Below are 72,089 nucleotides of genomic sequence, written 5' to 3'. Positions count from 1 at the left end.
CTGTTTTACAGAAATAGCCATGATTCCCCATTCCAAAAAGGACAACTTTACTTCATTGTTAGTCTATATCAAAAGCGGCTGTTCACTTTGTGAGAATGACGCTATTTTCCGCGTCTTTTTTATTCCAACCGTGAGTTCTTTGGGGCAGAAACGAGAACGCGCACACATCCTGAATTACTTACACCTGGCTTGACATAGTCGCTCCTACTGATCCTGGATTGGCGTTAGTGAAATGAGTTGAGCTAGGATGACCAGACAACGCTATGTCAAACCTCGCTTTATCACTTATCTTGAATGTCTTAATTCTGCCTTTGTGAAATACCCCTCTGGTGACAGAGGTAAAGGTTAGGTTTTGTTGTTATTTTTAGACAAAAAAAGTAATGTGGTGGTGAAACCTGTGGAAATAGAATAATTTGTGGTGGTTGTTAGTGTGAAATGTTTTTGTTTCAGGGTTTGAGAGTGCTGTTAATATTTGCATGCGGAATCTTAGACTATGTAGAAGTGATTACCTGGCAGAGTATCTGTTGGTGTTTGTGGGTATAACCATGTCTCAGAAAGTAGAAGTATGGAGGCATAGAGAAGGTCTTGTTGAGAAGGAGTGCTTATGTTGTGGTTCTGATGTGTTAAATGTTTTGAGTGGCGTGAGTGTTGTTTGTGGTATTTGTTGCATGGCTTTTAATGCGGGAGTGATCCTCGGTTGTGAATATTTTGTTTTTTGTTGTTTGCAATATACAGTTTGTTAAGTGTTTGTGCTTGTGAAAGAGCAACATATGCTTGTCCTGGACTTTGAATATGTTTTAGATCCACACAGACTGCTGGGAGTGTTCCTCCTTGTACTTTGTGTATTGTGCTGGCAAATGACCATTTTAAAGGATATTGATAACGGATGTGGGTTTTTGTGCCTTGTTGGATTGCTTGACATTTATGTGGTTCCAGTAGGGCTGGGTGATATGGACCAAAAGTCATATCCCGATATATTTAGGTTGAATATCGATATACGATATATATCCCGATATTTTTTCCGCAAAAGAGCTGTAAAATGAAATGTTCAGTCAAATATTAGTAGTTTTATTGAAAACTCACTACTTAAATAACAATAAAATGTAAACATAAAACTGGAGTGCCTTTTTTGAAATCAAAGCTCCGTTTAAATATTTTTTTTTTATAAAAATAGCCTATAAAATAAAATAGGCCAATCTTTTTCTGAAATAAATATATTTATATGAGAAAAGTAGCGTGCAGTTTCACAGCAGTGCAGAGAGGGGAGCAGTGCAGAGAGCTCCGGTCAGTGGCTTGCGTGGAGCAAGGATCACGGCGCAAATTTGAACTATATCGATATATGCGATATGGTCTAATTCCATATCACATTTTAAAAAATATCGATATATCTTTTATATCAATATATCGCCCAGCCGTAGGTTCCAGTAATACCCAGTTGGGTTGCATATTTGGTAGAACAGGTTATTGTCTTTGGTGTTGTCAAATTCGATGGCAATATATTGAGGCAAGTTGTATTGCTGAATTTTTTCGTGAATTAATTTCACTGTCACAATGGCATAAAGTCTATTTAGTTTGTGTGGTGGTGTATTTTGTTTGGTGTTGGTAAAAGACATGGTGTGTAATGTGTATGTTGAAACTTTGTAAATAGCATGTTAGTGTTCTTACCAGTGACATCCACGTTTGCAATGACCATAATCCTGCTATCCACTGCCACAGTCAGGGTTTCTGGGAGCATGCTTCAGAGGGAGAACCTTCAGAGGCGTGGAACTGGATTGATGCTTGTTCAATTCTTGATTTTCCTTTCATTGTTGTGGTTGTGTCATGGGCAGTGTTGTAGTACTCGAGTCCGAGTCATTAGCTAAATTTAGAGACTCGTGACTTGACTTGGACTTGAGCACTGATGACTCGAACTTGGACTCGTGCATTCGCACTCGCGATGACTCGTCGAGGACTCGACTTTTTTTTGTAATATATCATAAGGCTATAATTGTAGTATGTCATTAGGCTATAATTTGCTATATGATTTTAATATCTAAATTATTCGTAATACTAATTTTAGTTCAAGGGAATGTTAGGCTACTGCTTCGTGTCGTAGCCTAGGCTACATCGCAAGTCACATCATGTTCACATGCAAAGCAAACTAACGATAACTTTAACACCAAAATGCCTGGAGATATGGCCGCCGCTATTTCAATGTAGTAGGCTATTGCCAGCAGGGGCGTAGCACCAAATTCTGGGCCCTATGCACAAGTGGTGGCCATGGGCCCCCCCAACCAACCAACCAACGGCTGTAAGCATGAAGCATGAGGTTCACAACTAACTATCTAATCACACATTGAATTAATCTAACAACTCTTATATGTACTGTATAACAGAAAATAATCTTATTACCCAAGACTTCACTGAATATCTGTTTTATTTGAAGAATGTTTAAAAGCTAGAACATGAAATGAATGAAAACACTTTTGGCTGAGAGAACAGCTATCTATACAAATTGAACACTTTCGGCTGAGAGAACAGCTATCTATAGCTAACTGAGTGTGATGCGTTTCACAAGTTAGCTTTGCTACTAATTTGACAGCCTTTCCTCATGAATCTATATAACATTGAGCCTACTAAGTTAAGCTATTAGCTCATAATAATTTTCGAATTAGTAGGCTATTGAAATGTTGTGGTAGGCTATAAATCAGGCATCATGTTATTTCTAATTTTGTGTTAATGCTGTTTTAGCGCTGATAATCGCGGATTCGTGTTTTGTGAACTGAAGTGTTTTGTAACCTTCAGTTCATTTCATTTGTAGACTATTGCTTTCACATTGGGCTCACCTTTCTTGGGAAAGAAGGCTGTTAACATTTGTTTTCCCTTATTTCTTTTTTTCTCCCTTTCTTGCCTCTCTTTTCTTTTCTGGGAACCGGATTTAGCTTTCTTAGACTTAGACATCTTCACACCGTGACCATCTGCATTGCCGCTTCGGCAGAATGAACGTTACTTCAAAAATGCGCCTAGCAGGGGAAGGCGGACTGAACCATTTCGTGCAAGGGAGAGGGTGCCTGCCCTCAAACAATGTTGGCATGGACACAATTTAATACATCAATCAACTGATGCATTTACCCGAAATATTTGCATCTATATTAGTTAATAACATTTATTAAGATCTTTAAATTAAGGAAATTATTTATTATTAAGGAAAATAAAATTCAACTCCTTAGGGGCCCTCCCCCCACTTGGGGCCCGGGTAATTTATTCCCACTTGTCCCCCCACTACGACGCCCTTGATTGCCAGGCAATGTATGAGAATACATAACATGACATAACATTACACTCAGCCTAGGCTAAACAACACACACTGCTGCTGGATAGCTGATCATCGTGACTTGGTGAACAGTGTTTTCCCTGACTGACGCGAGAAGTGAGGTTCCATTCATTCATTTTCATTCGGGGCATGCCCTGCCGTGCTTCTGTCTGTTAATTTGCAGCAGGCTATTATCGGATGAAAGAAAAATAAACTAAACGTTTTCCCGATCAAGATATAGCATACTTCTTAATTTTGGTGTCATAAAATATAGAAGCATAACATTAAATTGCCTATTAGAGTGTCCATGTAGTGTCAATGTAGGCCTACGTGTCTGCGCAAGTGAAACTGACAAACTGAACCTCTCGTGGGTAGGCCAGAAACAACTATATTTAAAACCATGAATGAACTGGATTACTGTTACTGTTCAAACAAGCGATTTGATAGCCAAATCCACTGCACGAAAAAAAAGGAAATAGCAACGTGTTCTATTTCTAACAGGTGAATATCGTAGCAAATAGTATGGCGATGGCAGCTTAAAAAAACATTTATTTCACTCATCTCGCTGAAATGAACGTGGCCTGTTGCACAAATAAATTAATTAGGCAGATGATCTACATCTTCGTTAACCTAAAGCTAGTTTTCATCTCTATTGTTGACGTGAAATATGTCTCCATAGTGTCAGTGAAGTGATAACATAATTATGCAGTTGCCGGTGTTCACGTCACGGGAGTCAGAAAGAAGCTACCAAGATGGGCCCTGCTCTGTTTCTGTCCCTCCCAAACTGCGCTAAAATTGTGTAGGCTATTTAACAGCCAGAATTTTAAAAAATGCCCTTTTATGATCCACACCACCTCTTACAAAATAGGCCTACTCTAACGTTCATCTAGCTCTTGTGAAGTATGAACTTCTACAACACTGCCTATACAATTGTCAGCAGTCAGTAACAGCATAATGTGACTTAATGGCCTGTGTGATTGGGATGTGGATTGCTCATTTATTATGAGTAGGCCTATAGGCTATGGTATGGTATTCTCTCCGATATAATAAATACAACACATTGGGTTTGGCAAGAAATTTGGCAATACTACTTTCACACAAGTGATGGCACCCCTGCTTGGAGACAGAAGATTGTCCGTTTCGCTTTTAAGGATTTCATCTGCAATGGAAAAAAATGGAACGACATGTAGGCTATGCTTACTTTAGTGCTGGACTTGGACTTGACTCGGATGAGTAGTGGACTCGACTCGGACTTGACTTGGAATTGTTTTTTAATGACTTGGACTTGACTCGGACTTGAACACTGAGGACTCGAACCTGGACTCGGACTCGAGGCATAGTGACTTGACTACAACACTGGTCATGGGCAACAAGTGTTGTAGTTCTTGTAAATGCGGTTATCCTCTTTTTATTGTATTCGTCTACTTCTTTGTTTGTAGCGTCGACGCAATACGGTGGGGTCTGGGTTGTGATTTGTACTGCAGCGTTGTATGAGCTATTGTTCATCTTCTTGGGTGATTTGATCTTGTTTTGTGAGAGTTCTGATGCAGTTGAGTAGAAGAGCAAAGTCATGGTCATCAAAGATCCTGGGTCATGGAAAAGAAGTGGTGATGCATGAACTGGGGCAAGTTGGTAGTAGTCTCTCAGGACTATTACAGCTATGTTTCCTAATGTAGCCGTTAAAGATAGGGGCTTCAGTATCTGGTTAAAGGGTAATTCCGGTATTTAGCACTTTGAGTCCCTTTTCTGTTTTTTCTTTACCGGAATTATCCTTTAAGACATGTAAGAACGAAGTAAGCTTAATTATTCGCTGGGCAAACTGACGAGTTACATTAGCCCTAGCACCTTGAGCTACGATAAACGTTAGCTAGGATAGCCAATAAGTATGGCAGCTATAGTAATTATTTCATGTTCTGATGTGATATTCTTAATGTTTTGACTATGTTACAACTGATAAAAGCATGACAAAAAAAGTAACCAAATCACTTTGGAATATTTTAGTCCAGAAGTACTTATGGGTGTTGATTTACAGTAATGTTAATTACAGTAACGTTACAACCTATCTGCCCTTGCTGTTACCACATTTTAATAACTATTTACATTTGTGATCATGACTCATTTCTTCTAACAACACCACTGGCAACTTTCTTTGACTATCAGGCCCCGAACAGCAGTACATTGAACTACAAAGATGTTATAGTGATGGTGTCACTTCATCATAATCATTATGACATAATGTAATTTGCCGTACATCTCTTATCTTTTTGCCGTCCAGCATGGCGCCGTCACGTGTCTGCAAAGGGTGAATAGGAAAAGATTAGTTTAAATTTGTGTGATTTTTGTAGTTGTTGTGTTGCATTAGTGATATTGCTTGTGTTATGTTGTAGGCCTACCTGCTCCGCCAGTGATGAATGTGCGTAGAGGTGGGACTTCGTAGCTAATAACTTTTTGGTAGCACCAACTGAAAATGTGGTTTGATATTGTTTTTTGCTCTGTGTTAAAGGGGTGATTCAGGATTTTGGACATAGGACCTCATTTCCGAGTTAGCAAGTGTGACATTTATCAGTGGAGACCGTTTTCAACACGTTTCCTCTAGTCCTTCTAGTTGCAGAGTTTGCGGGTGCTAGGCTAGCGCAGTCATCAGGAGTGTGTTTCCCGTACAACTACGGAGGTTAGCTTTTTACTAACGTGGTATGATGCATCGTTCAACTAACCAACATGTAAGTTACGACTGTTTGCAGTAGCCTTAAGTTAACCACAACGTCGTCTACCGCTGGAAAGAAATAGCGAGCGGCCTATGATAACCTAATTAAATGCTCGGCAGGCCGGATTAAAGTGTGTGGCGGGCCAGATCTATGATAAACTAATAAATGCTGGTCATTCAATGTGCTTTACATAAACAAAACCAAACAATAATAACAAATAAAAGCATAGAAGGGCAATATAGTCAAAGAATACATAAAACACACAAGGTAAAATCGTTTAAAAATAGAGAATGATTAAAAAGACAAAATAAAAGACACAAGGTAGAATCATTTTCAAGACAGATTCAGAAATTATAACTCAGTGCAGCTAGCAGAAAGCATCTGCGAACAGTTTGGTCTTAAGTCTAGATTTAAAACTGGCTACAGTTGGGGCCTTTTTAATGTCATCCGAAAGTTGGTTCCAGAGCTAAGCCGCATAGCAGCTAAAAGCTGCTTCACCATGTTTAGTTCTAACAGCAGGTTTTACTAACAGGTTTTTCTCCTGAGACCTGAGAGGTCTGGAGGGTGTGTACTGCTGAAGCATGTCTGAGAGGTATTTAGGTCCTGCTCCATTTAGTGATTTATAAATAAGCAGTAGTGCTTTAAAGTCAATTCTGTGACTTACTGGAAGCCAGTGCTGGGACTTAAGAATTGGACTAATGTGGTCAGTTCTTTTAGTTTTTGTGAGAACCCTAGCTGCTGCATTTTGTATCACCTGAAGCTGTTTGATAGTCTTTTTAGGAAGGCCTGTGAAAAGTTTGTTGCAGTAATCAACCCTGCTGGAGATAAATGCATGAATGAGTTTTTCTAAATCATATTTTGACATCAGCCCTGGCAATATTTTTGAGGTGGTAAAAAGCTGATTTAGTTATCGCTTTCATGTGGCTGTTGAAATTTAGATCACTATTAATACACCAAGATTTTTAACAGTATGGTGTTGAGGTACAGTTTTGCTGATGTTTTAAATGTTATGCATTTGACTCGTAAACGACCACAGCATGACTAACGTTAAGTCGTGACTCGTGAGTAGCTAACGTTAGACAGATAACGTTAAAAGCTACTGCAATCCGCTTGCTACTGTTAGCTAGATCTAGCAGCTGTTTACTGGGGTGCCTCCATTTCAGATGCTCCCACTTTGCTTTTGTGCTGGTGTGGTATGCCAACTCCATTTGGCAAAGAGCGCAAATAACGACACCTTTACGTTTTGTTTTGCTGTTTTTAAGGACTTGTTCTTTTATTGGGGCTTTTTGCAGGGCTTTGTTGGGAAATCTGTGAGATGGTTGCTGTTTCGTTATTGCACAAATTGATTTTTCAAAGTTGTTTTGGCTCATACCTGCTTGCATGAGGAGAGCTTCTGTTGTTATGTTTTCATCTTGATTTGTAAAGACAATATCCCAGTATCTTTTGAGTTGTTGTGCTTCAAGGTCTTGCTCTGGTTTCGGGTGAGATGGAATGGCTATAAAAGTCCTACATGATGGTGGAAGGGGAAAGTAGAATCTGCATGTCTTGTTTCCTTTTCTGCATGACTTGGAATGGTGTTTGGAATGGGTTTGTAAGCTTGTAACAAGCTCATGGAGTTCTGAGTCTGTTTGAGAGTTTGGTTTAGAGCAGGTGATATGTGTGTCAATTAAATTGCACACACTGATGTCATCGTCTTTGCCGAATTCCTTGGCATCTTTTATCCTGATTAGACAGTGTACAGTAGATGTGGCCAACCTCTGGCTTGACATTCTACTCTGTGGGAGTAATCTGATACTTCACCTATGACATTGGCTTTTGACATCAGGAAATCTTTTAGGAAGGTGTTGACTCGGTGATCGAACATCCTAGAAGCTGTGACAATGTTTTCATTGATCAGTTGACAGTATGTCGACCAGTCCATGTTTACATCAAATTTTTGCCTATGATTCCAGGGTCACATAAATAGTTGAGGTAGGACAAATTGTATTTGCATTTGAAAAAAAAAAATTGCCTAGCTGGATGCATATGCATTTGACGATTTCTGTCCATCATCTGTCAGCTGCTGAAAAGGATGCAAAAAATTTTGGAACGCCTAGCTGGCGTATTATTGCTTTTAGGTTGCGGAGGGTTTGTTCCCAAAATGTTGGTGTACCTCTGACTGTTTTCATGAATTTATATCCTTCATCGGTTCAGAAGACATCTTTGATCTAGTTTTTGTCCAGTAGTTCGTCAGATGTAATTTTTTTGCCCTTGTGTGTGTTTGAAGATTTGTGCATTGTGACAGAAACACAAGCTGAGATCTCCTTCATTTCCTTCACAGACTGGGCCCAGAAAATGTAGGTGGGATCAGAATCAAGAGTGTTATGAAGATTGAACAGTTGCTGATTGAGATATGTTCCAATCCTTGACAGCCAGGATGGTGGGTCTTCGAGTAGTTGACTCAAGGACGGAGTTTGAGTTGATCAACTTTGCAATACAAGTAGTGACCTGAGTAGCTTAATTTCCGTTACAGTTTCATTACACCGTTATGATCCACACTGCGAGGTAAGATTTGTGTTGCCTTATGAACATCAGATGGAACATACAACTGGTCCATGTATTCCTCTTTGGCAGCCTTTTGGTAGTGACACTATTTTCATGAATGCAATGGTTGGAGAAATTACGTGATGAGGTGATTGAGTGGTTGTAATCCATTCACATGTGGAATGGAGAGATTGTTTGCTATTGCTTGAGGTGGCATATGGCCTTGTTTGATATGTCTTTTGCAGGTGTGACAAAGTCATTGCATGCCATTTTTGTATATTTCTGTCTGTAAAAATTTGCGGATGAAGGAATCATCTCATTTTAGTGTAGTAAACTCTTGTACGAGTCTGTGGCACATATAAGGATATTCACACAAGGCATCTTTGTTCGTTCTAAATGTAGCCAATGCATTGTAAATATCTGAACTGTATAGCTACACGTTGAGAAGATGCTCTTTGTTTTGTATTCTTTTGAACAACAATATTATCTTGATATCGTTTGCGGGAGTAGGTTTTTGCTTTGTTGTTGACAGCGTCAGTGTGATATTTTGCTTTTGCTGCTTTGATGCTTTTGCTGCTAGCTTTGTTTGTCCCTGTACATGATGTTGTTTGTATCTATCCTTAGATTTTTCTTTTTCTTCCTCATAGACATTTGGAAGTTTATACCTAGCTTTGGAATTTTCCTTTGCTGTTTGATACATGTCTGGTTGTCTGTATCTAGCTTTAGATTTTTCTTTTGCTGTTTGATACACGTGTGGTTTTCTGTACCTGGCTTTAGATTTTTCCTTTGCTGTTTGATACACGTCTGGTTGTCTGTACCTGGCTTTAGATTTTTCTTTTGCTGTTTGATACACGTGTGGCTGTCTGTATCTAGCGTTGGATTTTTGTTTCGTTACTTCATAGACATTGCGCCTGTACCTGGCCTTTGCATTTGCAAAAAGGGTTTGTTTATATTGAGCCTTTTTTTCTCTCTAGCGCAGCTTCATGGACATTTGGTTCCCTATACCTATATTTTGAATATTGTCTCTTTTTTTCTTTACGTTGGTTGATGCATCTGGTTTTAGCTTCTTGTTGAAGTGATTTCTGCAGAAATTTTTTGGCATTTCTGGCATTATATTTTGCAGCTTCATTAGTTTTGCATTTAGCTTTTGAAGCTGCAACGATTTTTCCTTTTGTTTTAGTAGAGTAACATGTGTTATAACTGTGTTTTTTATTAGATGTTTCACATGATCCCAGGTCAACTGTCTTGTCTCTGTAGAAAAAGCATAAATGTACAAATTTTAATGAATAGAATTGAAGCATCTCAATACATCTTTTAACCTAAAAGAATTGTGATGTTGTTCATGACAGTTTATTGGTAAAATGTAAAGGTAAAATGTAAAGGTAAATGCTTAAAATGTAAAGGATTTTTTGAACTACATGAATAAGACTTTGAATGTGAGTGAAAGTGATATAAGTTTAATGATGCTTGATGAGTAATTATTATGTTACATTCATGAATAATGTGTATGTAACAATTTATTTACAGATGTTGTATTAGATATTGTCAGGTACAAATCTTGATAATGATAATATCTTCATAAAATGAACACAATGCAAATCATATTCCTTCTTAATGCAGTGAATAACATATTATTATTAATTATTATTTTATGATTGTCCCTGTTTATTACAAACTAATGATACGACATAACGACGCATGACTGCACTGCAACCTACAGCAACAACCACATTGTGAAATTTGCTGACAACACAACTCTGGTGTAGGGATCGACCGATATGGATTTTTTAGTGCCAGTACCGATACCAATTTTTTTCCATCAGCCTTAGCCGATGACCGATACAGGCTGCCGATTTTCTTGAGCCGATATTTGGAGCCGATACTGCTTTTATTTTGCTCCCTCAATTTACATCATACAAATGACACATAATTACACAAATGATGATAACAAATGTTATAAGTCTAAATTTAAAAAAGGAAAATTTATTGAACTTATGGATGGGTGCACTGGATATGGTTAACTGTGCAAAATGCTTTCATCAACATCTTACAGACTTGATGATGCATTGCTTGCTGACTATAAGACATAATTCAGGTCATCACAAAATGTCCTTTGTCAACACATTTAAATCATTTAAGAAAACGATAAGCCTGAAAATTAGCTATTGAAATAAAGTGCTTGATTTGTAATTTAAGACTGCATGGTTTCAATTTTTCTATGTCTATATATATTTTTCTAAAAAAAGCTGCAAGATTTGTCAATCACAGAACATTAATCAGCAGAAGAAAATAACTTGGTGTCAGATGTTTCTGTTCTAAACGGCATCAACCTCAAAAGGTATAAAACATATCTCTCAAAGTTTTAAAATCTGTTCTTCAGGTAGCGCAGCACTCTCATATCGCTGTGATGCGTGTCTCTCAGATGCACACACAAACTTCTGTTTGGTAGCTGACGAACCACTATTGAACTGGATTGATAATGATAACGTTAGCAAACGGCTATAAACAAGTAAGGTATACACGGTATGTCTGGTACATGGTAAACGTTAACACGAATTAATAGTCAACTACATATAACACGCCTCTCATTATTAAAGCTCTTATATCACTGCGATGGCAACTCCGCCCAGCTCGAAGGGAGAAGGGGAGGGAGACGCACACACCACAACTCAGCCAGGTGGTCGCTGAATAAAACTCCCACAAATATCACGGAACGTCGGCATTACTTAATCATATGATTGACCAGTGTTCGTAACAGCTACCGCAAGCATACGGATAGCCTACAACTTAGCTTACAGCTCCCTAAATACAATGGCAAGCAGTTTTATAGAAGAGGCATTCAGGGAAGGAGACACACACACACACACTACACGCGTCCAACACTCAGCCAGGTGGTCGCCAGTGTTGGGAGTAATGCGTTACAAAAGTAATGTAATTACTGTAATATATTGCTGTTTGCCGTAACGCGATAATGTAAGGCATTACAAAAAAATTGGGAAATATTTACTCGGTACAAACTTCAGTAACGCGCGTTACAATGCAGTGTAACCCAAAATTAAGCCTTGTTTTGTTTTGATACATATTCGCAAACACCACGTGAGAACAACAGAGGAGAAAAAATCCGCGCAAAATAGTAGAACGTTATCTCCTGATACTGGTTGAATATGACTGTGGCTGCAGCAGACTCGCAGGCGGACTTTATTTGCTGGATGGACATACGCCTACGCTCATTATTTTCAGCTTGTCACAGACAAGGCTATGAACATAATAGTTAGTGCACTTTGTGTGCTAAACCGAAAGATCTCTTAGCTCGCGAAATAGCACAAGTAAATTAATGAAACATCTAAAGTAGTGCCACGCTAATCTTTTTGATTCTTGATACAACACAAACTATGCTGTTGTGCATGTCAGCTTTGTGCTGTGAACTTGAATTGAAGAGAATAAAGGGATAGAAATGCAGAAAAAGACTGTGTAGCCTGGCAGTTCCACCGCTCCCACCACGCGCATCACGCACTTTGCGTTGGGCACCAAAGGACAGAGGGGGCACTCAAATGTAACCAATGAATAGTAGCTTTACTGCAAACTGCGTTTCACTCTTCATCAATAACGTTTACAATGTCAAAATGCACTAACACGATGTTACATGCAAGTTTGATACCTTTTGGGTTCTCTCAATCACCACGTAGTACTAGAATTGGTGGGTCTTCAATCATTCGTTTTCCAAGCATTTAGGCTACATGAAGCACATGATATGCTGAGTCGACTGAAACGCATTCCATTCAGATAGCTAGGTGGATACCAGGCTCATAATTCACTTGTATTCACGAAATGTGAAGCAACATGTCATTGTATAATTCCATTTACAAAGCAATGAAGGTTGCTTAAAACAACTTAACATTGTGCATATTATTGTTAATATTGTGCTATCAATGTAACTCAAACAAATAAGGCGTGTAAACAAGAGCTAGCAAAAGGGCATTATGACAACGTAAAGATCAATGCTCTTAAAGTGACAGTGCACCATTTATTAAGTAAAACAGCATTTCTTCAGAAATTAATGTTTAAAAATACACAGTAATGGTCTGTAAATAATAGGCCTTTTATTTTACTTTAGGTGTTTAAGTTATCATTTAAATGTCACTCACTCAAAGCCACTCACTTAGGGCACCGAAATGGCCAGCAGGCCACCATCTTGACATGTCTTTATTAAAGGAACCGTATGTAAAAAATGTATTTCAATTATGTTGTGTTTTGGCCTAATGCGCCACCCTCCACCTATCTACTAATCACAAAGTCAGTAGTGTTTCATCATCCGGTTGCCAACTCTGCCAGTCAGAGGGGAGGGGAAGGGGATACACCGCTCTACAGTAATTTGAAAGTGATTGTAGTTCCCGTTTTGGCCACAATCTTACATACGGTTCCTGCTTTGATTTACAATATAGTAGGCTCTCTATTGATTTTAATGAGTAGGCCTAAGCCTTAAAGTTACAGTATTTCTATCACAATTTACCAGACTTTGACCTTTTGTCAGTTTTTAACAAAATTCTGACTATGATTGTTCCTTGGTCCGGAAACTCAGGCTAGCAAGTGCTCCACCAGCCATCATGACCACATTCTACCGAGGCACCATTGAGAGCATCCTCTCCAGCTGTATGTGTGGGGCGGAAGCTGCACTGAATACAACAGGAAAGCCCTGCAGCGCATAGTGAACACAGCTGGAATGATTATTGGCGCTTCACTCCCCTCCCTGAAGAACATTTACACCTCCCACCTCACCCGCAAGGCGACCACAATTGTGAGTGATGCAAGTCACCCCGCTCACAATTTGTTTGATCCACTGCCCTCTGGGAAGAGGTACAGAAGCCTGCGCTCCCGCACCACCAGACTCACCAACAGCTTCATACACCAGGCTGTTAGGATGCTGAACTCTCTCCCCCCTCCACCCTCAGCCACATAACATCCTGGACTTTTGGACCCACAATGGCTGCCTTGCACTACTCCACTTGCACTACTCCACTTGTACACTTGCACACTTTGCAACTTGTTGTTGTTGTCCTGTGTCCTTGTCCTGTTTTTGTCTGTGGACCTAATTGGTAAAATGTCTTGTCTCCACCGTGGGATAGTGGGAAACGTAATTTCGATCTCTTTGTATGTCTTGACATGTGAAGAAATTGACAATAAAGCAGACTTTGACTTTGACATTATGTCAACATGGAGGTTAAAAATGTAATGTAATGGGACTATATCAAGGTCCCTGGTCTGTATACTTTTGCGTTCATTCATTATTCTATTTTGGAAGTGAAATGGAAAATGGAAAAACAAGTGGTATATGACTTTTTGAAGTTATATAGTCACTTGCAAATTGGAAATTATTCCTTATTTTCACCTATTTTAGACAACTGACTGGGATATAAACCATGAAAAAACATTCTCAGATTAGCTGAACTTTTAGTCCACCACCAGTAGATGGCACATCTAGCCTTCATTCATGAGAACCTCTAGAATGAGAACAGTGGCTTCTCTGAGTGGTCTGGACACGCTATAATGTTACATTATAAAATAATACAATAAGGTTATGTATTACAGTTATGGATTATGAACTACTTTGCCTGTATTTTCTGTATTCTGGTGCATTTTTGGGATGGTCAGCTAGAGAAGGACAATATACCCAAATATGAAATTCATAGCCTTTTGCTTTTTGACTTATTGACTTCACGCAATTGGGTTTCAGGGCCCCTTGACCTCTTTTGGGGCTCCCCTCTCTTCTGGCCCCCTGGGCTTGGTACACCCCTGTATTAGTATAGTTGTTATTTTACACCAAACCAGTCACCTTTTAAAGAAGCACTATGCAGGTCTGGTTATTCCTTCGCTGTTTCTGGGTTTTGCTGGTTTTGGGCTCGCATTTTTCACTACACAGCTCCCCCTGCAGCTTCGGTAGCAAGTGACTGCTACGCTAAACCTCACTAGCTAGCGAGCTAGCCATCAAGAAACCAAGCTAAACAAATACAGGAGCTGGTCATATAATTAGAATATCATGAAAAAGTTGATTTATTTCAGTAATTCCATTCAGAAAGTGAAACTTGTATAATGTATACATTCATTCCACACAGATATGTGGACTGATATGTGGAATGTGTCAATGGTCGTCTTTTGTCAAGTCAAGTCAGCAGTCTTCCCCATGATTGTGTAGCCGAACTAGACTGAGAGACCATTTAAAGGCCTTTGCAGGTGTTTTGAGTTAATTAGCTGATTAGAGTGTGGCACCAGGTGTCTTCAATATTGAACCTTTTCACAATGTTCTAATTTTCTGATATACTGAATTTGGGATTTTCATTAGTTGTCAGTTATAATCATCAAAATTAAAAGAAATGAACATGTGAAATATATCAGTGTGTGTAATGAATGAATATAATATAAAAGTTTCACTTTTTGAATGGAATTACTGACATAAATCAACTTTTTGGTGATATTCTAATTATATGACCAGCACCTGTACAGGGCTCACAATAAAACGGTCAAGCAAACACATTGTTCAAGAGACTATCAAACCACATTAAAAAGACAAAGTTCACCCAAGGGTAGGCTACTTACCATTTCAACAGCAACAAAGCCAAGTCGGCATCCATTTTGCAGTCTTCTTCGAAACTACAATCTGACTACATTTTCGAGGCGCGATTGGATACTTCCGCTGAGTCACATCCGGATTTACCCGGACCGGGTCCAGAAAGTTGCATATTCGTTTTTTCCGCGGAGAAGCGATAGGGGGAGACGAAGCACCCACCAAACAACCCAGAAAGTGTTGTAGAACCATCAGAACGACTCTCAACCTGCATAATTAAGGTCATTTTTGCTAAAATTGTTGCATAGTGCTTCTTTAACATTAGAGGGCACTAAAATCACAGATATATTTTAAACTTTCATATTCAAAGTGAAGCACTAAGTGTGGTTTACTGAAGTTGAATTGAAAAATTACAAAATACAACAGCATTTGTATTTGTTGTAAACAAGTATTAGCTGGCGGGCCATCCGATATCATTGAAATGTATAGTCTGGAATCGACCCATTCACCCCGCTTAATCCAAGGGGCGGGCAGAGAATTGTCTTTCAAACTGCCAAACTAGGCATGCAATAGGCCAGCACTACGACCAATCAGAACAAAGAGCAGGATGACGTGGCCAGAGCAAATACATCCTTCTTCAAAAGGAATGACTTAAGTGCATTGTGTTGCTCAACTTTCAAAGAAAAGTACAAGTCCAACTCCTCCAAAGTTGACGCCAACGGCGATGCTCTTCGTTCGCCATAGCCACCTTCCTTGTTGTTCACCGTCGCATGACTGTCGTCATCCTGTTAAGCCCGCCTTAAGACGCTCTAACAAAATAGAGTGCTGTGATTGGATGACGTCCACGGCGTCAGCCAATAGAAATCCCTATGGTTTGCTACTAGACATACAGGCTGAGCAAATTAATTTGCCGCCGCTAGGGTGCGTCTAGATTTCTAGGCTAAACAAGTATATGACTTTTCAGCTATTTCAATTTAATATCACGTATAGAGCGCCAAAACATTGCACATGTCTCATGGCGCTTTGCAGAGTGTTAAACAATCAGAGAAGGCCCATGAGTAACAGTTGTGAGGAAAAACTCTCTAGACACCAGCACAGGTATGGTCAGTGATCACCGTTGCATGCATGACTGGGGTGCCAGTCACACAAGGACACAGCAGGGTGGTCCATTCCAAAAAACCCTGAGGTGGTTGAAGTTCCACACTGCACCATACCGGGAGGCACTAAAGAGGTATGTTTTAAGTCTAGACCTAAAAATAGGGAGGGTGTCTGCTAATCGAGAGGGAGGGAGATTATTCCAGAGGAGGGGTGCACGGTATCAAAAAGTACTGCCTCCTACTGTAGTTTTTGATATTCTTGGGATTACGAGAAGTCCAGTATTCAGTATTTGTCAGGGGCCACTGTGGTGCAACTGGCTGCAGCGCCCCCTACCACAGTCGGGTCCAGGTGCAGGGACCTGGGTTTGAGTCCGACCCATGTCACTTCCAAATTCCACCCCATTTCTCTCTCCCACTCGCTTCCTGTTAGACTCTTCACTGTGCTATCATAAAAAAGGTAAATAGGTTGTGAGCGTTATTGCTCACAAAAAAGCTCACAAGTTCACAAATCACAGCTCAAGTTTTCGAACAGCAAATCCTACCGCCCTCACAAGCCACAACCATAATCTCTTCCAAGTGAACCAGTGATGTGTGCGGTGTAATCAGTGATGTGTGCAGTGTAACAAGTGATGTGTGCGGTGTAACCAGTGATGTGTGTGATGTAACCAGTGATATGTGCAGTGTAACAAGTGATGTGTGCGGTGTAACCAGTGATGTGTGTGATGTAACCAGTGATATGTGATGTAATCAGTGATGTGTGGTGTAACTAGTGATGTGTGGTGTAACCAATGATGTGTGTTAAAACTGTTGTTCTTCTAAATTCTGATAAAGCTGCATTCCATTTGAAAAATATCCAGACACAAATATATATCTTTCATTATCATTCATGACTTTATGTTTCTAAAACACACACACACACAACACCTCAAATTATCAAAAAGCTTTACCCTGTTATTGTTCAAATTTGCACTTTGCACATGTTCATTGCGCAGCCAAATCTCTGCTCAGCTCCCAGATATCCACAAACACACACACACTTACACACACACACCCTAGCTCCCTCACCACTTCCTGTCCACCTACACAGTGGAAGAGGATCTCACACACACACGCACACACACTCACACAAACAAACACACACACATACACACAGGAAGAGGATGATGATGAAGCCAGTGGGAACACAGTTCCTCTACTGACCACACACACACACAGTGACCCTCACTCTTCTTCATCTGAATGAAATATGTAAACCCAAAACAGCATAATGAGACTAACAGGCATGGGTCAAAAGACACACAAAGCTGGGCTATACTCAGCTACACACACACACCTCTGTTTCTCTACTCATGATCTTACAGCATGGGTGACAGTGGGTGGGTGAGTTAGCATGTTTGTGTCACATTAGAGAGTGAGTGAGTTAGCCTGTCTGTGTGACATTACAGAATGAGTGAGTGAATTAGCCTGTCTAGTCTCAGTCAGCCTATGGAGTTTAGCACCACCAATGGTTGGACCAATGGGATGTTGGGGTAATGGGCTTTGTATTGTCAGAAAAACAGGCTGTCGGGCCAATGTGTATTTGTCGAACTATTGAGCGGTTGGAATAATTGAGAGTCAGAACAATGACATGGCACCTCTTAGGCAGCCTAAAGAGGAGCCTGAGATAACAGACATCTAAAGGCTCACCACTATGAGCTGTGACCACCCTCAGAGTGTGATGTGTGTGTGTGTGTGTGTGTGTGTGTGTGTGGGGGGGGGTTACACTAGATTAGATTATCATGGGATGGGGGGGGGGGGGAGATAACTGCTAATGATCTCACCCCTATCACTGTAGAAAAAAACTAGAGGAGACTCAGCAAACACATAACAGGTGACTGCAGCATGTCTGCCTGATCTGGGCTAGATCCTCCTAAAGAGAAGCTCTATGGGGCTCTATTTTTTTCTTTCTATTTTCTTTTTCTTATTTTGTACACCTTAAAAGGCATCATTGTGAGCAGGGATGTAGTGGTAAAATAAGAGGTAGATAGGCCCACCTCGGTGAGGTGGACTGCGCCATGCTGTATCGGATTTTTTAAAAAGGCAATCAGAACATGTTTGATGATGGTGGAGGTTATGTAGCCTAAGGGATAACGGCCGCCGAGGTGTCCTGTTATACGGAATTAATGGGCGAGGGCGAGGGGCAAAAAACTCCCCGACGCGCAGCGGAGTGGAGTTGCCTCCGCCCAAGTCCATTAATTCCGTATAACTGGACACACCTCGAAGGCCGTTATCCCGCTTATCACCCGGTTGCCACTGTAAAGTAACGGAAACACGCGGTTCCGTTTAAAAAGAAGCTCACTAGTTCAGCTTGTTGTAGCCTACAACTTTCATTGGCCCAGTTAGCTTGTTTACAGTTGATTCCATTGTTGCGAAGCCTGCAACTAAAGATTCTAGAGCGCTGCAACCGTCGTCCTAGTATGGTTGTTATAGTTACCATTCATAAGCATTGATATGGAACGGTGTCCTGTTATTCAGAATTAATAGCCACACCACCAGCCAATCAGAAAAGAGTATTTCTTCTCTCCGGGTGATAATGTACAATATTTATACAGTAATACCAGTGGTATTAAATGGTTCCTAGAGTGTTGATGAGTGTACATATTGTGAATATAGGATAATATTGGATAACAGTGTTAAAAGTTAATAAATAAACTCTTTTGAGAGGTGGATAAACTCTAATAGGAGGTGGATAAACAGGCCTATTCCTGAAATTTCAGAGGTGGATATAAACTGCGTTTATTTGCGTTTAGCCTCCACTACATCCCTGGTTGTGAGCGTTTCATTTGAGTGAGATTCAAGTCATGCCCACATAGTCTACCTCATGTCTAAAATGTATTTCGTATGTCCCTCCCTACCTCAAACAAAAAGCTTTATTTAAGGAAAATACCAACTGAAGTCATGATATAGATCCAACCACTATAGGTTTGGTAGCGCGGATGCTGGAGATCAGATCTCTGTATTTTATGTTTGTAGCCTATAGGCTACGGTAGGACTAGGCCTGCTGTAGGCTAGCCTATGCTTTACATTACAATGCTACAGAGATAAGAATAAGATTTTGAAGGTTGTTTACTGGGGGGAAAACACACGCGTGGCGCCTCTCAACGGGGTTTAAAACTGATTTGTGAGATTTGAAAATAAATAAGTCCGTTGGCTGACTCCCTGATGACGGCCAGCAGGTACAATTCAAATGGAAATTAGCGGGCCTCTTACTTGTCTTCTAAACAACGCTTGCTTTCCTCTCCGAACCACAGCGCGAGTTGCCAGATCCCTCGCTCCAGCGCAAGACGGGGCTCATCGCCAGCACAGGAAATGGGACGATTAGGCGTGGATTTTCTGGCAACCACTCTGCATGCACTCTGTAGCTGGTTCTTTGCGCGCATTACCGCCACAGCAGATGGCTGCGCTATGATGTCAAACGTCGTCAGCTGAGCGTGTGGTGGCAGACTCAGATTTAAACTTCAAGTGCATGACTGGCTGACAGTTTGCCTGCCGTTACCCCCGCATCACAGACGGAGGACTAGATGCATTATTAGATCAGCCAACTGATGAAGGGCTGCGTTTAATAGGCTACAAGAACAAACTTCACATTCCGCATCGGGTTAAAAAGCCTAGTGTTGGATAATATGCCATCAAGTCCGAAACGAAGTTTTCTCTTCGCTGGGTGAGTAGGCCTATTTAAATTTTCTGACGTTTCATTATAGCTATGTCGAGTCGGACAAATGAACCCCTAGCTCTTGAGTTTTAAGTCTAGAAGCAACGTCTTCTGAGGTGTTCCTCAAATAACGTAGGCTATTTGATTATTGGCGTAATTTTTTCATTCGAGTTTCTGGGTCTTTAGATTAAGTTTTCTTTTATATTTACACAATGGAATCTGCCTTCTCTGTAAAAAAGAAAATGTAGGCTACGCGCCGTTTCCCCCAAATTCATTGGTCAAAAATGAGTCACAGACTGTCCCGTAGTGGTGATGTGACATTAGTGGTTGGTTAGGTTGGTCTGAATAAGAACTGCACATCTGAAATTTGCTTTCCCTAATGTGGGAGGTAGCGCAGCGGTGTAACGACCGGGGGGCTATAAGGACACGAGCCGAGACCGGCCCCGGTCACTAGCCTACTCTCACCTGGAGACCTTTCGTGGTTCTCCTCCACAACTCTAATCCCGAGAGCCCAGTCCGGGGAGGGAGGCAGGGAATGGAGCAAACACCACCTAATTCTCCCGGTAATTCAATTTAGTAGCGACACGAGCAGCAGCGCGAAAGCCGCTTAGTGCGACAGAACGAGCCTGCGCCGGCCGCAGATCCAGAGCAGGAGGAGTGAGGGGCGCGAGGGCTTAACAGGGGCCAACCGAGCCCGAGGGAGAAAACAGGACCAGGGGGTTTAGCTCGGATAGGGAAACGGAGTTTAGATGTCTTAATCCCTAGCAGTGAAAGTTTGATACCTAGAGAAGTTGAGTAGTAGCACTAAGTAGAGAGGCCTGGGTCGGGGGTTACTTAACCGAATCAAACAGACACATTGTTTTGTTCTTCATTCTCGTGTTATCTAACACGTTTCTAAACTTGTAGAAAATGGAGTGAAAAAGATTGGAGGTTTGGTGGGTGCAGAGGGGGGTCCGCTCTCAGGCGAACCTCCCCAGCCCCGAGCATGGCTACTGGCCTGGGCTACAGTGATCTAATCAAGGCCAATGGATTAGATGTAATTAGAGCCCCCTGTCACTTCAGGCAGAGGCTCCACACCAGACTGTTCTGGTGACTGCCTGGTGTCTTATCAGGCGGCTGATTAGATTCAAGTTCAGAATGTAAAATTGTGGTTGAACAATTACTGAAGTTCTCCTTCACCAAATCTGACCCCTGGCCTTAATCTGTAGGTAGTAAAGAGTGACCCAGAGTTACTTTCATTTTAGGGTCTGCTTGTAGTCCACGTTCATATTGGGAAAGATGGTAAATGGTAATCAGCGAGAACCAAACTGTAGAAAATCAAAACAAAAATATGGATGTTACATCAAGTGTTTGTCGTTCATGTGTGTCTATTAACGAAAAGCTTGAGGCTTAAAATTCCTCCAAAATAGCATCCAGTGATCCCCAAATCTGTCGGACATCTCACAGGTCATCATCACAATATCCCATAAAAAGCAAAACTTAAAGGAATCGTATGTAAGAAATGTATTTCAATTAATCATAAAATGGCCCTGATATGTCACTAGACATTAAGAAATCATGTTCATTTCAAATACTTATATCACTGACAACAGTAGTCCGGCCAGGATATTGTCATTTAAAAAGTGAAGTTGCAGCCCTCAACTGATGTTGTGTTTTGTCATGCCATGTTGTGTTTTGACCTGATGTGCCACCCTCCACCTATATCTACTAATCACGAAATCGGTAGTGTTTCGGCATCCGGGTTGGCAACCTCGAGTCAGGGGGGAGTGGGAAGGGATACACTGCTCTACAGTAATTTGAAACTGATTGCAGTACCAGTTTTGGCCACAATCCATGTGGTTCCTTTAAATACAAACAGTATGGTACTTAAGAAGACTTGGCCACATTACATGAACCTTTTTAGGTTGTGGTCACATGTGTGCACAGAGTCACGTGTACATACCCTCAGAAATTCAGAAGAAATTTATGTCATTTTGACCCATGGTTAATAAAGTGGTGAAGCTGGTGGTGAAGTGTTTTCCTGTTAATTTTGCTTGAATGCATCAGTTTTAAATACATCAGTTTTAAAAGACCTGTTTTTCTTAAATACCGGTCCGGTATGTTGTTTCTATTAATGCCATTGATAAGGAACAATCAATATCCTATTAGAAAATATGCCAGTATAATATGAGACTTGGCAGTCTTTTTTTAACGTTGCAAAAGATCATGGTTATTATCAAAATCCCAGAAAATCGATATTGTGTTTGTGCATATGGCACACCCATTGGTTGGGACCATGCTGGTACTGGGGCCTGAAAACACACAGCAGCTCTTGTTCGGAGCAGTGGTTACGTAATAAGCTGATTGGTCGTGTCTCCCACTGCCAACAGCAGGCTGGACAGCTACGTGTGTGTGTGTGTGTGGGGGGGGGGGTGCTTGCAGATGAGTTTGTTTGTTCACCTTTATGCTTTTAAGAGAGGAAAGTGCTTGTCTGTCTGTCTGTCTGTCTGTGTGTGTGTGTGTGTGTCTGGCTTCTGGACACACACACACACACACACTTATTTTGACTGCCTGGTCTCGGGGCTCATCAGACTGTTTATCAGCCTTAAATTGGCTCTTACAGAACATCCATCAATATTTGCCTTATGAAACAATGGCTGGTCGAGATGTGCGTGTGTCTGTTTATGTGTGTGTGTGTGTGTGGTCTTGCTCTTGTGTTGGCTCAGTATTTGGAGTGCTAATGTCATTCAGTCAGTATGCTGTGTGTGTGTGTGTGTGTGTGTGTGTGTGTGTGTGTGTGTGTGACAGATGGAGCAACATTCATTAGCAGGTTATTCATATCCGTGCAGCCAGGTCCAAAACAGGATGTGTGTGTGGTTAGCATTAGTGTATGGTAGTTTTATGGCCTCTGTGGTTCCTGTAGCTCAGAGCAGTGTGTGTTCTTGTGTGCATGTGTATGAACAAAGAATTACAGGCTCTTCAGACTCACCGAAGCCTTTTAGAGAGAGACTATGAAACTCTCTCTCTCTCTCTTGCTCTCTCTCTCTCACACACACACACACACACACTCAAACAGAAACACACACAGTGTTGGTTGTTTCTCTAAGTACCATGTGACTAAGGCTGTCACTTTATATTGGAAAATCGATTGCACAAAAGAAAACACAGAAAAAGAAAATAAAGAATTTCAAAAGTGCCGTAGGCATTGCGATAGCTAAAAAGAAAATTCCCACCAATTTTACACACCGGAAACAGCTGTTTCAATCGGCGTTTTGCCAAAAAATGGAGGACAACGCGATCAACCTGTGCGACATGAGAGAGATGAGAGATAAGCCCTAATAACTTGAAGAAGTTCGATATGGAAGCACTTTGGGTTTTGGGTAGATCAAACTATGGAGAAGGACAAAGCGGTATGCAAACTGTGCAGTCGTGAGTTCCTACGTAGGCGAAATTTGTTTGACATTTCTAATCGTAAACACAGCCACGTTGAAGCCTGCAGTAATGTGTTTCACTGCTTTTTGTTTTTCGAGAATGTTGCACTCCTGTTTGTTATTCTGCACAAAGCCAATAAATCAGAAATATTGCTGGCTTGTGCGTCTTCAAGTGCCCTCTTTACGTTCGTCCTAATGCCTGTTAGTTGTCCGTGGATTGGTCTATGTTTGGCGTTGAAAATGGAAACGTCTTTAGACATGGAAAACCGATTTTACAATCAATTCAATGAACACTTATGTCTCAAAAATCACAAAAGTGACAGCCCTACATGTGATTCATGTCTGGTGGGTGTGTCCTCACTGATGCAGATCTGGTGATTGACGGCTCCTGACAACCCGCCTCCTGCTCAAGCACCCTGGAGGGAACCTAAGGAACTGACCTGAGGAGCTCAGCAGAACTTCCCACAGATAGCCTCCTAATATGGAGGCCATCTCCGTCTGAGTGACCCCCAACCTCTGACATCATCATGGCGGACGCCTCGTCCATGTTCGTGACGGAGACAGCTCGCCCCCTGCTGGTGGACCTGGAGCCCTGCGACCTCCAGCTGAGAGCAGACATCCAGCTGCTGCCTGCGCTCACCAGCGCCACACTGTGTCTGCTGGGGATACTCTACTGCTTCTGGGGTAACACACACATACACACACATACATGCACACACACAAACACACACGCACACACACACAAACACAAACATAAACATAAACACACACACACATACACACACATAGACAAAGAAGCATGCAGTCATACTTACACAAACACACACACACTCCGACAGGTCTCTGGAGTGACCATGTGGATGATGCAGACTGGGTTAATTGGATCAGATTCTAAGATCACTGAGAGACAGATGGCACACTGCACAACACACATTAACAAACACAAACATACACAACAAACACACATACACAACAAACAAACACACACACACACATGCACACACAAACAAACACATGAGCATACACACATACCCAAACAAATAAACATATACACACACACACTCATGCTTTGGAAACTGGCAGGTCAAAGTGAATGTCAGCTGGGTGACTCAAAGTCCTTTGACCAAATCCCATTAAAGCTCACTAATACACATGCACATAGACACGTGCACACACTCACACACTCACACACACACAAACGCACACTATACATACAATAGTGACAGAAAGAGAGAAAAGAGTAGCAACTGATAAATGCTTCAGTCCCAAACCCCCCACCCACACACAACTATTTATTTATGTCCACATGAAGAAAATGGTACAGGGTCACAAATATTAAGGATGCAGTAGAACTAGAATACATGCACAAACTCATGGACCAGTGGAAACATTCAATAAGCATAATACTTAGTTCTTAAGGGTAGAGTAGACACACACACATACACATCACCATGAAGGCATTTCCAGACAGGAGCAGTCGCAGTACTCATGACAATAGTATTACAACTGCTAAGGATCAAACTCCACAGGTGTCTGTGTGTGTGTGTGAGTCCCCTGCCAGTTTAGTTTCCTCTTCCTCTCATTGTAACCTCTCTCTCTCACTTCTCTCTCACTTCTCTCTCTCTCTCTCTCCCTCCCTCTCTTCAGGTTATCGGTGTTTTAAGCTGGTGCTGTTTGTGTCTGGGTTTGCACTGAGTGTGTGTGTGTCCTACCCACTGTGTAAGCTGCTGGCTCCTGACCTGCGTTTGGAGGCGTACTGGGGTGTCTGTCTGGGCGTGGCCCTGCTGGTCGGCATAGTGACGGCGCTGGTGCGGAGCGTGGCGCTCTTCCTGAGTGGTCTGCAGCTGGGCCTGTTGCTCTCTGTCGCCGCCCTGCTGGCCGTGGGCCAGTACTGCGCCCTCAGCCCACTCTGGCTGCCGTTGGGCGTCACCGTGGGAACCGCAGCCTCCACCGCCGTCCTCACGCTGTTCTGGGAGAAGCCGATGGTGGTGCTGTCCACCGCGACGCTGGGCGCTGCCATGGTAACGGCGGGGGTGGATGTGGGCGTGGAGGCTCGGACGCTGCCGATGCGAGCGCTGGATGGCCTGTTGTGGGCGGAGCCTGAGGAGGGCGTGGTCAGAGCGACGCCACACCTGATGTGCTGGTACACCTGGGTGATGCTGGGAGTCTGGCCAGCTCTCGTCGTGCTGGGCATCATTGTCCAGTGGAGGCTCACGGCTTACAAACTCACACATATGGATGGTGAGTAGCCATACACACACACACACACACACACACACAGAGCTTACAAACTTGAACTTGCCTGAAAATGGCCATATTTATTTACAGTTAAAGCAATAATTAAGAAGTTCCAATCAAATGGCAGGATGGTAACAGTAAAAAAATCGCTAGGAACACACACACACACACACACACACACACACAGCTTACAAATGGATGGTAACAGTAAAACACATACACACAGACCCACACACACACACACCAGCGCTTCCGCTTGAAAAAAATGGTGCCGGTCAAAGAGGTTTTGTTTTCCAGACATTTTGATGATATGCCGGTCAAACATCCTATTATCGCTTCTTAATTAGTCAAGTTGAGGAAAATTGGAGACAGGCTATGTTGTTTAAAGGTCTCATCTCATCGTTTTTTCATTAATTTTGCCATGGTCTCTAGTATTAATGAATGCCCTGTGAGCCGGTTTTGGTGAAAAAAATGCTCTCCTGCGTCTATTTCATGCTGTTCTAGTTTGGTGGGGAAGGTGGGAGGGGAGGAAAGACAGGATTTGCCTCTTGCTCATGAATATTCATGACATGTTAATGACCTCGCCTCTGATTGGCTAACAGTACTGTGACGCTCCCTCCAGTGCGTCCTCATCCGATTCTGCCTGTGCTATGCTCCATTTTCAACTTTACAGTGCTAAAACCTGGCTAAAACTCGAGTCAAAACTGTTGCACAAAATGTCTTCGGAGACACAACTTCATGTGTTTGATCCTAGTATCCGAGTAGGAAGAAGAACCGCTTCCTGATTGTTTGTCGGTGAACGTTGGTTTAATAGAATGGTAACAATTGCATGTCGGCTTAAAATTTCTCCTAAAAGAGGTAAACGTTTGTGGCAATCGTCATCTTGCATTCAAGTAATAAACAGTCGGAAACGTTTTAAAATAAAGACCTATTTCTTTGCAAAGACTTTTGATTGTGTAATCTTCCTAGTAGATATTTTACTTCACAACACAGGTTATAAGCACCCTAAATGCAGTTCAGCCACTGACCTAGCCTGCTAATTGTATGCTATCGGAATAGATAGTTATGGTTTGAATTCCATGATACTATCATTGAAAGACCACTTGGTCATAGCCCAATATATATATAGATCTAAATGCAAACACACTTACCTACTATATTTCGCTGGAATTGCACCAGAATGCCTACAGAAGCAGAGAACGTGTGCTGCAAGACTTCTCCAGTAATGAGAACTATGGCTTTGATAGCCTACATTGGCAGAGGTTAGCCTACTCAAGTTGTTTTCTGTCACGTATGACCCTTAGTAAAAAGTACTATAGGAATCTTATAGTATAAGACTACTATAGAGAAACTATAGCAGTTATAGGATATTATAGAGTTATTAGTACCTAGTACGAGGTCTTCTAGCTGGCCTTGGATGAACAGGCTTGATGGGAGTAGAGGTAGCAGGCCCCCATGCCCATGGTGTATCTGAAGTGCTTGTATCAAATCTCATACTTTTCATGAAGATACATTTCATGAACCTTTAAAGAATGACATAATCAGGCCGTATAGAATGCAAGAAAAGATCTAGCCAGTCTCTGCTATGCCTCTTTATCTGATAACACTAAATTAAGAAATATTTCCTATTCTGGAAAATGTTTAGTTTTTTTCTTTCGGTCCGCGGTTCCATGATACCATTTCGTTGTGACACAAATTATCCACGGACCAGCAATCTCCTCGTTGGTTGCATGTCCAGTGTAGCCATGGATCTGTCTACACGGAAAATGATAAGTGTCTTGGTGCGGCCGCACCCCCTGCACCTCCACTTCCAACGTCACTGATTCTAACCGATACGCCTGACACTTCGGCTTTTTCTCTGGTGGTGGTGGAGCTGACCGGACATCTGAGGCTTCAGGCGTTACCGATTTACCATCATCCATCGCGTCTGACCTATGAAAAAAGCTTTTAAGGCTAGTCTGCCTGGGCCTGGCCATGTTTGAACCGTCTCACTCATTTGTTGTTTTTTGAAATGCAGCATATGCGTGTTGTTTAATAACTTTCAAATGGTAGAGCCTGTTCCTTTAAAACATAGCCAAAGGACAGTGTATTCTTGCTTTTAGTATAGGACTACATTTTAGGCTTATTCTCAAATTCATATTGTGTTTAGGGGGACGGGATTATTAGCCAATTTCAATCAATTTTTCAAGACAATTTCACCTGAGAGATTTAATTGTGTCGGACATTTAATTTTTTTTCTGTCCAATGTCCGGCAATTACCGGAAAACGGAAACCCTGACACACACACACACACACACACACACACACACACAGCTTACAAATGGATGGTAACAGTAAAACACACACACACATACACACAGCTTACGAATGGATGATAACAGTAAAGCAATCGCTAGGAACCATACGGTCACCAAGTCTAAAAAATATCCTGTGTAACCTACATGCAAACAGATAATTGAAAGGCCTTTCTTGCGATTGAACTACAACTGCAAATGGCTGGATTTACTAAATGCTACTTGGAATTTGCCTGGAATTGTGTTCTATGGTCAAATGAAAAGAAAAGTGTTCTTATAGCCAATAAACATTCAAGGTGGGTTTGCCGTACATAAAGGGATGACCCATGAGAAGCCAATGCCCAAGTACAAGTATGGTGGAGGGTCTGTGATGTTCTGGGGTTGTTTTAATCCAATGGTATCATGAACGGTATCATATGCCTGAACATTTTAAATCCAAATCTGGATGCATCTGCAAGACATTAGAAGTAGTATAGGTCATGATCATCCAGCCAGTCAATGATCCAAAATATATGACCAGATCATGAATGGTTTTACTGAACACAAAATACATTTTCTGCCACGATTATCTCAGTCCTCTGGCACTCCGTAGAAAACCAGTGGAGTGAGCTAAAGAGGAGAATGCCCAGAGAGGACCCAGGAATCTGGACCATCATCTGGACCCTATTTTGTACTATCAAACAAGAGACATTATAGGAGCCGACTAAGAGCTCTTTTATTGGCTCTTTTATTAAATACAGGGGTGCCAATAATTGTCGCACATTTGTTGTTGCTAAGTTTGGGAATGTGTGCACGTCCAAATTAAGGTGCAGGAGCCAAAACCATGTACGTGTGCGTAATATTTATTTTCTTTCTAAGGATTGTTTTTCTTAGAATGAATTTGCTTCCCTTCAAGATAGGATTTTTCTTCATTGTTGTCTTGACCAAAGATCTTACAGCGTAGCGCTCTTTGGTCTTAACTTAGATGACAAAAGATGATTTTCTTACACCTTTTATAGCTCATCTTTACCAGGGAGGCCAATAAATGTGGAGGGTGCTGCAAGACTATACCGCCCATCCCTAGTAGCTACACACACACACACACACACACACAAACACACACACACACACACACACAGACTCAAAGCTTACAAACTCACACACACATGGAAGGTGAGTAGCCACACATATGAAAATAGTGGAAGAGAAATGACAACAAACGCCTTATGCTTAATCACCCCTAAGCACACTATGTGGATACTGTTTTAGACTTGATTTAGATTTAGTGTTATTTAGTATAATTTGTTTTTTAGTACAGTATATTCTTTATCTTCTACTGTCCTTATTGCTTAGTTGTGTTTTTTTTAATATTATATACGTTTGTTAATTTTTCTGCTGTTAGTGAATGTTGTGTGTGATGTCTGTATGCTACTGAGACCTTGAATTTCCCCTTGGGGATCAATAAACTATCTATCTATCTCTATCTACAACAACACTATCAACAACAACAAAACAACACTAACAACAACAGCACTACTAAGTAGAGTAGCTCCACTAACAGCAGCAGATGGGGGGTAAACAGTGTGGACAGCAGGAGTGAATCAGCCAGCTGTCCCCATTCACTGGGCTTAAGCCCAGCACATCACTGACAGGTGAACAGGTCAACGCTTAGACGTGAGGTGAACAGGTGAGCGCTTAGACAGTGTGTGTACAGTAGTCAGGGGAACAGGTGGCCACAGCATCTGCGTAGCACAGAAAGGTTGCCCAGGCAGGACAGGACACACAAACTTGCCTTCAGCGGATGAGTCTAGCATCTGAACCTTATTTAACCTGTGTGTTAATGCTGTGTGTGTGTGTTTATGTTAGTGTTTGGGAGCCACCGCCAGAAACAGGTCCCCCTCATGCATATCAGACAGAAAGAAGCTCGCCGTCGCCCTCAAGGAGTTTACAGGACACGACGACCACCACCACTCAAACGCTACGCAGGAGATACTCTGGCACCAGTGAGTACACACACAAGCACACACACACAAACGCTACGCAGGACATATGCTGGCACCAGTACGTACACAAACACATACACATACTCAAAGGCTACGCAGGATATATGCTGGTTCCAGTGAGTGCACACAAGCATACACACACATACTCAAATGCTACACAGGAGATTCGCTGGCACCAGTACATACACACACATTTTCACACTCACACAAATGCTAAGCAGGAGATACGCTGGCACTAGTACGTACACACACACACACACACATACTCGGATGCTACGCAGGAGATACGCTGGCACCAGTGAGGACACACACACACTCACACGCTACGCAGGAGATATGCTGGCACCAGTACAATTCATGTTTTCTCCTCCTCTCCTCCTCCCTTTCGCAGAGTTACCTGCGTAGTCTGCAGGAACGCCAGAGTGGGACTGGGTCATCTCAGAGCAGCCTGAGCACCTCACACACACACCACACCATGATCGACTTCGACTTCGAGACCGGCTCCATGGTTCCGCTCACTTCCCCCTCCTCCTCTACCTCCACGCTACGCATCTGAGACACACACACACACACATTGATGAAGATTGCCTTGTGTTTCCTACATATACTCCCAACACACCTCACCTGGTCGATGAAGCTCTGGACCCCACTGTGTGTGTGTGTGTGTGTGTGTGATGTTGCTTTACACAACTGAGCAGCACTCAGTAACGCCACAACTCCACCCCACTCCGCTAACCTCAGCAAAGCCGCAGACTCTAACTCCGTAACCACGACTACACCCCACCCCACTGACCTGTACTCCAGGAGATCAGTCTGACCTCTAATAGTTCTACAGGAGAACTCCGACTGGTCCGATCCCATTGCAAGAACACTCTGATGGGGACCTAAAGCAGAACTAAATGCTTATGGGGACCTAAAGCAGGAACTAAATACAGATGGGAATCTAAAGCAGAACTAAATGCTTATGGGAACCTAAAGAAGAACAAATGAGTTTCCCCTGGGGATCAATAAAATATCTATCTATCTATCTATCTATCTCTATCTATCTATCTATATGCTTATGGGAACCTAAATGCTGACAGGAACCTAAAGCAGAACTAAAAGCTGACGGAAACGTAAAGCAGGAACCAATGCTGCTCAGAGAGATTGCCAACCTGACTGAGGGGAGGCACATTGCATTTGTGACAACGATCCTCATCACGTCTGGGCTTGCCCCCTACTGCCCACTGTCATGTATGGAGGTGTACTCTCTCTGTATGGGACATTCTACTAGAACCTTACATGATCTGTCCTGGAATTGTTATAATGAATACAACTTGTATACCGGTGAAAAAAGTCTTAAACTGACTAGATAACTGATTTCTGTTAGTTCTGTAAAGGAATATGTCATTCTTTAGGTCATCTGATGTTTTTTTTTTCTTTATTAGCATCACTTTTCAAAATTACAAATCCTGATTCCATATTCATGAAAACATGAACACAAAGTATTTTACAACTATCTCCATGTTTTCCTCATGTCCTGTCACGTTTTCATAAAACGCCACATAAAAAACTGTCCAATACACCTTTCAGGATAAATAAAATCATTTGACACAGGTTGACATACATTGATTCTGTCATTGAGTTTTTATTGAGTTGAGTTATTGAGCCATTGAATTGTATAATTTTATCAGGTTAAAACTTCCAGCAAAAAGGTTGAGCTGCAGCAGACGAATTGGTTAGTGACTGGATTATTATGCCTGAATGAGAGTAGGCCTATAGTATGTCAAATCAGCCTAGAAAATTGCTATGTTTCATGTTCCATTGGTCTTATTACACCTTCTAACGTGAGAGGAGACAAGTTTTAAATAGGAAAATTACCGGAAATCTTAGTCATTTTTAAACGTGATGCTAGCAGGCGAGATGCTAATGGTCTAATCCGATTCAGTGATCTATGCTAGGCTGGAGCTAAAAGTGGTATTGCCAGACTCAGAGAATGGCTGGATGAACTGGAGAAAAGTAAAAATCAATTGTTTAACTCAAGGGGAGGAGGAAAATGAGTGTAGGTCTAATCCCCCAAATGGTGGAATATCCCTTTAAAGCTTGACAGTCACTGTCGTGACAGAGCCTGAAAACCCTGTGACACTCTGTGATACTTTTTCACTACTGTTACATTTGCAAAATGCATTTAATGCATGCCACATGAAAAACACAAAACAAGTTTCCCCGTATAAAACATAAAGTCAATTCTATCATACCACCATCAGTCTTGTCATACGAAACATGATATAAAAAAAAATATGATTTGAGAATAGATGAAGGTGGGGGTATATTTCCTTCATTATGTGTTTGTAAAAATTTGTTGCAAAGGTGCTTATTTGCAGTGATATTAGTAGACTACCTGGCGGTTGCCACTTGTCCTGTAAAATTGCATATTAGGCTACTTACGGGGATGACAAAACTATATTAGACACAATCAGGGACATGTGATCAATAAGAAAATGTAATTTGTGTCAGAAAATTCATTAGGATATCATTCAGACATAGATCTGTCTGTGGCAGTGCCTGACAGTTTTAGCGTGAAATGTGTCTCAAAACGTATTTTATTCAGGCATAAAAACACTCATTATTGTTTCTCATATAACACGTCTTCCATATGAAAATGTATATTTCTGGTCGAATGTCCCGTATGGCTGTATATGGACAGAGTGTGCTGGGGCTTTTTGTGTGTCTAAGGCAGAACATGAAATATTTTGTTTTTGATGACACTCAATAATGATCATAGTTCCTGCCCAGTCTGTACGTATGGATGGAGTTCAATGTAAACTGATCAAACTGATTTTCAAAATGATCAAAATTTCTAATAAACCGAGTGGAATGCACAAGTCTTAATCCATATCAAGACCAGATCTAAACAATTACTGGAGATGTTATTGAGAGTGCGGTTTAACATTCCCAAAGAGCCCTTGTCCCATGAGCTGCTGTGCTCAAGTATTTTCCTGTAATCTCCCTGCTAGAGAAAGACAAGTTCCTGTTGCCAAGTCTTGAAGTACACACACAACTCCACACACTCGTGGACTCTAGATCAACCTGTGGCTCCACTCTAGAACATTTCGGGCCCTATCTTGCACCCTGGCGCATGGCGTAAAACTCGTTTTCTACCCAGCGCAAAGTTTATTTTCTTATTTTGCACGTTTATTTTTTAAACAATGCGCCCAGGGGTGTGGCAACTAACAACCTAGGGAGTGGCTTAGCGCATAGTGACGATGCACTTTAGACGGTCATGATAGGGCCCTTTATCCTCAACTCCGACATGAACTAAGCCATGGTGCAATGCTATGTTGTGGATACACCAGGGGGCGGTGTTGTCACATAAACACAATCCTGATATAACCTTTGACTGATAGATCACACTCTCGCCCACCAGTAACACATGATTGACAGATGATTGATTCGATGATTAGATAGATAGACACTTTAATTACCCCAAGGGAAATTTAACAACTGCAAATACAGTAGTACAGGGTAGTAAGCAACACATTTTGGAACGGTATTTTCATTACATTCACACTATCATAATGTGTATAAAGTGTCTTTTACTTAATAGTAAAGATTATTATAAAGCTTTAGAAAGCATTGTGATATGATACACTAAGCTCTAAGCTATAATTATATCATAACTTCTCATTAGAGCAGACTTGACTGTGTATGAATTAGTTAAAAGTATGAGTTATGTAGATTTATATCAATCATTATAAGGCTTCATAAACCAAAATGTGTTAGTATCACTATCCTTTAAGTATTACAAAGTTCATAGAAAGGGTTACCTGCTCTGTTTTTAAACATCCGCTTCATATCCATGTTCCTTCTTCAAATTCAAGTTCCTCTTTAGCCAGCAGATGGCGCTGTGGGCTGAGTCCTGTGGAGGGAGAGGAGTGCATCTCCTGGCCTTACTTCAGAGTAGCCAGAGATTTTTTTCTGTTTCAGGGATTTAATGACATTTCTTTGACCATAAAGACATTCGTGAATGAAAATTAAATCCACAGAAATACTGGGAAACCATCCATGTCCATAGTTGTGAAACTATGGACTAGGTAAATCTTATAAATGACTAAGAATGTGTCCCAGAGAGCAGCTTCAAGGTACTTCAACTCCAGAACACCACATGACTGGTGCATCTATGTTTAACCCTTGTTACCCTCAATTCTTACCGACATGCTTTATCCTTGGGGTCAATTTGACCCCAGCTAAATAAACCCTCAGAAAATGATTATAATTCATATTGTTACCCAGTTTTTTTTTGTGACAGGTACCTAACAAGTGTGTAATAACCACCATCAAAAGCCCCCCCCCCCCCCCCACACACACCCCTTTATGAACCTTGGAACCCTGGCTGGCAATATTGCCCATCCAGTGTCAGCAGCCCAAAGGCTTGCTGTTGCTTCCCCTTTTGACTTACACATTCCAAAATTACTTATATGTAATACTTGTGTATGTAATAATGATAATAACAATATGTTTTCATACTATTACAATAGTAATATCCATAATGTGTCAAATATTAATGTATCTTATGTTTCATACAGCTAGGGTCAACCTGGCCCCAAGGAACATCAGTGTACCTACAAAATATTTGTACAGGACATTGAAAACATATTATTGTACAAATTTCATGCCAACTCTGTTGTACCCTTCAATTGAGGAAAAGTCATGAAACATGAAGCAAAAAAAAAAAAAAGTGAACCATATATTTTATGATGTTAAACGTTGCTTGGGGTCAAATTGACCCCAAGGATAACAGGAGGGTTAATGGTCAAAATCTCTGTGTTTACTCTCTCTGTGTTGTCACGGCAACAAAGACCTGACATGTTTTAGGCAAAGATTCTAGAACAGAGCACTGTCGTGATAGAGCCTGAAAACCCTGTGACACTCCTGGTAAATAAATGTCATATTTACCGCTCCGCTCTAGAATCTTTGGTTTTAGGCTACTCCCTGGAAAAAAAAACTTGGTCAATAAAGTATCCATCTCTCTATCTACAATCTCAATCTACACACAATACTCCAACACTCCAAAAACCGGTGTCTGGAGTGTTTTGTAATGTATAAAAAAATAAAAGACTGAAATATTCCATTTACATGAGTATTCAGACCCTTTGTTATGACATTTGCAATTGAGCTCTGGTGCATCCTACAATGGTCCTTGAGATGCTTCTACAACTTGGTTGGAGTCCACCTGTGCCTAAATTAATTCACTTTCACACAGCGGTTTCACTGTGATCTCATCCAACCTGAATGTGGAGGTGAGCAGGTAATTTTTCCACTCTCTCATTCTCCTAGACTGCAAAATTGGAACATCTTCCAGGTCATCATCCTCATTGGGGAGTACAGGGCTGGGCTGCAGTGGCAGGAATCGGCTCCAGGGGGCAGTGTTGTCTGTGCTTGGGCTTGATATGGGTACACTGTGGGAGCTGGGACCGAACGCCTCACACCCGTCAGGTTCTCCCCTCTCAGCACATCTGCTCAGTGCTGGTCCTCAGGTTGTTCCCTTACTAAGAATGATGGGCCCTGGACCGCAATCTGTTCACAATCCCTGCTTTAAGAGGCTAATGGATGGATATTTACTGTGCTACTTTGAGACAGACAGACACAAACACACACACACAAACAGGCAGATGAATAGGGGGAGACTGTGGAGGATTCTGATCCTCAGTGGGCATCGTGGCCTGTCTGGATCTGCTCTAAGGTTCCCCAAACAGCTCAACAGCTGAGTTAGCTTGCATTAGCACTTACAATACTTCCATAATTCTCTTAATTCTTAATTATAGACTATACTTCCAGTTCTGCCAGATGAGCATTTCTCACTATGACACAGGTGTGTCTAGTGGTTGAGTCCCGACTCTTGGGATGTTTCCTCACTGCCCTGGTATTTCTGACTGGACCTCGGAGCTCGTCCTGCTCCAGCGTTTTAGCAGACTCGTCTCGCGCTGTGTGTGCTGACGATCTCTAGCCTCAGTTCGTTCCAGTGTCCTAGCCAACTCTCCTAGCGTTGTGACTTCTATAGCCGAGTCCTGCGGTGTGACTTCTCTAGCGGAGTCCTGCGGTGTGCCCTGTCTAGCCCAGACTGTCGCAAGTGCAGGTCATGCTCCACACAGCATCTCAGACTGCTCTGCCATGGGATTGGCCTCTGAAATCTCACGCTTCCACCATCCTGACAGGACATCATGCTTTCCAGTTCAGTTGTCATGGGGATCTTTTAATGACAGCTGTCAAGACAGGGCCAGAGGTGTGGGAGGGGCCAGAAAGCCCCACCTCTCTGCAAGCTTCTCCAACTCCGATTGGCTGGTAGCTCCCCCATCCCCCCTCCCATCCCCTCCCAGAGAAATGAGGCAGTAAGGCGCCACATCGTCTCAAACTGCTTTTTTATTACATTTTAAATAACAGTACATTTTAATATAGTTTCTATCCTGCATCCAGCTCTCGGTTGTACACTGACTTTAAACTTAAATACAAAAGTGAGGGGTACAGGTGGGTGCAGAGGTCTACAGCTAATTGTATGGAGAGAGAGAGCGATAGACAGAGAGAGAGGGATAGAAGAAAAGATAAAGAGATATATAGAGAGAGGAAGAGAGAGAGAGGAGACAGCGTGAGAGAAAAGGAAAGGGAATTTAATTAATTGTATTTTTTTTTTATTTCTGTATTTTTTGCCAACTCCAGGCCTATCGCACAATAACAGCACATTGTTTGTACAGAGTGTGGGGGGAGGGGGGGAGGTGGGCTACTGCTACAGAGGGCCTGGCCTGGCGGCCGGCCAGCCAATGGGGAGCCACGGCGACCGACACCGACCGGCACGTCTGCCGCCCAAACGCCTCCCGCAAACACCTGCTGCTTACAAAAGGGCTCGGCCGTCCGCATACACACTCACGGGGGCTCCTTCGCTACAGGAAACAAAAACAACCAAAAGCTCTTTGTTCTATTCTTTGCCTGTGTGTGAGGCTGTGTTGAGTGTGTGTGTGTGTGGGCTCATGTATGATAGAGAATGATTTTACATTTCAGAAGTGTGTAAGTGCAGCTAAATGTGTTTGGAAGTGTGTGTGTGTGTGTGTGTGTGTGGTAATCAGTGTGTGTGGTCTCGGTGCATAGCTTTGACAGTTGATTTGAATTCGGTATTTATGCACAGAGTACCAAAAGAACATAAATATCATAGTGAGAAAGGTGGTCTACTCAACAGGTTATTTTCTCAAAGAAAAACATCAAAAGGACTTAGTTCCATATGCACCTCTTATAAGCAATTCTACAGCATGCGATTCTAACAGTTACCCCATCCATGGCAGACAACCAAAATCATTTTTTTTTTATTTTTAACTTAAAAAGTTTTCATATCATTATTTTCAAACATTGATTTTTACAACAGGTCTCTCTCTGGCAGGCGGAGCTCAGTCGGACAGGGGAGTGTTGCCGCGCCGACGCCTGCATTCCAAAAGGAAATCCGGAATGATGCCCAATGCCCCCCCCCCCCTCCCCCCCACCACCACCTCAAGCATAACACCAGTCCAAACTCAGACCCAGGAAAAGAAACCACAAAAGAACAAAACCAGAGACAAATTAAATTAATAAACGATGGGTTCTCTTCATTTCATTATTCTACAAGACCCAGACTGCGAGGGGTGGGGTTTGGGGGGGGGGGGGGGGGTTCAGGGTCAGGGTTGAGGGTCAGGCTGGGTTGGGTTGGGGGGGGGGACTCCATGATGGGAATAGCATGTGCTTGGTTAGAGACATGATCCTATAGACGGCACACACACTTACAGTTGTGCAAACGAAGAGAACACAAAGACGAGAAAGAGGGACGGGGAAGGGGAGAGAGAGAGAGAGAGAGAGAGAGAGAGAGAGAGAGAGAGAGAGAGAGGGAGAGAGAGAGAGAGAGAGAGAGAGAAGAGAGAGGGGGGTGGACATGACCCTGAAGGCTGGACAGAGGCCTCCTGGCAGCAGGAGGAACTGAAGCCTGCTGACGTAATCATCCGTGTGTCTATCTGGCCAACGACTGACTTAAGAAATCGGCTTAAAAATGACAGTGTGCATTCATACCTGTGTGTGTGTGTGAATCCGTGTCTGTTCTGTATGTGTGTTTGTGTCAGAAAGAGCGAGTCTAATAATAGTTTGACAGAAAAGGAAGCAGTGGCATTGGCTGATGCTCGTATGTGTATGTGTGTGTGTTTGAGCAGTGGTATTGGGTGGTGTGTGTGTGTGTAGTGGTATTGGATGGAGTAAGAGTGTGTGTGTGTGTGTGTGTGTGTGTGTGTGTGTGTGTGTGTGTGTGTGTGTGTGTGTGAAGTGGTATTGGGTTGTGTGTGATGTGTCGTTCTTGTGATTCTTGGATACACTAATTCCTGCGCTTATCAACCTGCGACGACAAACAAACAAAACAAAGAAATAAACCAAAACAAACAAACCCAAACAAAACCAACCTGCCCAACAGAGAGCAGGGAAATGGGCGGGGCACAGGGCGTGTGGGTGTGGTCAGGGTGGGGTTGGGGGGCAGGCCAGAATGGTCCCGAGAGGAATGACCAATCACAATCATGGTCCCGAGAGGAATGACCAATCACAATCATGTTTGAGTGGCCCCGCCCTATCAGGCTCATGCGTCTAGGGAGGGTTGGGGGGGGGGGGGGGGGGGGGTTGTGCTCTTAGTTTGTCTGCTTTCTGCCCTTCCGAGTTTAGTTTGGGGTGGGAGAGGGGAGGGGGGCGGGTGGGGTGAGTGAGGTTTTCTTTTTTCTTTTCTTCCGCTGTGTTTGAGAAAATTGGATATGCAATAAAATTGAACGATTTGTTTGATGTCAGAATGGTCTTCCAGTCAACTTTGGAGTCCGGATGCCACCTGCAACAGACGAGCACAGAGCAGAACGTACTGGTGAGGACCAAGCAAACACACACACACACACACACACACACGGCTTTGAAAAAAGGCCAAGAGTCTGGAGAGGGGAGCTGCACTTTTACCGTCAAACAGCAGGGGGCGGCAGAGAGTCAACCATGCTCACATGACATCACTTCCTGTTATGTCATGAAGGAACACTAGCTCTGCTGCTCTAAGTGTGTGTGTTTATGTGCTATGCTACAGTATGGGGGTGATTTGGAGATGCACTATTTCCAAATTCATCACTTTGAAATGACACTGATGCAAGTCAATCAATAGCCAACCAACCCCTGTGTGTGTGTGTGTGTGTGTGCACTTTTACCCGACATGCAACAGTAAGCTGTGATCTCATCTCTTTGTCTTCACTAAGCAATCAAGCTACAATCACATGATGCTGGGCTTTTAAAACATGTCAAGGTTTTGGAGGCCGCTAGTTTCTTACAGGCTCATTTTGATGACCCTGTGAAGGACTGACCAGGGTTTACTGGCCCGGGGCAAGCAGACGAGCATGTCAGGCCAGTTACTGGCATGTTCGGGCCCGTGTTTTTCTGCCCATCACTACCACGAGTCATTTCAGCTCATCTGTGATGCGAACTGGTTGGAGCTAAACGTGGCTGCTAACAGAAAGAGGGGCTTCATTCCAATGCCATAAAATAACAGTTTTATGTAAACAGTGACTTTTCGGGGCCAGAAGGACTATGGGGGCAGTACAAATCCGATATGTTGGCCAGAGGAACCAATGGGAGGACAATCTTATGTTGGACCCTGGACTGATATACTACCATACAGCTGTGCGCTTTAAGGCCGAACACCTAGCACGTACGCACACACACACACACACACACACGGGTGTTTGGCTTACCTGCTGGCTTTAATTCCAGATCTTGAGGAAACTGTCCCAGGAGCCTGTGGCCACTGCCATGCCGTCGTCAGTTACGCCCAAGCAGCTAACGCGGTTATCGTGCCCCGCCAGCACTCCTGCACACACACACACACACACAAAGAGAGAGAGAGTGAGTTAGAGTTCAGACCGATACAGTGATGCACATAGAAACACATGACCCAGTCGACACCGAAGCACATAAGCACACACACACACACACGACAAAGCATACACACCAGCACTCATAAAAGCACTTAAAGTACGCACACGCACACACTGAGTGTGTGACAGGGTCACCTAACCATTAGGCCACTGCTGGCAACTATGCCTGAGTGTGATTGAGTGTGTGTGTGTGTGTGTGTGTGTGTGTGTGACCTGAGTGTGACTGAGTGTGTGTGTGAACATGGTACTCATGTACAAGTGTGTGTGTGTGTGTGTGTGTGTCTCACCGGCGCGGTCGGCCTTGAGGGAGTCCCACACGTTGCAGTTGAAGTCGTCGTATCCGGCCAGCAGCAGGCGGCCGCTCTTGGAGAAGGCCACGGAGGTGATGCCGCAGATGATGTTGTCATGGGAGTAGACCATCAGCTCCTGGTCAGCGCGCAGGTCAAACAGCCTGCAGGTGGCGTCGTCCGAGCCCGTTGCAAACGCGTTCCCGTTGGGGAAGAACTGAACACACACACACACACACACAAGGCCTTAACATACAGCAACATACAACCAAGCCTGCATGAACCAAGCCCATAATGACAAGTGTGTGGCTGTATATGTGATGGATGCGTGTGTGTGTGTGTGTGTGTGTGTGTGTGTGTGTGTGTGTGTGTGTGTGTGTGTGTGTGTGTGACAGAAGACAGAGACAGGGAGAGAGGGAGATACAGAGTGAGAGAGAGAGAGTGAATGAGACAGAGAGAGAGAGAGAAGGAGAGAGAGAGAGAGAGAGACAGAGAGGAACAGAAGAGAGAGTAAGCGAGTGAGTGAGCCTTACACAGATGGCGTTGATGTCGGACTCGTGTCCAGTGAAGGTCTGCCGGCACATGCCTTCTCTGACGTCCCACAGCTTGGCTGAGGCGTCGCAGGCCCCCGACACAAAGGAGCGTGTGTCCGGGGCCAGGGAGAGGCTCATCACATCTCCGCTGTGGCCCGCAAAGGTGGTCGTCTGCTGCCCAGTCTCAATGTCCCACAGAGCACTGAGGGGGGGAGCGCACACACACACACACACACACACACACACACACACACACACACACAGTTAAGGAGGCAAACAACAAACACACACAAATGCGTAAGTAAACTGTTTTTTTGCAGAGTCGGCAAACTACATTATCTTTAACGGTTAACAGGGTGGCTATTGAGGGCTCTGGCTCCAGTCATTATTGTGGCTACTGGCTATTGGCTATTATTGGCTTGATTTGGTCATGGGCCAACGCTACAATACGTTTAGAGCACTCGGTACTGGATGAGATGGCAAACAATAAAATAAAAAACAAACTAAGACTGTAAAAATGTGCTACACATGGCACTAAAAACCGAATAGTTCATTTATAGTTTGACATTGATATTTCATGTCATGTTCGAATGCATATTCGAATATTGAATAAAAAGTGACAGCCCTAGACTCCACCACACACACCTTTACTGTGTGTGCGTGTGTGTGTGTGTGTTCTGGCTTAAGTGTTCATGTGCTGCAGTACCCAAACTCACCAGCTGGTGTCTCCAGAGCTGGTGACAATCTGATTGTCATCCAGGAAACGACAGCAGGAGAGGTACCCTGAGGGAGAAAGAGAGGGAAAAGGAGAAAGGGAGGAAGGGCGGAGGAGAGAGAGAGAGAGAGGGGGGGGGGCAAAAAGGTGATGACAAAGGAGAAGGAGGGAAGGAAAATACATTTATTTCTTTGCCACTCTTCAGTAGTCTTGTAATCTTACATAAAGGTGTGCGCATGAGAGTGTGGAAGTGTGTATTTGTGTGCGCATGAGTGTGTGAGTATTTGTGTAGTCTTGCATGTAATGCATGTTGGTGTGTGCCTGACACCTGCCTGTGCAATTGTGTGTGTGTGCACAGTCTGACGTGTCTTCCATGTCTGACATAAACGTGTGTACGTGCGTACGTGTACTTGTGTGTGTCTGTCTTGATTCAGGACATCTACAGGCTGCTACCACTTGTGTGAGGCAGCTTCAGACACCAGTGGGACGATAGTTATCTGGTGTGTGTGTGTGTGTGTGTGTGTGTGTGAGGATGGGCTCTCATTTATCACATAGTAATTAAGAGTGAAGAGCAGTCAGTCCGTAGCTCAGGAAGCTCAGGTCCACACACACACACACACTGTTTAGTTTCACACACAGCTTGGATCCACAGTCCTTGTATCCCATCTTACTGCTCCAAGTGTGTGTGTTCGTGTGTGTGTCAGGTGATGTGGTGTGCTGCAGGTGTGTATGTGTGTATAGTAGTAACATATCTGTGTGAGGTGTCAGGTGTGCTAATGAACTTAGGAAGGTGTGTGTGTGTGTGTGTGTGTGTGGCAGTGATACGTGGGTCCATTCACAGGCAAACCGAACTATACACTGACACAACCAATGCTATATTTCAAGCCAACTGTGACTTCATATTAGAGAGAAAATGATGTGACCTGCTTTTTTTGCATGTTAATTTGTATCCTAAGTTCTTTTTTTGCATGTTAATTTGATTCCTAAGTTCTTTTTTTGCATGTTAATTTGTATCCTAAGTTCTAACCCCAACAGATTTGGCCTCTGTGACCGCTTAACCTATCTGAAGCATCCACTACAAATGCAGCACAAACACAACTCTCTCTAGTCTGACAAACGTTTAGTTTAGCCTACAGGAGGGTGAGGGTGAGGGTGTGTGTGTGTGTGTGTGTAGCCTACAGGTGTGTGTGTGTGGGGGGGGTTGTGACATACGATGGAAACAATGCAGTAGTGTCAGCATTATTTTACCGGCCTGTTTATTATACTGTGTCAAAATTGCATACATCAATTAATAGCCAGTTAAAATATAGTAAGCTTCCATAAGACTACACATAGGCTCCCATTAAATTCGACTCTGTTAAATTCGGTCTGATCAGAGCCTTATCTCTCAAGTAGCAGGGAATTCAAGCCGAACCGTTGCAACTCTGCCATCAATCATTATGTTAAGCCCACCTAACGTCTCTATACACGATGTGATTGGCCCTATCGAAGTTTTAATTTTTCCAGCTTGCAAGCCAACGGAGAGTTGCTAGACTAGCCCAGGCAGCAAATTATATTTGCTGATTAACTAGGGCCTATTACTTTGATTGAAGCCTTTTGGTTAAATTTGTACTGACTGGAACACAAAGGACCATAATGTCATTAGTTAATTATTAATTAATTAAAAATATTTTGTTTAATTCGTAACCATGGGTGTCCGCTGATTTTGGACCAGGCTGTGCATAACACTAGTGTGTGAGTATGTCACCTTTAGTCCTGAATGCGAGTGTGTGCGCGCGTGTGTCTGTTTTACCCGTTTACCCTGCCAATTCCTTTGCGGATCTTGAGGTTGTAGATGACTAGTGTGTGTTTGTGTGTGAATGTGTGTGTGATTCTTGTGCATCTAGCTTAATGACATCACAGTGTATACCAGTAGCAGCCATATTAACTGGGTGGAGCAGCCGCCTTCAGTTCATGGCTCAAAGAACCTCTCTGTACTTCACGTTGTAGGTGATGAGTGTGTGTGTGTTTGTCAGCGATGGAGATCAAATTTAAAAAATGTGTACATCTATCAGCCACTGGCAAATTCACCAGGCACTCAATATTCAATTATTACTTTGTGTCTGAAATCTACCAGCCACTTTCATATTTTACCAGCATTTAGCTGTTGGCTTGTGCCAATTTCCATCCTGTGTGTGTGTGTGTGTGTGTGCGTGTGTTACCTGTGTGCCCTGCCAGCTCACGGCTGACGCGGACGTTGCCTTCACGGGTCTTGAGGTTGTAGATGGAGCAGATATTGTCCAGACCTCCACAGGCCACGTAGTTACCAGAGGGGGCGTACGCGCACGTCATGACCCACGAGGAGCGCAGGGGGATGGCATGGACCTGGGAGCGGAACACACGGAGTCACCACACGGAGTCACCACACACAGAAACGTCAGGATAGCCAACCAATCAGCTCAACTCTTCATGCATGCAGTAGGGGTTTGACCAGAGGCGAAGATCTCTCCAGTGCTTTAGTAAAACAAACATCAAAGATCTACCACTGGCTAACGTATGTGTGTTTGCGTGTGTGTGTTACCTTGTTTGTGGTGTAGCTGTCCCAAATAATGAGCTTGCCATCCTGGGATGCACTGACTAGAAGCCTAAAGGGGGAGAAAAATATATATATATAGAGAGAGAGAGAGAAAGAAAGAAAGAGAGAGAAAAAAAGAGAGACAGAGAGACATAGAGAGAACAGAAAAACAGAAAGGTTAATAATCAAATGGACTTGAGTGGAATTTCCTTGTTGACATGCAAAACAAAATGCAAACATTGCCTCTATGATTCTTTACTAGCTTTTGTCACGTACGTACACACACACACACACAGTTACGTGAAGCTGACTCCATATGGAAAGGTGGATTTAACCTGAAGGACTGTTATCAGTACCACGGCCAAACCGGCCACATCTCTAGACTCACATACACAAACACACGGTGTCTATTCAGATGCAAACTCTCCACACACGCACACACACACACACAGAGTCTATTCAGATGCAAACTCCACACACGCATTCCCACACGCAGCTAGCTTGTCTGTAGTGTTTTGAATATGCAAAGCCACTCATCTTCACACTAAACAGGAACATGGCGACAGCAAGAGCAGGATCTAGATTTTACTGAGCAACGCACAGACACACACACACCACACCCATCTCCAAAATACACACACAGACAGATAGACACAGAAACACTCAACAACACTCAAACAAACACCTCAATGTCAAACTACAACCACAATCTCTCTAGGAGCATGTCACACACACACACACACACACTATCTGGTAGCGAGATGCTATACACACACACAGTGTCTCTCTGGTAGTAAGATGCTTATGGGAGATTGAGAGCATCAGCTTACCTTGCATACTCAAGCACTAAGGACAGAGTGGAATTAAACTCACTGTCCATTCCTAGATTACAGCCCGAAACCAACTCTCATACACACTTGGCATACTGATTTAGAACATTGCAATGATAATATACACCCTGCATGTTATCCTACATGTTATGGTAGCACCAATATGCGATACCAATGAGCTTAATTGCTTAATGGCTGCCAATGCAACAACCAGCTAATTAGCTTGTTACCACCAGAATATTAGACTACTGTGCTATTACAACAACATTAGCTCCTAACCTCAAACACATTAGCCTACCCTACAACCAGAAATACTACATTACCCTGCCTCTTACCACCAAAACATTAACCCACCCTGTTGTTAGCCCAAGCTAGCCTGCTGAGGTCCAATGTCATTGCTGCAAACCCTTGCTAGCCTGATGAGGTGCACAGCTATTGTTGTTAGCCCTATTAAGTCTGACACATTAAGGTGCAAAGCTACTGCTATTGGCCCTGGCTAGTGAGGAGATGCAACGCTACTGCTGTTAACCCTAGCTAGTCTGACAAGGTGTGATGTTACTGTTGTTAGCTCTGACTAGCCTGATGAGGTGCACAGGTATTGCTGTTGGCCCTGGTTAGCCTGAGGAGGTGTATAGCTATTGCGGTTAGCCCTGGCTAACCTGAGGAGGTGTGTAGCTATTGCTGTTAGCCCTTGCTAGTCTGATGAGGTATATAGCTTTTGCTATTAGCCCTGGCTAGCCTGAGGAGGTGTATAGCTATTGCTGTTAGCCCTGGCTATCCTGACGAGGTGCAAAGCTATTTTGGTGTTGGCAGACTGGTGTCCTGGTTTCTGTGCCCAAGACTAGGTGCTTCCAACAATTAACTCCCAACATTAGCAACTAAATTTAACCACATACTCCCACAGCTCAGGGTCCACACTAGTCTCTCTCTGACACACACAAACACACACACCATCCACACATATGACCCTCTCACACACATACAGACACCAGACTCAGAGAGAAAGAAGGAGAATCGGTCTGTGTGGCTATGAGTGTGTGTGTGGATGGTGTGTGTGTGTTTGTGTGGCTGTTTTTATATATATGTGTGTGTGTGTGTGTGTGTGTGTGTGTGTGTGTGTGACGCAGAAAAGCAACATGACAAAGCAGCTTGGCTCCCTCCGGGAAGGGCCACACCTGCTGGCTAGCAATTAGCTACCCAACATTCAGCTGATGCATGTGCACAGGGGGAAATAAGAGAGAGAGAGTGAGAGAGAGAGAGAGAGATGGAGGGAGAGAGGGAGATGGAGAGAGAGATGAGAGACAAGGGGGAGGGTAGAGAGGGAGGGGCAGAGAGTGATGGAAAGAGTTGGAGAGAGAGAGAGTATGGAAAATAACACTGCTCTCCAACAGGATCATGGTTAATCAGAGGATTCAGCCACACCCAAACAATCATCTCTCTCTCTGGCTGAAAAACAATGACGGGTAATGATGACACTAAAGACAGCAGTGAACAGATAAGAGAAGAGAAAAAGAGAAAAGAGAAGAGAAGAAAAACAGAAGAGAATAAAAAGACAAGAGAAGAAAAGGAGAAGAAAAGATAAGGAGAGTTCGAAGAGATGGAGAGAGGAGGAGAGGACAGAGGGATAAATAGGAACCATGGGTTGTGATGGAGTAGAGAGGAAGAGGGAGAGAGAGGGAGGGAGGGAGAGAAAGGGAGAGAGAGGGAGGGAGGGAGAGAAAGAGAGAGAGAGGGAGAGAGAGGGAAAGAGATGGAGGTCTTTCTTTCTTTATTTGGCTGATGCCTTCATCCAAAGCGACTTGCAGATGTCATTTAATTGCAGGGCCAGTCTCCCTGGAGCAACTTGCTGGGGGTTGAGAAAGAGATGGGGAAGGAGGGAGGACAGAAGGGATGCTGGTGGAGAGAAAAAAGAAAGAAAGGGACAGGGAAGGAGGGAGAAAGAGAGGCAGAGAGAGAGAGAGAGGGGGGGGGGGGGGGAGAGGGAGGGCGGAGAGGTGCGGTACCTGGAGTCGGTTCCCCAGTGCATGGCGTAGATCTTGGCCAGGTGACCCCTCAGTGTCCTCCTGGTGCGCATCTGAATCCGCCCCACTGGGTCGATGTTGGCTGTGATCTGCACACACCCAACACACACGTGAGTCCCTCCATAACACACACACATTCATGCATCGATCACGCAACAGATTAGGTGCTACATTTCTCTCTCTATCTCACACACAATCACACACCCATGCAGACAATAGAGAACACTAGTCATTTAGTAGAGTTACATCTCTCCCTCTCACACAAACCATCTCACATACTCATCCTGTGTGTGTGTGACGTTAATTTACCTGGGACAGGGTGGCATCGGCGCAAGCTTTTCTGGCATCCTGGAGGAAACACACACACACACCATTTTCAGTCAAAACGTAAGCCTCAGGCAACCAGCCTGACTAGACAGTATGTGGGTCCAGGACAAACTGACAAGAGTATAATTGAATGTGTATGCATACAAGTGTATGTATGGGACGGAAAGGAAGGCAGACAGACAGAAAGATAGAGAGACAACACAGATAGACAGACACACACACAAAGGTGGTGATGAGAGAGAGGGAAGACTTTTATAGAAAATAAAGGAAGTCATGGAGTAGCAGGGGAACAAAAAGCACAATGTGTGTATGTGTGTGAGCAGTAAACATGTGTAGGTGTGTGAGCATGTGTGGATGCGTGTGCGCGCGCGTGTGTGTGTGTGTGTGCGCACGTCTGTGTGTGTGTGTGTGTGTGTGTGTGAGCATGTGTGTGCGTGTGTTTGACTGACCCGGATCTGGTTCTTGAGCTGCTCAGCCTCCTGGCGTAGCTGGTCCAGTTCGCTCATTTTCCCCTGCTAGTGTGTGTGCTTCTCTCCGACCTCGCTCTGGGAAACGCACTGATCTGAACACACAGAAAGAGAGAGGTAGGGGGAGGGAGGGAGAGAGAGAGTTACACACATGCACATAGGAAATGTTTGAGGGCTAATAATTAAACATAATTCAGGTTTTTAAAGACTTGATCTGGGATCATACTGATGCAACAGTGACCTATGAAGAAGAATAGCCACAGCCGACATCTCCTCAGCAACTAGAGTTGTCAGCACACTTTCTTATGCTGCAGGTTGGTATGTGAGGAAATCCACATGAAACTAGCCTACACTTACACAGCGCAACATTGCCAAACAGAGATCACCCATACAAACACTGGAGCTAGCAAGCTAGCTAACTGTTCCATCTATACAAACAGGCTACTGCAGCTAAGAAGTGCCATCCAAACAAAAACTGTGTCATCCATAGAAATAGGCTACTGCAGCTAGCAAGCTAGTTAACAGCGCCATCCAAAGAAATAGGCTACTGCAGCTAGCAGGCTAGCTAATAGTGCCATCAATACAAAAGCTAGCTAACAGATGTATCCAGTACCCAATTGCAGCTAGGAAGCTAGCTAACAGAGCCATCCATACGAATACTGCAGCTAGCAAACTACTGTTGGTTGCAAGACAGCTAGCTGTGCCAACCATGCTGCAGGTGGTGGGGACAGAAAGGCACATTGTTCTACTTTTAGCAAGTTAGCTCGCTAGTTTTAGACAAAAAAATGCAATCTCTATGTTCACACATAGAAGAAATTCCGGTTCTTGGTAAAAAAACAAACATCATCATTCTATTGCTAACGTGCTGGGAGACAACCTGGTTTACCAATAATGGGATGTCTCAATGTTTTAGACTGGAAAGGCAAACCTTACCAAAGTTGTTTACTTTTTAAAGTGTTTCCCAAACCACCTGTAAGTAGTTTTCCCAACCTTCCTAACACAATATTTCTAAGCTCTTAAAAAAATGTTTATCAGAAAACTGTGTTAAGGTATAGCTGAGAGTCCTCCTGACCAATCTTATGGAAATATCCCTCACAAAAGGTATCCTTAGCTAAAGACGTTTCAGGAAATACCTCTAAATGTGAAGGTTGAGCTTAAAGTAATACATAGGAATGACGTGGCGCTAAGGCGGCTTTGGAAAACTGAGGCCGGGATAATGAACTGAACGGCTTTGGGGTCGTCTGAGTCAGAGGTCCTCTCTTAGACGAGGAAGAAAACTAATATGAGGGGCCTTCATTTACATGACGGGCAAAGTCACAGAATGAGCCAAATGATTTGCACATGAACACACAATGTACGAGAGCATGGTGTGCTGACCCACCGATGCTTGTGCTTGGGGTCTATCTCATGGTATTAAAATATCAAGTAGATTTTGCCTTGTTATTAAATCAGCTTTAGCTCGACTTCAGACTTTGAAGTTCCCCAAAGCATTTAAATGGTCCTTTTAGCCAAGGAAGAAAATGAACAGGAGGTGTACCCCACACTATGCAAATCACCCAAACTGTTGAACTGCCAAAAGTGTCAAAATGTTTATATTTTGAAGCATTAAGTGACTCTCTCTCCAAAGCGTGTGGATCTGTAGGTAGGCTAGCTGGACACTCAGAGAGGTTATGGGAACCAACAGATCTATAAATAGATCACTGGATCTCCTGAGACTCCAGACAGGACAGCACTTCTGCTGGACCTTGACTCCACTAAACAACAGCAGGTGTGGAGCAGCAAAATCAGAGAAATACTCTCAGATCAGCACACATCACACACACAGACACACACACACTACCCTCTCGTGAGCATAACCGTGGCGACAATAGAACAGGCAGCAGCAACGGTCTGTTCCCTTCAGAAAAGAAATCCACTGGTGTCCATGCCAACCAGAAGCTGTTACTAAGCAACAGGATTCTGCTGAGAGTTAGCCTAGTGCTGAAAATCACACCTCTCTCTCTCTATCTCCCTCCCTCCTACTCATCTCCCTCACCCCACCCCCCCCCACCTTTTCTGCTCTCCAATGCGGTGTGTTTAAATCACATATTCAGGGTGCCGTCTCCTACAATTTGCACCCTTACCATCCACCCCACCTCTCTCTCACACACACACACACACACTTCCTGAGCATCAAGTATCTCAGTACCTCGTCACACACACGTCCAAAATACAATGCCCTCGCCGCTCTCTCTCCCTCACACACAAACACACACACACAGTGCTGTCCGCTTTTCATGCCAGAGGCCAGACATAGAATAGATGGAAGGACAAGAATGAAGGACAAGAATGAATGGACATGCACACAGACACACACACACGTCCTGGGTCAGGCTGAGACTCTCTCCAATGTCATTGGCGTAATCCAGGGACACAGTTGATTCAGCTGGACCACGACAATCCGGTTAAGACCCAACCTGCTGATGGTCTAAAGAAGCAGCTCTCCATGACCCCAATCCTCATCCTGCTCAGCTTACCCCCCCCCCCCCACACACACACACACACATACTCAAGATCACTCTCACTTTCACCATCACTACTGAACCTAGTCACCACACACAGACTCTTTCTACACATTGACTGAAAACCCATTCCATTCCCTCCTTACTTCTCTCTTCCTTGCCCTTTCTTGCGTGCGCTCTCTCTCTGGGTCTCTCTCTCTCATCCTCACCAGCCTAAGTTCAGCAAGAATGCGGAGACCATCAGCGGTTCCTCATGAAGTACCGCAGTACCTCACCTTAGAACAGTCATCCGTGTCTGCCTATGTTCTCCAGTCCAGACTCAACGAGGGCAGAGCACATCCAACCACACTATGCCTGCAGGCCTGCCCACACTCATCCCACCTGTTCCCCACATTCAGCATACACCCAAGGACCCCACACACACACACACACACATCTCCACTACAACAGGTCAAGAAGTAGAGACACTCAAACATACACAAACTTCCTCTTATGCTCCCGGTCCAGGCGTCCAGTCGCTTACCTGCCTCCTGCAGTGACCCCGGCAGTCGTGAGGTGTGAGCTGCTGTGTGTGAGAGTGAGAGTGAGAGCGAGAGTGTGTGTGAGGGTGTGTGTGTGAGTCTGAGAGGGAGCTGAAGACCTGGCTACACAGACGCATTACCTGTTTGGCCCTAACCTGCGTACCCATTGGCTGGTAGGGGGCACCTGGGCGTGGAAATGTGTCATGGATCTTAAGAAGCCTAATGCTGGGGTCACACACACATAAGTGTGTGTGTGTGTGTGTGTGTGCGCGCGAGTGAGTGAGCGAGAGACACCTGCTGTAAGCTAGGTTAACTGATGAAAAAGTGAGGCGTGATCGGTTTCATAGATGTGACTCAATACCTGTTCAGTACATGCTATCCCATTCCCTAGAACCAGCCCACTACCAGTCATCTAGCACCAGCTTAGTCCCCCATCCAGGGCTCCAAATTAACTTTTTTTCTGTGTCCCGCAGCTGTCCCGAATTCTACTTGGCACTGTCCCGGACATAACCACCAGTGTCCCAAATTCAAGTTCTTGTTTTTTCCCATTCTACATAATAAACAGCATACTAATCAGTAACTTGCATCACTTAATTAACTCATTCTGGTCCACCATGTAAGTTCTGAACACTTAATTTATTAAACACCATTTTATTAACATTAATCATCTGCTGTTTCATACAACACTCATTTTCAGAGGTTGCGCTTATGATTCTTTTTTGAGGTTGCACTAGACATTCTCATTGGACAGGGTTGTAAAACATTCCGTCAATAATCTATTTTTATGTGTCTTTAATTTCAATGTCAGTTTGGTGTGATGTCATGGCCACAGATCTCAGTGAAAACAATAAGTAGCGTGAGAAATTACCACGAAGCTGTCAGAGAGGCTGCTCGCCGGTATTCGTTTATTTTCTCAAGAATAGCCTATAGCTTAGAACTGCCACAGCAAAATGTCAAATACTAACTTAAATAACTGTTTTCATAGTTATAGGCTACCTTGCAACACTATCGTTTTGTCAAATCGCAGTTGCAGTAGGCTATTTAGCTCAGCATGGTATTGGTGACGTTTTGTCTGACACTGACAGAGAAACACGCAACGTTTTAGTCAGAGGACTGTCATCTCGTTTTTTTAGAACACCAGTGTAACCTTAGGCCTACCTTCCTGCTAGTTAGGTAAGTTAACCTAGGAATATCGGAAAATGACCCATTAGGCCTAATGCCCGTGCCCTATTTTTGTGTCAGCCTATGTGTCACTTACTATTCATACAAAACCAAGACGGTGGATTCCTAAGGAAACACAAGCACCCATCCCATTTGAGTATCTTATACTGTATTTGTACCAAAAATGACATTGTAGCCTACAATGATTCGAAGAGCAGTAAACAGTGTTGTAGGCTAAGGCTGCGTGTACAAAACTGCTTCTTTACAGATCAGCTGGCTAATGCTGCTTTTGCCAGCTGCCCATTACGCCAGGTCAAATTTTGTATTATTTATTTTATTCAGACGAGAAAGATATGTTTAGATTCCCATGTGAACAGTTTAGGAAAAAAGTATCTATTTTGAAATTTGCTTTGCCATTTTTTCTACTGTCCCAGAGTTGTCCCAGACATCATTCTATTGTGTCCTGGAAGCATTTTTTATGGTCCCCGGGACATTGTTCATTGTTCAGTTCAGCCCTGCCCCCATCACCTAGAACCAGCTCAGTACCAGGCAACTAGAACCAGCTCAGAACCCCATTCTCTAGAGCCAACTCCGTACCAGATATCTAGGAACCATCTTGGTACCAATCATCTCGAACCAGCTCAGTCCCTGCTGCCCAGTCTAGAACCAAGTCAGTGCCTACTATCCACCACCCTGAGGGGGCCACTGCCACAGTACCACTGGCACTGATGCCACGCTGCTGGTCCATGCCCATCACAGTACCACTGGCACTGCTGGTGTATGCCCATCACCTCCACCTGAGCACCTGAGTTAGCTAGCTAGTGCTCATAACCCCATTAAGCCTCCTCAGTTAGCGTACACCCTCCATCGTCACCAGACCCATCAGCTATTATAATCCCCCACCTACATGCAGGAGGGTGGACACACACACACACATACATACACACACACACACACAGAGAGAGCCAGGCTCATCAATTACAGAGGGGATATCTGTGTAACTCAATAATTTATCAGTTATCTAGACAGCTAGCTGTATCTGTGTCTATATTTGACTTGACCAAATCAAATACTTAGCTCCTGATCAAATGAAATTCTACTTTCCATATCCAATCTTTCCATTGGGTGGGAGGAGATCCCACCTCTGCCAATCACAGATCAGGGTTCTAAACTGACCACGCCCCCTGCACAGGGGTGTGCCATCTTCAGAAGTATGTCAATGCCCTACCATGACAGTTCTAATGCACGCTATTAAACACACACCAGACCAATACTAATCCAGTTCCTTGTCATAATACGTTTTTAATATCCTCATCCAGAACCGTTCTAATGCATGTTCATCACCTGAGCCAGAACTGTTCTAATGAATGTTAGTAACCTCACCAGTACGGTTCTGCTTCAAGCTGTGGGCAGAACAGTCAGGGCTACAAATGTAGAAGTCTACCACGGACCAACTTTAACAGGAAATCAACAAGTACAAAGAACATTTGTTCAAGGAACTGAAGATCAAAATTCACGAGTCCCAAAACATTTTCAAGATGTAAAGACAACGTTAGGTAAAAAACTGAAACACCACTGGAGCCCATGTCAGGTCAAACTTTCCTGTGAATAGCTACCATGGAAACATATTTCCTTAAAAGAGAATGAGTTTGTAGTGAGTGTCTATGGTTTTGTACAGAGCATATATAATCTGAAGACCTCATAAGAGCAAGCGTGTGTCTGATTTGAAGTGAGTTTATGCATCAGAGAAGAGTGTGTGTATGTAAAGAGAGGGACAGTGGAGAAGTGAGGCTGAGCTGCGTTAAGAGTGTGTGAGGAAGAGCAAGTGTGTGTGTGTGTGTGTGTGTGTGTGTGTGTGTGTGTGAGAGTGTGTGCATGTGCTTGAATGTGAATGTCTCTGTGTGTATCTCTATGTGGGAGAGAGCGAGAGTGTGAGGGTGCGCTGAGGGGAAGGAGAGAGTGTGTGAGTGTGTGTTTGAGCGAGGGCTGCATTTATACGCAGTTATTTTTAGAGAGGAGGTGGCAGGGTGCAGGGGAGGAGAGAGGAGGGAGAGCACAGCCCATAGTCTCGACTCGACACACACTCTCACACACACACACAGTAGAGGAAGAGCACAGCCCATAGTTTTGACTCAACACACACACACACACACGGTAGAGGGAGAGCACAGCCCATACACACACACAAACGAGGTAGAGGGAGAGCACAGCCCATAGATTAAAACACACACACACAGTAAAAGGAAAGCACAGCCCATAGGCTCAATCACCTCATTCTCCGACACACACACAACCACTCAAACAAAAGGCTATCCCATTGAGTGACTGGGTTTCACTTCCCCTCTGAATAAGTGTGTGTGTGTGTGTGTGTGTGTGTGTGTCTGAAAGTGGCCTACATCCTGGGAGGAGGGCAGTTTGAGATAAAAGCATCAGCCATTATACCAACACACACACACACACACACACACTGTGGCTGAGAGGCTGTGGTGTGTAGGAGGGTGTGTGTGTGTGGATGCACATCCGTACTGTTGGTTGCTGGAGCCTCTGATTTTGCTCCTAGTCTGGCTTTAAAAGCTTCCAATATTCATTATTCATGTGCTGTACCTGCTCCAATGGATCTCTCTCTCTCGCTCTCTCTCTCTCACACTTTCTCACACACACACACACTCTCTCTCTCTCTCTTACACACACACAGCTCTGAAAAGGATCATTCAAGGCTATGAATGCGTGGAGAGCAGAGGAGAAGAGAGAGAGGGAAAAGAAGGAGAGAGAGAGAGAAATGAAGGGCAGAGAGTTTCAAAAATCACACTTATGTTATATACAGGGTTCCTACACATTTTCCATTTCAAAATTCCATACTTTTTCCATACTCAAATTTCCAAACTTCTCGGTAGATCTTTCTGCCATATTCTCGACATTGCGGCCACATCTGGTTTGGGATAACTCGGGGGGGGGGGGGGGGAAACAAAGGTATGGACAACTGAAGTGAATTAAAAAATGACACTTAATATTCGTCCATTTAGCTGGGTCATTTTTAGTTGTATCTTAGTTGTATCTTGACGATGGGGACTGACAGTTAAGCTACACAACAGTAGGAATGGTTCATTATGACCTGAGTGAAGTGATTAGTACTGCAAATGCAATAGTCTGGAAACACAAATATTACTCCATACCCTTGTTTCTTTTTTCCATACTTATCCAGACCTGGAAAATACTAAAATCAAATTCCATACTTTTCCAGGTTTTCCATACTGCGTAGGAACCCTGTATATAATTTTATGTTCTAATGTCTTATAAAAATGTACTGTGCTTTGGCAACACTGTCTTTTTTTGAACGGGCATGGTAATAAAGCATATTGAATTGAGAGAGAGAGAGAAATGGAGAGGTAGAGAGAGATAGAGAAAATGAGTGCCTTTAACCACACCCATTCTCTGACAGGGGCGTGGTCTTCACATTGCCCCACATGCTGCAAACTCGGTAACCATGACAACAGCTACTTAAACCAGCCTCATGCGCTCAAGCCTCACTCCTACCCCTCACCAAACACACATACACAGCGCTGAGAGAAAAGAGGCTGTTCTCCAGAACAGTCCTGAGGTGCGTGTGTGTGTGTGTGTACGCAAAGTGATAAATTCACCCTGATGCTGCTTGGTCCCAAACCGTCAGTGGTGGAGGAAGTACTGAATCTCAGTATTTAAGTAAAAGTACAAATACACAGACAAATATTTACTTTAGTAAAAGTAAAAGTACCACAATGAGAAGCCTACTTAAGTAAAAGTAAAAAGTACCTGCTTTTAAATGTACTTTAAGTATTAAAAGTAAAAGTATTTGCATAATGATGTATTCTCTTAATATCTATATTCTAAAAGAAAAATTAGTATCGACTGTGGCATTTTAATTAAGCTAGTTTTAGGTTATACTCGACTAGATAGTTTTAAGCTAATGCAATTGTGCTTACCATCTGTGGCCCAGTTTACATTCTGACCTACAATTCTAGAGACTGTAATTCTGGTTATCTACTAGGTAGATCTGCTAAGTATATCATTCAGCAAAACACGAGAACCTGAAGTTTAACGGGGTAGATCAGGGAAACGTCTGGTGGATCGTAATGCCAATTCTGCTGATTGAACAGAAAAGTTGCTGAGAAAGGTTTCTTTATGATTAGGTTCAGTTTCACTTGCGCAGACGCACATAGACATTGAATGAGCGCTCACATTTCTACCCCCCAATTGTAGGCTATGCCTCTTTATTTGATCACACACAATTAAGAAATATTTCCTAATCTGGAAAATGCTAAGTTTTCTTTGGCCAGCGGTTCTATAATAGTCTACCATTCATTTGTGCCGCAAATGATCAGACGTGTGACAGAAACATGGGCATAGCCTGTAACTTCGCTGATCAGCGGATAGCAATCTCATCGGAGAGGAGGCCCTAACGCTGCAGATAACAGACAGAGAAAGGCACAGAACACAGTTGCATGTCCAGTGTAGCCATGGGTCTGGTGAATATAGCCTACCGAATGCAGATGGCTACAAGCTCACGCTTTGCCTGGTCTAGACTAGAAGCTTATGTTTCAAAGATTTAGAAGCTGGGCACGTAGCGCTCCAGAATAGCATCCCCGCCCCCTGGTAAAACAAACGTGTTTGTCAGAGAGAAAAAAAAATCTGATCATAAAATGTATCGTAAAAAGGAACGATGGTGTTGTAGAAATGTAGCGGAGTAAAAGTACAGATAATTGCTGTAAAATGTGACGAAGTAAAAGTCAAAAGTATGCACTATAAATTCTACTTAAGTAAAGTACAAATACGTGGAAAATTTACTTAAGTAGAGTAACGAAGTATTTGTACTTCGTTACATTCCACCACTGCACACCGTGCCATCTATTAAACATGCTGGCCTGGTTTTGTGTGTGTGTGTTGGGGGTGTTAAATAATGTAGTCCCCTCCTTAAAGCCATGGGGGTTTAACTCCTTCCTGCCTGAGCAGACCCACCTCCAGCCCCCTTCCTGAGACACACACACACGGCATGAATCCGCACCTAGTGTGTGTGTGACTGAGCATGTTTGTGTGCGTGCACACCTCAGGAAATGTGTGAAGTGTGATGGCGGCAGGCAGCAATATACGTCTGTGTGTGTGTGTGTGTGTGTGTCTGCGCGCGCATGTGTGTCTGCGCGTGCGTGAGGAAGAGATGGCTGTGTGCTGCAGTGTGTGTGTGTTGTTGGAGTGTTGCAAGAGAAAACAGGAAGTGGAAAGAGAGCATCCTCCTGAAACCTGCCCCACCTCTCTCACACACACACACACACACTTCGTTTTACTGACACCTGGCCCACCTCTACCCTGACTTACTGACTCACTCACTGATACACATATAGAACATACTTATTCTCTCAAAGTCCCCAATACACTAAACACACACACACACACACACACACACACACACGTAACAGACATGTCCCACACGTCATACACGTGACGACAGTGACAGAACGAGAAGGTTGGAATGCAGAATGGAACACCGGAAAGCTCTAGAAGGATCCGGAAGGATCTGAAAGTCTCTGTCCTCTATGGGCACCTCTAAGCCCAGAGTAGAAGTCTGCACTCCCGCAGGAGTGCCGCGGGTTGCGACGCAAAAGAGTGCAGCGGGGGACATGTTTTGAAAGCTCCATGCGGAAGCGGGCTGGATGAGAGAGGTGCGTTTGCGGGTGCGGGAGAACCAGATGATTCACTGCACTCCCCCAACTTAAGTTTTTGCATAAAATAACATGGAGGAGGATATTGTGTTAGGCAGCATTAATAAACGGGGTTTAAGCACCCTAACTGTCGTTTAGGCCTACGTGGGTTCAATTCTTTCCTGCTGCTCTGTTGTTGAAACTCGAAATCGAAAGCATGACAGAGGAAGAGGACACCACTAGGCTACTTCAGATGTTAGTGCCTTTCTAAAGAACGGATGCCAGCTAGCATAGCTGTGTTACATTAGCCTACATTCAGGATCAAGAAACTTTAAATCAGACATCTGACAGTCTTTTCCAGTTGTGTGTGTCAAGTGCTCCTTTCGTGAGACAGAAGGTAAAACTGAATATCCCTCCTGCATATCCTGTGGGCTTTCGCGGGACCTAATGTTACAGATGCAGGCGGGGGCGGGACCTAATGTTACAGATGCAGATGGGGGCGGGACCTAATGTTACAGATGCAGGCAGGGGCGGGACCTAATGTTACAGATGCGGACTGGGCGGGACCTTATGTTACAGATGCAGGGGGGGAGCGGGACCTAATGTTACAGATGCGGACTGGGCGGGACCTAATGTTACAGATGCAGGGGGGGGGGCGGGACCTAATGTTACAGATGCGGACGGGGCGGGACCTAATGTTACAGATGAGGGCGGGGGTGGGACCTTATGTTATAAGCTTAGATGCGGGCGGGAGCGGGACTAAAAATGGCACATTATTGCGGGAGCAGGACAGAATGTTGCGGGAGTGGGACTGAAGAGTCTGTCCCGCGCAGACCTCTAGGCCCAGTGCAACGACACCGACCACGAGGACTTAAAATATAGACAACTGCAGTGCTTTAAAACGTATTTTCCAGCTGTAAATCACTGTTAGTTTACTTTACAGTACATCACATACAGGACTGACTGGGATTAAGCATGTTGCGTTACAGGAAACAGCCACAGGGGGCTCTTCTGGGGCTTCAAGGCCTGCAATAAAGTCTCTTCTATAGCCCCCCCCCCATCTGCACAGTCTTCTTCAAAGAGGCTAAGTAGCGTCAAGGTTTACTAAAATGGTAGCACACTGGTTGCAGTATAGAGTGAAACAGAGACACTGACTTGCTCAACACAAGGATGGACTCGCAACGTGTGTGTAAAGTAAACATGTGCATTGCAGTGTTTTGGAAGGAGTATATTCAGTCAGTCTATATTCCACTAGCCTCTAACCTAGCTCCTTTAGCTCCTTAAGGGGCTATCACATTGTACACAGTGTGCACTGCGCTCGCCGCTAGGTTGCTCTTGGTTGAGGTAACGTCCCAAAGATTTGTGTTGTGCTTGCCGCTGGGGTGAGCGCAAAATACCAATGACTTACAGCACGCCGCGGTCAAAGTCCAACCTGATTGAACTTTGACCGCGGCACGCGCAAGAGCGGCAAAGCGGCAAAATGCCGCGTGCACTGCACTTTGCTCAACGCAGCGGCAGGCCAGGTCTTGCGCGCACAAGCCATTGACTATAATGCATTTCATAGTGCATGCTGCGTGTAATGTGTTAGGCCCTTAACTGTACGTACACACCGCCGCTGACTTGAGCTGAGAGAAGCCGGCTTCCATTGAAAATGAATGACTTTCTGAATCTTTGGAAGCTCAAGTCGGCGGCGGTGTGTACGTACAGTAGGCTCTAACAAACATTCAACCCTTCAGCAGGGGAGTTTTGAACATTCTAACAAAAGATTCTGTTCCGCAACAATGTAAGGTTCTAAAATTCCATGAACAATGAACCCAGATATTCTTTAGAATGTTTAATTTCCAACATTCCCATCACACCGGCGGTAACTTTGCTCAGCCTCTCAAACTGTGCGGGATCTCCCCCTTGCTCCGGTGCAGGGCTGAAAGTTAACTAGAGAGGAGGACACAGGGTAATATTGCCTACCCGTCATTGAAGATGTGACAAACTGGCTTCTCACAACGTGTGTTTACTTATTTATGAAATGTATGAATCAAGACTGCCCTGTCATCCTGCCACTGGAAATGTAGGGCTTGCACACAGCAGAGGTTGCGGCTATGCCACCCAATTTGAAGCTATTTTTTATTGGCTTTTGCCCAGCAACTGAGTAGAAAGGTGACACAAATGCATAGATGTCTATTAATAGGCCTACTTATTTTGATTGGAGGCACTATGCTAAAGGCACTAAAGTTCAAATTAATGTATGGAGGCACTAAAGTTCAAAATGTTTGTTCAGTCTTTCAATCCAGACCTGTGAATTTGTGTTGTGCACACACAATAACATGTACTGCTGAAAGCAGGCTACATGTGTTTTCATTATTTTCATCATATAATGTAATACAAACACTTAAAGTCCCTTCTATCTTTTTGATCATTATTTGATGATTTTAAAATTGCCCGATTTAGAATGGAAGATAAAAAAAAATAGTTACAAAAAATGTTAAGAAATGCATTGCACCTTAGGCCCCATCACATCACATCACATCACACCAAATGGTTCTGTATTATAATGTATCGTCTCTGAAACGTATCGTAGCTCATGCATCTAGATATTAGATCATCTTAAAGAGAGAGATGCATATCCCTAATGGACGGACACACAAACTTTCACAGATAGGCACGCCACGTACTACCTTCAACACAAACGGACACACTTACACTCATAAATGGGCATACGCTCACACTCACACGCTCTCTTGTCATGTACCCGGCTGCTGATCTCAGTTCAGAAAACAAAGAGTGTAGAGAGAAAGCGAGAGAGAGAAAGCGAGAGAGAGAAGGCTAAATATTCGAGGAATCTTGAGGTCTATTTAACAGCTACCCTTAAGCACAAATCCCAGCTAGAGAGAGTGCTTTCTTGCTTTATCTTTCTCTCTTCCACCATCCCTCTCTCACTCCTCTCATTCATCTCCTCTTTTCTCCTGCCCTTTCTTTTAGTCTTTTTGTGGTGTGTATCCTGGAGGTGAGCTTTTGTGTGTGTGTGTGGCGGGGTGGGAGGTGGGGGGGGGGGGGGGGGGGGGGTGGTGTAGGCCTGTTCTTGAGCCCTGAAGCTGGGATAGCTCTTAGTGCTGACCCCCAAACCCACACACACCCCCTACTCCAGCGTACCCATCGGCCCCAGCTTGTGACCCAGAGAAAAGAGAAAAACAGAGGGGAGGGGTATGCAATATTTAAAAGCAATGTACTAAGCTCAATACCTCAAAACACACACACACACACACCAAAGTGGTTGCCTGTCTAGGGCAGGCCATTTCTTTGACTGGGCATATTTTAGAGTGTGTGTGTGTTGCATCTCCGAGGCCTAAGTGCTGGAGGGAAGCCATGCATGTAGACACAGAAACACAAGAAGGTCAGAAATGGCCACAGGAAAAGAAGCTCTGATGCGCACACACACGCGCACACACACACAAAGTGGCTGTCTTTTAAAAGCCCCAATTTCTACTATGCCTGTAATTTTTCTCTTTTACTTGGGGATGGAGACACAGCTTTGTGTGCTGAGTGGTTGAGGGTGGCAGAGATTTGGACTCTGATTGGATAAGCAGGTTTTTCTGCTTTGATTGGACGGGCAGGGTGCTCGCCGCGTTCTAATTGGATAAGTTGGATATTCTGGCTTTTCTGATTGGTTGGGCAGTGTTCTGACATTAGAGCTGGAGGATGTGTCCACTGCTGTCGCAGTCACAAACACCCCATCATGCCCCTGCACAAATACCCCTCCATCCACAATTGCCCCTCTATCCAAAAATACCCCTCCATCCACAATTACCCCTCCATTGGCAAACCCACATCCATCGGCAAACCCACCACCATCCACAATTACCCCCTCCATCCACAATTACCCCCTGCATCTGCAACCCCCTCCCACAGCTAATGCTTCCTCATACACCCTAGGGGATGACAACACTCTAGCTGTGCGTTCTGACGACAAAAGCACATGACCTAATTCAACTGCCAGTCTGCCATCTCTCTCTCTCTCTCTCACACACTCACACACACACACACACACACACATCACTGTTCATCACTAATGTTTGTGTGTTTCTACACTCCACATCCAAGCCATTCTCATGAATGAGTGCAACAGACATACGTAGACATGCAACAGACATAGACATACATAGAAAGAGGACCACTCGTGGCTATAGCACGCACACACACACACACACACAAACACACACACACACACACACACACACACACACACACACACACACACACACACATCTCCACCCTTAGGGCTGTACGCGCATGCGCATAGATAGATAGATATAGATACACACACAGACAACCTTAGGGTTGTATGGGCTCGCCACACACACACACACACACACACACACATAGAAAAGAGATGATGGCGGTGGAGAAAAGATAGTGGTGGGACATGTCATCTCTGTGCAGGTGCGCATGCGTGCACACACACACACACTCACACACATCCCTCCTGAGCATCATGTGTTGATATGTACCTCTTTGCACCCCCCCCCCCCGCCCATGCTTGTGGCAGACAGCAACACCAAATCCCCAAAGCAGCTCTGCTAAATTAGTGAGTGTGTGTGCGTGTGGTGTGAGGAAAGCTTCCCTTACAGACACAATGACTGCTCAGATGGGAAGTATTTGCATTCATGGGCATTTCCTCTTCAGTGGAATCACAGATCATCCAAATGCTTCTCCTCTATGGGGCAGACACTGTGTGTGTGTAGGTCTCGGACAGGTGAAGGTAGCTTTCAGTTCCCCTGATAAGTCAGTGGACATAATAGCCAATGACAGATTTCATGTTTGAAATTCTTCCTAGATGAACACACACACACACACACACACACACACACACACAGCGTGACATGCATCTGTGAAAGACAACAGTCGGGAGATCCTGGTGGGCTGACAGGAAGTGACCTGGATACAGGAAGAGAAGGCGGATCTCTCGGACCTACACCGGAAAACACTACATCTCCCACAAGCCTTTGGGCTGACCCTGGTCTGTGTGTGTTACATGTGAATTTAGATCTAAACTGAATCTCAAATAGCTCTTACTATAGCTGGTATGTGTGTGTATGTGTACCTGTGAATGTGTGTAAGAGTGTGTGTTGAAGACATACAGTCATATGTTATAAAGAAATATAAATTAAGTTTACGATCTAAAAGAAAACTGATATTGAATTGTGTGTGTGTGTGTATGTGTGTTTGTGTCTGTGTTTGCATAACCGTCTTTGTTTACATCACACCTCATTACAGGCGTGTCTTTCATTAGACACGCCCACTTTAAAATGGTCTGCATGGAAACAGTCACAACTGGCTGCAACTAAGCACGTACATGTACACACACACACACACACACACACACACACACACACACACACACACACACACACACACACACACACACACACACACACACACACACACACACACACACACACACACACACACACACACACACACACACACACACACACACACACACACACACACACACACACACACACACACACACACACACACACACACACACACACACCCTATACGTAGACCCTCCTAACTGACGAGATACACTTACCAAATCCCTCCCCCCCTCTCTCTCACACAGACACACGCACCCCAAACAACCACCGCAAAAGCCACACACACACACAAACACACACACACACTCCATTGCTCCAACATGCCACTGACCAGACAGACCAGTTCCACAGGAACACTCACATGCAGGTGCTCCATCGCCCAACACATACACACACACAGCAAATGTCAAAGCTGTGCTAAGATAGCCCTGATGTTTTACACACACACACAGCCAGTCGCTGCAGTATGAAAACAGGTTTTTTAAGGTCCTCACACACACACACATACACACACACACACCTCATGAATTAAAGCATACAGTTGTGTCATCACAAAGCGCTAGTGTTTCCTTCACACTGTCTGCGTCTGCTGCAGGAGACCAAAAGCCCCCAGCCAAAAGCATGACTCTGGTTAGACAGCCTGTAGACACACACACACACACACACACGTTACCCACATGGTAACACACACTTCACCCGATAGAAAGATGTGTTAGCTACACCATGTTACACACACACACACACATATACACACACACCACAATAAGAAAGGTTCATTTAGTGTCTCTCACACACAGACACACATACGCTGCACCAGAAGGAATGTTTGAATGACATGGCGGAGGGAATGTTTCAGATAGACTGCATCTCTTCCTGGCGCGATCTCTCAATCTAAGGCACTGGGAATACTGGCCAAGTCACATTCTACACATACACACTTGTGTGTGTGTGTGTGTGTATGTGTGTGTGTGTGTGGGGCACCTGGAGGGCGTAGCACACACACACACACACACACACACACACACACACCACATGGAAATGTTCAGGCAGAACCAAACGCCAGTGGGTTTGAATAGTGCTCACCTGAACTGTTATCAGTCAAATACTGAGGCCAACTGGAAGCAGGCTACTTTGAATACCCAAAGCAGTAGCATCTCGGCACGCCTATGTGAGTAACAGTAGCAGTGCTACAGAAACAAGCACACTGATGCCAGCTCATGTGTCCCGGCCTACATCAGCTGCACAATAGCACACACACAGTGGAGCAAGAGAAGGACAGTGATAGAGGGATAGAGAGCAAGAGAAAGAGAGAGGACAGAGAGGGACAGAGAGAGAGCAAGAAGAGAGAGATGAGCGATGAGAGAGGAGAGAGAGAGAGAGAGAGAGAGGAGGGAGAGCGAGCAAATGAAGAGGCATAGCAGGATAAAGAGGAGAGAAAAGACAGACATGGGTGAGGAGAGGAAAGTCACATGCACCTACGACTAAAAATAACCAGAGAGAGGGGCAGGGTGTGTGTGTGTGTGTGTGAGTGAGTGTGTGTGTGAGAGAGAGGGGGGGGGGTGAAGAGGAGTGTGAGTGTGTCCAGTCGAGTCCAGTAGCTGTGTCTGTGTGTGTGTGGTGTAAATGTGTTGAGGGGTGAGAGTATGACAAAGTGTGTGTGTGTATACAGAAAGGTGAGAGGGAGCTCTGCAGCTGGTAGGGCTTAGGTCAACCTTACTAGCTGTCTGCACTTGAGCTCCTCTCTCACACACACACACACACACACACACACACAGTAGCCAAATCCTCCCAGCACAGTCACAACAACAGCTCAGAGCCAGCTCAATCCTTCACCAACCAGCTTCGTCTCACAATCACACGCCCACCCAGTTCAAAACTCAACAGCTGGTTGACACACACACGCCACTCACTCATAAAACAGCACAGCAAACCCACAAAGAAAACACACCCAAGTGTGTTGTGGCCCTAGTGTGTGTGTGTGTGTGTAAGAGATGGTGCTGAGTGTGTGTGTAAGAGATGGTGCTGAGTGTGTGTGTAAGTGTGTGAGAGTGAGAGAGTGAGAGAGAGTGAGATGAGTGTGTTGAGTGTGTGTTGACACGGTGTTGAGAGATATTTTGGTTGAAAGGGGCCTTCATCAAACGTTGAAAGTTAAAAGACGGGTAGGATTTGCCTTCCAGCAGTGATAACTGCCCCTTGGTGGCTCCTGATTGCCCCGATTGTCCCTACACACACCAATGATGTTGGCAGGTTGCTCTCCAAGCTGGGCAACAGACGGCTAACGTACACCTCGCAGCCACGTCTCAAAAATCAGCAGCCATGTCTTTAAGCACAAATCAGCAGCATCAGAATCCTGAAGCACAAATCAGCACAAATTAGCAGCATCAGAATCCTGAAGCACAAATCAGCCCAAATTAGCAGCATCAGAATCCTGAAGCACAAATCAGCCCAAATTAGCAGCATCAGAATCCTGAAGCACAAATCAGCAGCATCACTGGTGGTGGCCTGTAATCCTAAAAGCTCTTGTACGTCCGCACAGCGCCAGATTTTAATCCTATTCCCGGGCGGGCGGGCTGTTGGTAGGGCGGGAGGGGGTGGCGTGGGATGAAATCCGGCGATGGGAAATAAGCATAGTGCAGTGTGGAGCCACAGCAAAGCTGGGCTAATTCTGCTCCATCATATGCTGCCCCGTCTGGACCCCTAAAGCCTCACGGCGCTGGGATCTCACACACACACATACTCAGGCCAGTTTATTTCACATCCCCCAAAGCACCCCGTTTACGAGATACAGTCAGGACAGCATCTACAAGTAAGTAAACTGAGCACAACACACACTGCCTCCTCCTTCACAACACACTGACCTGAGATCAGTGACACACAGCTTATTCTGAGATCACTCCGACTAGGTGTGTCGCAGGTCCGAACCCCCCACCCTCAGCAGGGTCCTTTTCACATTACACTGATGGGTGTGAGCTTGCCCAGTTAAATGCCATCAACATAGTGCATCTACTTACGGTAGAAAACCACACAATATCTGGGAGGAGGATGCTCTTCTTCCTCTTTTTAAGTTGGTCCTTCTGGCTTATGGCCCTGTCCTGGATGTGGTGAGCTGCCGGGGCGATACAGCTGGAGACAGGTGGCCTCCACTCCGCCCCACACCTGTCATCGCTTTATTACATACGTACAGTTATTTACTTTGGGAGAAGATGCTGTAACAGTAATAAACAGCATCTACAGCACCTGCTCTAGTGTTTAGGGTTTCAGGTGAGCTGTGCCCCTGGTGTTCAGGTGAGCTTTTTTCACTTGCTTTTATTACAGAATGATGTTTTTGGTCTTGTTTTATTTTTCTTATTTATCTTTTCTATTTTCTTGTCGCTGCTACTAATGTTGTCTTGCCACAAATAATCACACTTAGTTTGTGTAGATGTATGGCCTTTGTGTAGACGCATGGTCTTATTGTTATGACTTATTAGCTAACCTTTTCTTTGTTCAGCACTTTGGCTCAACCCCTGTTGTTTTTAAATGTGCTATATAAATAAATGACTTGACTTGACTTGAGCTGTGCCCCTGGAGGATTCGGGCGCAATCCTCAGGTGCGATCCTTGAGTGTGCAACTGCGTTTGGAAAACAGTCCTTACATGAACACAGATGAGCTCACAACTCTTGGCTCAGATCCAGGCCCAGATTCAGACTCAGGCCCAGACTCAGGCCCAGATTCAGACTCAGGCCCCCAGATCCCTCTCGGGCCGTGCTGGACCGCACAGAGCCCTCAAGCATCACACGCCTCCCTGCCAGATCTGTGACTGGGAGGTGGCACACTGACCTGAGATCAGAGTAATCACTCTCAGACTTGGGGTCCGCAGAGGCGCGTCCACACAGAACAGCGCAGCCCTTGGCTGAGCTGGGATCAGAGTAATCACTCTCAGCTGGGCCCATAGAGAGACCTGCTCACTCACATCTCACTCAGGCTGTCCTCAGAGGAGTCAGCCCTGACTGGCTCACACAGACCTGCTTACAGTGTGCGTGTGTATGTGTGTGTGTGTGTGTGTGTGTGTGTGTGTGTGTGTGATCCTCATAGAGACGTACGGACTTCTACACACTGCTAGCTACAAATGCAGAATGCAACACACACACACACACAAAGGAAGAATGGGGTAGTTGAGGGTAGCACAACTGCGCTTTTACCCCGGAGAGGTGAAGCAACCTTCAACCCAACACAGGCCACCATAAATCCAACACACACACGTAAACCAGGGCCATCAAGCCTGAACATGTAAGTTGCTCATGGGAGAGGTAGCATATGGACCAGCTACCACAAGCCCCAAGAGTCATCAGTCCAGTGTGGTTAGCGCCACACACACACCACTTTACGTACAGCACTGAGTAAGACTCATGAAGCGCTGGATGTTTATCTTCCCTCCAGACTATGGTAGATGATAGCCAGTGTGTGTGTGAAATCTTGTGTGTCAAGTGTGAGTTGAAACCCAGGGTGTGTGTGTGTGAGACATCTTGTGTGTTGTGTGTGACAACATGTCATTCATCTCACCTGTACCAGGTACCTTGGAATTCTTATAGCACATCACCTAGATAATGTACCATAATATTCTTATAGCATGTAACCTATACCAGGAACAGCATGTAACCTATACCAGGAACCATGGCATCCTTATAGCATGTTTTGTGGTGACCATCTTTTCTTTGAGGACTTGTATATACCAGGTTTAAGGTGAGCAGTCTCCCGCAATCAGATAGGCAGGCCATCCCACATTCATCCTGGTGACTTTAACATCAGCTGGCTCGAACACATAGACAGGCCATCCCAGATTCATCCTGTTGACTCAAACATCAGCTCGAACAGACTCGCCATACTGACCACACCAGTAGGAAGCAGTCAGATTAACCAGATTATTTTTCCAACTAGTAGAAAAAACTATTAAAACCTAATCTGGTTGACCAGCCGTCGATTACCGCGCGTTTCATGTCTCCCAAAGCCTTAGAGAGGAGAGGAGCTGTGTTCTGCCCAGTCACAGCCGAAGCGGTGTGGGAAAAATAAATAAATAAACAGGAGCTCGGCGAGCAGGCAGCGAACGCCATCTTGTTGGCTGCAGCTGCTCGGGCCGTAGAATACAGAAACCCATTCATCCTGGGGGTGGGGAGGGGGGAGCTCGCAGGATGAATTCATCTTTGTGAGCTTCTACTAATTGCAGAAACCGTGGAGCGCGCTATCGTGCGAAGTTGTGGTCAATAAACAACAACAGACAAGATCCCGGCGCAGCGAAATGCACAGATACAAGAGGTGTCTCATTTTCAGGCAATGGTGGGTTTGGAAATCTCGGGAGCTCCGATTGGTGAGCGCGGGGCTCACCGTCCGCTGCCATCTCTAAACGCACCCAAAATCTCCAAACCTGCGAGCGCACCGAAAGTGACATCCACGTTAAATACAACCCAATGTAACACTGGTGCCTCTGAAAGTGATCCGCCCAGCAGGATACAACTGGCGGCTAACATTACATGACAGACACGCTAGGCCGGACTGTCTTTTCCTGCTGATCAACGAAAAAAATCCCCCGTCTGAGCATTTGATTTTCCCTGTTTCGGTTCACATTGCGAGCTGAATTCGTCTGCTTCCTCATTTCTCCCTGACGTTACTGAGCGAAGTGTGTCTGATTACTGTTAGACTGCAGGGCCGGGCTGTGACACTAACACCAAGCTACTTTGAATTAGTGATCGGACGTAAATAATGTGATCCCAGTTAAACAGATTGGCCAAAAATCCAATTACGTCGCTTTGCAGACCATTAAACGCAGGCGATCTCATTAGGATCCAGTCAAAGCTACCCGGAGCATTTAGCATGAAGTCACAGAGAGAAACACACATCCGTGCGCGCCATAAGTTACACTGCTATCATCTTACTGGCAAGCTAACGTTAGACGCCATGAAAAGGCTGAAAACTGACATACTGTCAAACGGAGGCACAGGTAGCCTAGGCGTCTCCACAGCAGGGCCGTTTCGGAGGCGATTCAGCCTGAGTATTTCGCCTGGATTCTCAGGGGTGTTACCAGAGTGCACATCCGCACTGCCGTCATAGAAACCGATATGTGGGATCAAACTGGCAAACACACTGGTAAATTAGCAAGATGGAGGCTAACAGGGGTGATAAACGGAAGAGACATGGCATATTGATCTGTCTCAGAGTATCCATCTGATACACAGCAACGCTAGCTGTCTGTTAATTAGCTTTCTGGTTGATCTGACTTGACTGTAGAACCAACAACACGTTATGTTGTTTAACGATCGATGAATCGTGATATATAGTGGTAAAACTAAGATTGAAAAATAAGCACATCTTTTCGATGATATGACATGGACGCTAGTTAGTAACTCCGTAGCTTATGTCCACTGACACACGCCCAGAAGGAAACACTGGCTAACCGACTGACGCTAGGCAGCGTTAGCGTAGGCAGGATGGAACATGAAAAAGTGGGGGTGGTGGTAGTTGGCTGTCTCCTTCGCCGATGAAGTGGCCATTTTCGATTATTTTTGATATCACATATTCACATTCCGATCTACCATTTCATTCTTGCACCCAAATAGCAACATCATAGTTTCACATGACTTCCCTAATACCTTGCACCCATTATGAACATAACGCGCAGTTAAATATCATTCCACAGATAAAAGGAAGTAGCTGGTTGGCGGAGTAGCTGCAGCTAGCTTGCCAGTTCCTTTCCATGTAGAATAACCAAGGACTATCAAATGGTCGACATTCATCCATTTTGATCAAGTTTGAGTGGACTGTACCTGAAATCTCTAGAAAGTGCTAAAACACATTCACTACAATATTTCCTTGACCACTGCTACATTATACTGCTGATATTATGCAACACAAATCAAAGCCTTGATAGCAGCTAGCTCGCTAACGCATACCCAGATATGCGTGTTTTTATATTACAGAGGTGGAACATTTACTAGCAAATAATGCTTTCTTTACTTTGCGTTTTCTCCTTTCATTACATGGAAGATGTTTGTATGAAATGTATATAAAACATGACTGGTCGCACCAAATTATATTGTACTGAGAAATTTAGTAGCCAATTAGCCATCGGGTTGTTTAGCTATCTTGGCTAACACCCCCCACCCCCACTCCCGTCGCAATACACCACCTATCGTTAGCTACAAACACAGAAGTCAGTCAGACCATTCAACCCCGTTCTGCAAATTGCGCTTGCTATGGCCACACATTTTTGTCTTGGAAAACTTCTCCACCCTTGCAGCCCCAAGCGTCTTACCCGTTCTCAGTCGTGGGTATCCGTTGTTTATATCGCATTGACTGGAAACAGCGAAGCTCGAATCTCCTTCTCTCCAACCAGCTCAGAGATTTAGCCAACAAGCTATCGAGGAGCGGCACTCCCCGAACCCTGCTTTCGATACGCCAAATGGGAACGCACCGGCAGGCGTAGGAATAGGGCAGGGTTCACCGCAGCAAAACACAAATTTGCGAAAATAGGAAGACAACAGAGTCCTCCGGGATTGTATCTCCGACGAGCAGTCTTATCCAGCCCCTTTCAAAGTGATTTGCCTTCTTATCTTTCCCACTCTGTCGTTCTCCTAGGCTTTCTTTCTCTCAGCTCTGTCAGTCGCTTCCTCCGGCCATCAGAGAGCACAGATGGGCGCGGTAACCCTGCTCTCAGCACTGGGAAACCCCACGCTTTGGCTGCGTCACCACGTACAGCCAGGCTCGGCGGCGCAAACCCAAATCTTACCAATTGGCGGCATTCTTGATCTAGTGAGGAACGCACACAACAGATCAAATACAAGGGAAACGTAAAATCACTGATGGCCTACATGTCAAACGCACTAGATTTCCGTTTATTTAATCAGCGTTATTTTTGTAGAATGCGCTGCGCCTTTCTTAAGTGGTTTTACTCCTTAATTTGACAACTTCATGCAGCAGAAGTTGGCCTATCCCTAAACTCTCAGTCATTTTGCTTTGGCTAAAGGTCTATTGTAGGGTGGCACAGATCATATTTCGACAGGGAGAGGGGGAAGCCATTCTCACATGCATGACGTGTACCATGAGAAATATCTGCAAGGTGCAAGGTCAGCAAGGTGATCTGTTTCATCAGGCCCCTTGTTTGACCTGTCAGCAGTGCCCAGATCCGCACGTGATGCTAACGAGTGTGCTGCTAACAGAGCCATCACACATACCCAGACCTAATCCCCATTCAACCTCAACATGAACATTTCACTTATGAAAAGTGATGTTGTGAGTATAGGCAACAAATGATAGAGAAGTGTGACTGCATGATGTTTCCCATAAGGACTATAGACACCGGCCCTTCTCAGAGCACAACAGAGTGTGTGTGTGTGAGAGAGAGGGTGTGAATGTGTAGCTATGTGTCTGAATCTTGGACTCAATGTTTTTTTTATGGTCTCATATTTGTCTTGGACTTTGGTCTCGCCAAATATTAGTTGGTCTTGACCGAGTCCAGCGGGCTTAAAAATATATGTATTCTTAAAAAACAGAATAAACAAATAAAACAAAATCATTGATTAATTGACCATGTTCAGAAAATAAATGTTTCATTTGTTTAAAATCCATCTGACTGGGCACTTACATTGGCCACTCATTAACCTATTGAATGTCTTTGAAACCTTTTTAGTGACTGTTAAGTGAAAATGCTATAATATGACATAATAATGTGAAAAGAAGTACAAGTATACAGTGTTTAACATCACTATATTGTAGCCTACATAGCTTGATTCTGTTTCTCTCATTTTGGACTCGGTCTTGGCTTGGACTCGATCCTCTCTTGGACTCGGTCTTGACTTGGTCTCAACAGTCCTGATCTTGGACTTGTCTTGACTCCAGTTCTGGTCTGTGCACATGATATGTTGGATATATGTGTGCTTGAGTGTGGTGAACTGTGTGTTTGTGGTTGTGTGTGTGTTTGTCTATGCATGAGTGTGTGTATTTACCGACGGGACAGAGTCTTCTGCACATGGTGGCCAATTATCCTTCCCAAAGCGGTAAGGAAGAGCCCATGGGTGGGGGCGGGGTCTCCATAGGGGGCTCTGTTTCTTAGAGACCTGGAACACAAGCAGCCCTGCATGGGGGGGGGGTCTCACCAGGTCTCGCCCCAAAATACCTCATTAAACCAACAGCATCAACCAAACATCAACTGTCGCCCAAAACACCTCACCAAACCAACAGTGTTGACCAAACAGATCTCGCCAAAAACACGTCACCAAACTAACAGCATCACCCAAACACCATCTCTCTCCCAAAACACCTCACCAAACCAACAGTTGTCAGGGAAAACATAAACACAAAAAATTAAGTCACTTCATCATATTTCACAAGGAGTGTAGGTGGACCAAAGTGCTCTCAGGATAAACAAAAAT

The 72,089-nt window shown here is 44.2% G+C and overlaps 2 protein-coding genes across 2 annotated transcripts; one reads left to right on the top strand and one right to left on the bottom strand.

The window, feature by feature from the left end:
• The first annotated feature begins 19,731 nt into the window (after positions 1-19,731).
• Positions 19,732-31,842, top strand: LOC143114562 (transmembrane protein 198-like). The gene is made up of 5 exons (XM_076276229.1): positions 19,732-19,876; positions 23,647-23,961; positions 24,925-25,518; positions 29,655-29,791; positions 30,183-31,842. Exons 2-5 carry the CDS (start codon positions 23,805-23,807, stop codon positions 30,345-30,347), a joined length of 1,053 nt encoding a protein of 350 aa, XP_076132344.1. The 5' UTR covers positions 19,732-19,876; positions 23,647-23,804; the 3' UTR covers positions 30,348-31,842.
• A 4,330-nt stretch (positions 31,843-36,172) lies between these two features.
• On the bottom strand, positions 36,173-70,355 carry gnb1a (guanine nucleotide binding protein (G protein), beta polypeptide 1a). Its single transcript, XM_076277219.1, has 11 exons — positions 69,974-70,355; positions 47,443-47,555; positions 46,976-47,014; positions 46,649-46,755; positions 43,822-43,885; positions 43,463-43,625; positions 41,263-41,329; positions 40,547-40,748; positions 40,014-40,230; positions 39,544-39,659; positions 36,173-38,642 (listed from the first exon to the last, which is right to left on the bottom strand). Exons 2-10 carry the CDS (start codon positions 47,497-47,499, stop codon positions 39,553-39,555), a joined length of 1,023 nt encoding a protein of 340 aa, XP_076133334.1. The 5' UTR covers positions 47,500-47,555; positions 69,974-70,355; the 3' UTR covers positions 36,173-38,642; positions 39,544-39,552.
• Between the last annotated feature and the right edge of the window lie 1,734 nt (positions 70,356-72,089).

This window comes from Alosa pseudoharengus, unplaced genomic scaffold, assembly GCF_046254945.1.
Source record: "Alosa pseudoharengus isolate Yale_2024_CS ecotype anadromous, Long Island Sound unplaced genomic scaffold, YU_APseudo_1.1 YU_APseudo_1.1_scf_9, whole genome shotgun sequence".
In the NCBI taxonomy this organism is placed as follows: domain Eukaryota; kingdom Metazoa; phylum Chordata; class Actinopteri; order Clupeiformes; family Clupeidae; genus Alosa; species Alosa pseudoharengus.
The sequence above is the reverse complement of the archived record's forward strand: the minus strand, read 5'-3'. Positions and strand labels throughout refer to the sequence as shown.

Coding starts and splice junctions, on each gene's coding strand:
- LOC143114562 (XM_076276229.1), top strand. CDS start 23,805: ATGGCGGACGCCTCGTCCATGTTCGTGACGGAGACAGCTCGCCCCCTG. Junction 23,962..24,924: donor GATACTCTACTGCTTCTGGG/GTAACACACACA, acceptor CCCTCTCTTCAG/GTTATCGGTGTTTTAAGCTG. Junction 25,519..29,654: donor CAAACTCACACATATGGATG/GTGAGTAGCCAT, acceptor TGTTTATGTTAG/TGTTTGGGAGCCACCGCCAG.
- gnb1a (XM_076277219.1), bottom strand. CDS start 47,499: ATGAGCGAACTGGACCAGCTACGCCAGGAGGCTGAGCAGCTCAAGAAC. Junction 43,886..46,648: donor CACTGGGGAACCGACTCCAG/GTACCGCACCTC, acceptor CTCCCCCTTTAG/GCTTCTAGTCAGTGCATCCC. Junction 39,660..40,013: donor CCTCAAGGCCGACCGCGCCG/GTGAGACACACA, acceptor GTGTGTGTGCAG/GAGTGCTGGCGGGGCACGAT.